We start from the raw sequence: 51712 nt of genomic DNA, 5'->3' as shown, positions 1-51712 counted from the left end.
GGGCGGCACAACCTCAGGATGAGGCAGGGGCACAGGGCAGGATCGAGGCAGGGGCCCAGGGCAGGACCGAGGCTGGAGTCGGGGTTCCGGCTGGGGCTGGAACCAGGACTTGGGGTGGGCCTTGAGCTGCAGGCTTCGGGGTCCACCAAAGGCCAGGCGGGTCCCTAGGAAAGGGTTGGGTGAACTCCCTGCTGGGTCCCATCTTGGTCTTAGCATTCTGTCACGACGTGAGGTGGGGTTGGACCCAAATGCAGGGGAGTACCGAGGCATAGCGAGGAACACAGGTTTAATTCTCAAAACGGGAAACAGACAGGGTACACGCAGGGACAAAGGGTAATGCTAAGACAAAGAATGGACACAAAGCAGGAACCTAAATACACAGAAACAAACAAGACACAGGTGAACACAATGAAACTAACGACAACTGAACGAGACAGGTGAAGACAATGACAGGGAAACACTAGGGCAGGGCAAAACCAAAAACAATAGGGGGGCACGGCTGTGGCCGTGACAAATTGTCATTGTTATGCTGGTTCACCATTGTAACCATGAGTTAAATGACTGTTACATTTGATAATAAAAGCTGGATTCTTGCGTTATTGATGCCAACGCAGCAAATAGCTTCTTTCAGAGGAGGCGGCCAGGAGTCCTCGGGCGGAGGAGGAGGCGGCCAGGAGTCCTCGGGCGGAGGAGGAGGCGGCCAGGAGTCCTCGGATGGCCTGGCACTGGGCGGCACAACCTCGGGGCGAGGCAGGGGCTCAGGGCAGGAACGAGGCTGGGGCACAGGGCAGGAACGAGGCTGGGGCACAGGGCAGGAACGAGGCTGGGGCACAGGGCAGGAACAAGGCTGGGGCACCGGGCAGGAACGAGGCTGGGGTACAGGGTAGGAACGAGGGTGGGGCACCGGGCAGGAACGAGGCTGGGGTACAGGGCAGGAACAAGGCTGGGGTACTGGGCAGGAACGAGGCTGGGCTACAGGACAGGAACGAGGCTGGGCTACAGGACAGGAACGAGGCTGGGCTACAGGACAGGAACGAGGCTGGGGCACAGGGCAGGAAAGGGGCAGGGGTACAGGGCAGGAACGGGGCTGGGTTCTGGCGGCAGGCGGCCGACTCTCCCTGGCAGGAACAGCCTTGGTGGTCTGGGTGCTGGGCGGCGCAACCTTCTTCGTCCGGGCGCAGGGCGGCACAACCTCAGGATGAGGCAGGGGCACAGGGCAGGATCGAGGCAGGGGCCCAGGGCAGGACCGAGGCTGGAGTCGGGGTTCCGGCTGGGGCTGGAACCAGGACTTGGGGTGGGCCTTGAGCTGCAGGCTTCGGGGTCCACCAAAGGCCAGGCGGGTCCCTAGGAAAGGGTTGGGTGAACTCCCTGCCGGGTCCCATCTTGGTCTTAGCATTCTGTCACGACGTGAGGTGGGGTTGGACCCAAATGCAGGGGAGTACCGAGGCATAGCGAGGAACACAGGTTTAATTCTCAAAACGGGAAACAGACAGGGTACACGCAGGGACAAAGGGTAATGCTAAGACAAAGAATGGACACAAAGCAGGAACCTAAATACACAGAAACAAACAAGACACAGGTGAACACAATGAAACTAACGACAACTGAACGAGACAGGTGACGACAATGACAGGGAAACACTAGGGCAGGGCAAAACCAAAAACAATAGGGGGGCACGGCTGTGGCCGTGACAAATTGTCATTGTTATGCTGGTTCACCATTGTAACCATGAGTTAAATGACTGTTACATTTGATAATAAAAGCTGGATTCTTGCGTTATTGATGCCAACGGAGCAAATAGCTTCTTTCAGAGGAGGCGGCCAGGAGTCCTCGGGCGGAGGAGGAGGCGGCCAGGAGTCCTCGGGCGGAGGAGGAGGCGACCAGGAGTCCTCGGGCGGAGGAGGAGGCGGCCAGGAGTCCTCGGATGGCCTGGCACTGGGCGGCACAACCTCGGGGCGAGGCAGGGGCTCAGGGCAGGAACGAGGCTGGGGCACAGGGCAGGAACGAGGCTGGGGCACAGGGCAGGAACGAGGCTGGGGCACAGGGCAGGAACAAGGCTGGGGCACGGGCAGGAACGAGGCTGGGGTACAGGGTAGGAACGAGGGTGGGGCACCGGGCAGGAAATGGGCTGGGGTAAAGGGCAGGAACGAGGCTGGGGTACTGGGCAGGAACGAGGCTGGGCTACAGGACAGGAACGAGGCTGGGCTACAGGACAGGAACGAGGCTGGGGCACAGGGCAGGAACGGGGCAGGGGTACAGGGCAGGAACGGGGCTGGGTTCTGGCGGCAGGCGGCCGACTCTCCCTGGCAGGAACAGCCTTGGTGGTCTGGGTGCTGGGCGGCGCAACCTTCTTCGTCCGGGCGCAGGGCGGCACAACCTCAGGATGAGGCAGGGGCACAGGGCAGGATCGAGGCAGGGGCCCAGGGCAGGACCGAGGCTGGAGTCGGGGTTCCGGCTGGGGCTGGAACCAGGACTTGGGGTGGGCCTTGAGCTGCAGGCTTCGGGGTCCACCAAAGGCCAGGCGGGTCCCTAGGAAAGGGTTGGGTGAACTCCCTGCTGGGTCCCATCTTGGTCTTAGCATTCTGTCACGACGTGAGGTGGGGTTGGACCCAAATGCAGGGGAGTACCGAGGCATAGCGAGGAACACAGGTTTAATTCTCAAAACGGGAACCAGACAGGGTACACGCAGGGACAAAGGGTAATGCTAAGACAAAGAATGGACACAAAGCAGGAACCTAAATACACAGAAACAAACAAGACACAGGTGAACACAATGAAACTAACGACAACTGAACGAGACAGGTGATGACAATGACAGGGAAACACTAGGGCAGGGCAAAACCAAAAACAATAGGGGGGCACGGCTGTGGCCGTGACAAATTGTCATTGTTATGCTGGTTCACCATTGTAACCATGAGTTAAATGACTGTTACATTTGATAATAAAAGCTGGATTCTTGCGTTATTGATGCCAACGCAGCAAATAGCTTCTTTCAGCTATCAGTGTGCAGTGAAATGATACGAGGGCCCCGTTCTTGCCAAGTGACTTGAGATTTGAGGCATTTGAGGGGGCCCCTAAACATTTGAATACATTAATAAGTAATAGTCTAATTAAACTTTGAAGTTACTTCTTAAAGTACTTACATTAAATAAAAGTGCACTTGAAAGTATTTTAATGCATACTTTGAGGGTCTTTAGGAAGTATACTTCATGAACTGAAAGTGCAATACACAGGTTACATTACAGTATTCCAAGGTATACTTTTAAGTACTTGAGGAAGTATACTTGATGAGCTGAAAGTGCACTACACAGGTTACTTTAGAGTAATCCAAAGTATACTTTGAAGTACTTGAGGAAGTATACTTGATGAACTGAAAGTGCACTACACAGGCTACTTTGCAGTATTCAAAAGTAAACCTTGAAATACACTATAAGTGTACTTTAAAGTGTACTAAATGACCTAAAAAGTGGGCCAATTTGGGCCAGTTTACTTTGTACAAAAAAGTATATCAATAAGTACACTGCTAGTATACTTCAAGTAACATGATAATATTATACTTTTTATACTAAGTATACTTACAAAATAAACTTGAAGTAAACTTCATTTTTGTAAGGGTAACCCTAGTGGACCATACTAGGCCATACTGAAGAACTCAGGCTTAAGTGAATTTTAATTTATATTTCTCATCAGCAATCATATGAATAATTTACACTGCTTAGATGCCAGGCTTTAGCCTGACGTTGTCATACTCATAATTCTAGTCAGAATATGAGTCTGAGAACTCTCCGTTGGGCTTTGACTACAGGGCGTGTTTCAAACGAGCCTGGAAAACAAATGCCTCTTCGCTCAATTGGATAGATCTACAACCAATCAGAGCAACAGAGTATGTGACGTATGTTAAGCACCGTATAGTTGTTGTCAACAGAACTAAACTACAAGCAGACTTGAAGTATGCTTGAAGAATGAATACAAACGATTTTTGCCGGTGTCGTAAAATTAATTTAAGGGTAGGGGGAGTACTTGTTCACACAGTCAACCTTTTTGAGCGAAACAATAAAGGGCAATGCATATACGAACAAGTTCTCCGTTTAGGATTACAACTCCACAAAAGAAAAGGAGAAACCACAATGGCCACTGGGTTTTCATTGTGTCCCATCTTCTTCGCGACCATCGGGGCCAGCTGATAAATTAAACTTTTACCGAATCCCGTAGGAAGGACGGCAAAAACATATTTTCCATCGACAAATGCCTTGATTGCGTCTCTCTGTTCCTCTTTCAAAATTAATGCGCTGTCGATGTCTTCTAAAACAGACTCGATGGCAGAATCATAACATCCCAGATCTCCAGCGGTAGCCATGTTTGTTCAAAACGAATTCAACTAAAGCGCTCTTTTGTGACGTGGGTGATTACGTTACTGTTGATCATCTGTCCATCATCGTACAAAGCCCGCCCTGGCAATTTCATTGGTTCGCCCAGATTCTGGTTTTCTGTAGTTGGTCCCCAATACGAGACCCTCCAGACCCAACTTCCTGACCAAATTTTGTTTTGGCTAGCCAGGCTTGCCCCCAAGGCGAGTTCACACAGCTATTTGCGCGTCAATGTTGGACCGGCCCTCTGAACAAGCCAGTCTTTAAAAAAAAAGTAAGTAGATGTTTGGATTTCAATAGCAATGAATATGAAAAAAGTTATTTACAATATTAATAATGCTCTTTTAATAGGCTGTGATATGAACGAATGTACGGTGCATAACATAGTAATAAACTAATCTAGCATAATAAATACTAGTGCTGTCAGTTTAACGCGTTATTAACGGCGTTAACGTACGCCCATTTTAACGGCGTCAATTTTTTATTGCGCGATTAACGTTCTTTTTGGCCCAGCAATTGTTGTAGTCTTTTTCACATGCTGTTGCAACAACTACTGACGTTAGAAAAACTACAGCACCACACTGGATCTAGCTACACCGGAAACAAAACAACATGCACGCCGCACACACTTGTTTGGGCTTGCGAGCCGGCTAAAGCGTATTGGCTAACTTTACGCTTTGAGTAGATGGCGAGCGCGAGACGCCGAAATGGATGCCAATAAGATTTTGAATGCAAAGTTTACTATTAAAAAGTTGCCAAATGGTCCCATTGACAAGAGCAATGTGATCTGTTTGTTGTCGTTGTGAACTGAGCTAACATCGCAGCACGTCCAGTCTGAAATACTACCTGATGGCAAAGCACACAGCTGATGCGAATTCTCCGCCCCCTCGTCAAAGCCAGGCGATTGCAATGTTATTTTCAATAAAAGAAAACGTTTGCACCAAGCAATCTGATCCACTTTTCCATGTTGATAAAAGCATTAAAATGAGAAAAAATAATTGGACAAAAAGAAATCAAGGGACATTTAGAATAGACAAAAATGTGCGATTAATTGTGATTAATCGCGAGTTAACTATGACATTAATGCAATTAATCGCGATTAAATATTTTAATCGTTTGACAGTACTGATAAATACATTTAAAATCATAATAAAATCTTCACAATAATACTGGCAGTTACTCCGGCCCAAGTAGTTTTCTGTTCCAACCCGGCCCCACATTAAAGAAAGGAAAATTATCTGGCCCTCGCAGACAAAAGTTTGGGGACCCCTGGTTTACAACGTTAGCTTGGCTACTTATTTTGGCGTTGCCTTTTCAGCGCGAGATATACAAGGTGTGGTGTGAGAGCGTGAGAAATAGTTGAAATGCGTGTGTTACACGGCGAAACCGTGAGAGTTGGCAGCTCTGCAAACAAAATATTACGTTGCTCTGATTGGTTGTAGGTCTATCCAAGAGCGAAGAGGCATTTGTTTTACGAGTTCGGTTGAAACACGCCCCATAGTCACAGCCCAACGGAGAGTTATCAGACTCATATTCTGACTAGAATTATGAGTAGGCTATGCAAACATCAGGCTAGATCTGTTGTGGTCCTACGACCAAAGAGCGACGTAACGGCAACATTACCCATCGTACCAAGAATAACGTCTCTAGCCGAGCAAGGTACGAAGTCGCGGCAACGTTGTCCACCGGACCAACTGGCAACATTTGCTTTATAACGTTGTTATAACGTCGCCGCAACGTTGCCAGACGGTAGGCGAACATTGCAGGGACCAAAGCTGTGTCTACTACCGCGCACTTGTGCACTTCAAGCACTGACTTTCAGTGCTTAGGGCGCTTCACTCACAAAACCAGAATAATTCAGTGCACTGAAAGTACCCGGATGGCGCACTGCAAACAGACCAAAAAAACAGTGTACAACGATGGACACCACCCGCCCTAAACGGGCGCCATCTTGGCTACGTAGCGGAAAAGGAGGAGCCGTTTCGGCAGCTTTTTCCACTTGAGTGGAGAAGCGTGTTCATTTTGGCAGGTTTTGCGGATGTGGCGAGCAGATTTGCGTCCGTCACTTCCACCAAGTGTTTAACGTAAGTGTTCCATTTGAGACAGCACTTATCAGCGACGGAGTGCACTCAATATGTAAGTGCACTGTTTTGCAGGGCACTGTATTGCAGTGTACTTCATAAAGTGCGCGGTAGTAGACACAGCCCAAATGAGCACTTATACTGGCAACGTTGTGTGTTAGCTGGTAGATCTATGCAGTCAAGCAACGAAGGATGTAACTCCACCACAGCAGATGGCGCTAGTATCTTCAGGTTCGAAGAAGCCAGTGAACTGATCACCGGAACAACTTGAGTTGTTTACATCCAGCTAGAAAGAACTGTCTTGAAGGAGAAAGATACGTTGTTCGTGCTAACGTTTTGTAAAGTATCCGAGTTTTAACCACAAAAATGTCTAAACTAGATATGTTCAGGGATTTTATCACTCGGCGATTAACAACGGCCACTTTGGAGATATTTAGGGCAGCTGAAAAGTCGTTTGCCGAGTTCGAAGGGGAGATTTCTCGTTCGAAAGAGGAGAGCGCGCGACTGCAACGGTTGTTGGACAATGTTACTCAACCTGATATCAAGCTTCATCGAACAGGTTTGATTCTAATATGTACAGTTGATTATGATTTTCTGTATATAATATTATATTCATTAGAGCTATGTCTTGTAGCACGGTCACACCCAGCACCAGGTGTTGTGTCAAAATGAGGATATTAAATATTTAGCAGTAATACCCGTTTGTTTTGGTAATGGACGATGGGCAATAGATCTCGTCATTTTTGGCCAAGGCCAACCAACTCAAGAGTGTAAGGCTGCAGCCTGGAGCCTCCCGTCTCATGCCCTCCCGTCTCATGCCCTCCCGTCTCATACCCTCCCGTCTCATGCCCTCCCCAAACTTCAACTTTTCAAAGTTAAAGCTCGCACCTGGTACGTTATGTCTCAGAATCTGAATCAGCCATGTAGGCAGGGCTGTCACGATAACTACTTTTTCTTGTGCGATATATTGCACCAAAATTAATTGCGATAAACGATATTATTGCACACACTTCAATAGGGGTTATGCGGAGCGCTCAGCGTTCGAACCGGAAAACAGATGTAATCGTTTTCGCTTCTCACTTCTGTACACAGCTGCAGCGCTAGGTGATCCAAATAACTTATATTGACAGGGAAGTTCAAGGATTTTATAAGTTGTATGACTCTCTACATTAGGCTAAGTGTGACAGGAATAAAGTGATGAGTTCATATAACATTATAATAGCCTAACGTTAGCCTTAATTTAGTGTCATATCCATATCATTATTCTGGTTTCTATAGCTTTGACCTACTGTTCCTAGAAGGAATTACGTTTTCTAGCCTACAACTAGGCCAAAAAAAAAGTTAGTTAGCAGGTGTATAAGATTACGCTACCGACAAAATTGACCTGTAAATAAATACTGTCACACTGGTAGTTGTTGCAGTTGATTGCCAAACAGAGTCCACTTGGACTTCTACAGGTACAGTCTTCGTTTGACTTTTTGAATCGTCTGCGAGCAACAAAAAAAAAGGCTAAACTACTGATAGCATACAAGTCTAAACTAACTAGCTTACTGTCATGTTAGCTAACACAATCGCTATATCCGGTGCCATTAGCAAAAGCTACATAATACCTTCATAATTATGAATAAAGGAGGAGGCATAAAACCAGCAGCGGCCGGCTCATAGAGGGCGCTAGGGCGCCGCCCCACCACTGCTGCATCACATTCCGACCTGAAACTTAATTTATTAAGACTTAAAAAGAAAGAAAAACATATCTAATGAGTAAAGTCAATATTATATAGCTAATAGAATATTGAATCTGCAAAAAAATGTGGAAGAAAAAAAGATATACGTTGTCTAAAGTTAGCTGATAGGCTACGTATTTCCGGCTGGGCGCAAGCTACTTGCGCCCAAGGAGCCCCATTGACTGTCGTTATAAGTTGTACATGCGTAGTTCGCTCCTCTCAATGCAAGAGATAGGACCTCGCCGGGGCGCAGAACACCTGCGCCCCAAACTGCTGATTTACTAGAGGGCTTGTCAAATACATTATGATAGGGCCCCTTATGTATGTCACATCCAATCACATCACTCATCGCATTTAAGAAGTTGTTTATTTACGTTGTCATGGTGTTCTCTCAGAACAGAACTTGTAGCTACCATAGCTCTAGCGTTATACAACTAGCTAGCTAGCTAACGTCGTGATGGAAACTTGCAATCCAGTCAAGTCGCTTAAAAATACGCCCTTTAAAAAAGAAATGTTGGACCTGATCGGCGTGACCAATTTTCACCCAACGTCACACGTTTCTGGTGTATAATGGAGTGAAGTACAACATGGTGTACACTACCAGTGAGTGAGGCTATGGTCAAAAACTGTGTAACGGGACAGAGTCTCACTCAGATTGCCAGTTTAAACAAATCACTAAAATAATCGGACCAGCTGGCTAACAGCAGAATGCCAGTTTAAACAAATCACTAAAATAATCGGACCAGCTGGCTAACAGCAGAATTCCAATCTGTCTTGAAAGCTGCCCTGGTCGACTATTTAGATGTAGAATTGACTGTAAAACTGTAAAATTATGAACTTAGTGACATGAGTCATGACGTGAAGACATGCCGTTCGACTATACGGTCTGTACTGTACCGGGCGACATTCTCACTCAAATTTCAAGACTTGAAATTTGACCCAAATCAAAATGTTAATGCGACAGATCAATGGGGAATCGCTTTTTCTCTTATAGGCTGTCCTCCTCGAATTTTTTGGTCTTTTTAAATCTAACTATTTGTATGATCCGTGTGGTCCTTTTGCCGTTTAAATGCTATCCTTTCCCAGTTTTCTGCAGCCACATAGTGCGCGCATCCCGAATGTTTACAAACAAAAAATTGGTCTATTAATTCAGCAACAGTCGAATGACAGGGGAAAACACGTTTTCATCACTTCAATTGACAAATTAGTAAATACATTTAGGAATGCACCAAAATACTGCTTTCTGCTGTTGAGACATCATTTTTTTTCCCCTAGCAAGGCGAGATACTAGCCTAAATATGCTTGTAGCCCCCCCTGGAAATAAATGCACCAGCCGCCACTGCATAAAACGTAAATACTTTGCCTAACAGGGTAGCCGGGGCTCTGGAAGTCCGTTTGGCAATCCTGTGTACATGGGAAATTGTAATTAAGGGTAGCTCCTTAAAACACCGGCTATACTAGGTGGCCTTTACTACGCTGTGTTCACCTTTAAAGCGGCCGGCCAGAAGTACTTACATCTGTTTTGTAGAACCCGGAAGAATGTTGCGCATAACCCCTATTGTAATTTTCAGTTCATTTTATGCCACTGAATGATTGTTTACAACGTTAACAGGGCTCCTTGGTTGGCATTGCCTTTTCAGCTTGAGATATACAAGGTGTGGCGTGAGAGCGTGTGAAATGGTTGAAATGCGTGTGTCTCACGGCCAATGCGTGAGAGTTGGCAGCCCTGTGTTTGTCAAAAGTTTGCAGCATATTTGTAAATGCTGGTTTTTCGAACGTCTTTAATGGCTGCATCTCTTTGGCTACATAGCGAGTTAAGGTGCCAGTATGGTACTCAGACTCCGTTACGGATGGGCGGGCCGCCGGATAGGACGGATTAATGAGCATTTCTGTTGCCTTTATGGTTCTCCGAAGGCTAGGGGTGCTGAAAACAATTCACCGCCAGAACAGTAGGTGAAGAAGCGTTTTTTTGTCGAAAACACGTTGCTTTGTTGCGTCTTTGTAAGTTAGAAATCGTCGTTGTTTATCTCCCACCTCTCATCACACGTGTGACCCTCCTACCAGCTGTCACTAGTCAGACGATGAGTGTAGCAGGTGCAGTCACATAATATTGTATTAAACTTTGTCTAATGCAATATAAACACCTGAAAGAGCAAACTTATCTCTATCATGGTAGGTATTATTTGTGGGGAAAATAGTAGCGCACTTTAACAAAATGATATGCTTATCTTATATACACTATAGAAACTATAAAAAAACTGTATGTACAGTCAAAACTACAATGTACTAGGCCTACTCTAGGTCACTAAACTGTGGTAGTCAGTGCACAGACAACAAACTCACGTTTCTGAATTCGCTAAAGTAGAGCATAAACTAGCTCACAATAAACTTTCTCTCCAAGAAGTTCTCATCACAGACGTCTTTCAAAAAGACGACCTTAGAGAAAACGCCTTTCTGTCGAAGTCGGAAATGATGTTGTTTGGAAATGATGTCGCAGCGGACCAATCACGGCAAAGGGGTATCCGTCGCTGTACAGCACGGCATGACGGATCGACAGGAATTTCAACGGTGCACGGGAGAGCTCTCCGACGGCCCCGGAGACGACGGAGAGGGCGTTCCATCTATGTGTAGGCCCTTCCCATGTGTCCGTAATCGTGAAGTACGGAGTACCATATAACGGCCTTTACGCTATCCGTGAGTGTGCGCCATTTCGCGCTGTCACTTTTATATTTGCAGTGTCGGGAAAAGGCATCTGTAACAGAACTGCAATCCAGTCAAGTCGCTTAAAAATACGCCCTTTAAAAAAGAAATGTTGGACCTGATCGGCGTGACCAATTTTCACCCTACGTCACACGTTTCTGGTGTATAATGGAGTGAAGTACAACATGGTGTACACTACCAGTGAGTGAGGCTATGGTCAAAAACTGTGTAACGGGACAGAGTCTCACTCAGATTGCCAGTTTAAACAAATCACTAAAATAATCGGACCAGCTGGCTAACAGCAGAATGCCAGTTTAAACAAATCACTAAAATAATCGGACCAGCTGGCTAACAGCAGAATTCCAATCTGTCTTGAAAGCTGCCCTGGGGTGCGTTTCCCGAAAGCATCGTAAGCCTAAGTTGATCGTAGAGTCCATCGTACGATGGATCTTAGTTGTACGGGCCGTTTCCCGAAACCATCGTAGCTAAAGAGGCACTTGAAAATCGTCGTAGATCAACGAGAGCTCCAGACCAGTCGTAGATCGCTAAGTGCATCGTAGCACAGAGACTCAGTGGAGACACGCGTAGGCCGACCATGAAAACTACATTAAACTCATGCTGAAAGTTAATTCCGATGGAAAATAAGATTTTGTTGGTCCTCTTTTTACACCAGTTACGCTGGAACTGGGATATTTCTTAGTGAACCATACAAGTTTAACTGCCGAAGAAATATCAGAATCCGGTTTATCCTCAAGTTAATTTAGGTTACACAAAATAATTTGATTTAGTGGGTTTGGCGCATGCAATGAAGGTATTTAAAAAACAAATGTCAGTCTTATTCAAAATACTATAACATTGAAATATGGCTGTTGTAATGTGCAATAGAAACTAGAAATGCATTAACGTAACGCTTTTACGAGTACAATAACACAACAACAATTGAACATTGAAGATGTTTATTAGAATTATAGGGCTGGTAGCACGCCAAGCCCGGCGGATGAAGAGGCTGGTGGCAGAGCCGAGCCTGATGTTAGGAGATGGTGGCGCCCAGGAAATGGAAAGACTCCACAGGGTTGACTAGGAAGTCACACAGGGTGAAGGGGCTGGGAGGGAGTGAAAACTCGTACGAAAATCATAAAAGCCATTGAAGATAGCCTAAGTCCTGCACTGCAGACTTGTCCCCTCTGATATGGGGAATTGGATGTGGTCTGAGATGTGGCAAAGTAATGCAGTTGTGACAGCCTGCACAGATCTTGACACTGAGGCCTTGGCGAGCCCATGTCCATCTCCAATAACCTCCAAAAAACTGCCAATGGCATAGAACCTTAACACTGCCAGTAGTTGGGTTACAGGGGTCAGTGCAAAGGACCTCCTTGTTAGCCTCTGCAGGTAGGTATCTACCTCTGGTAGGTATTATTTGTGGGGAAAATAGTAGCGCACTTTAACAAAATGATATGCTTATCTTATATACACTATAGAAACTATAAAAAAACTGTATGTACAGTCAAAACTACAATGTACTAGGCCTACTCTAGGTCACTAAACTGTGGTAGTCAGTGCACAGACAACAAACTCACGTTTCTGAATTCGCTAAAGTAGAGCATAAACTAGCTCACAATAAACTTTCTCTCCAAGAAGTTCTCATCACAGACGTCTTTCAAAAAGACGACCTTAGAGAAAACGCCTTTCTGTCGAAGTCGGAAATGATGTTGTTTGGAAATGATGTCGCAGCGGACCAATCACGGCAAAGGGGTATCCGTCGCTGTACAGCACGGCATGACGGATCGACAGGAATTTCAACGGTGCACGGGAGAGCTCTCCGACGGCCCCGGAGACGACGGAGAGGGCGTTCCATCTATGTGTAGGCCCTTCCCATGTGTCCGTAATCGTGAAGTACGGAGTACCATATAACGGCCTTTACGCTATCCGTGAGTGTGCGCCATTTCGCGCTGTCACTTTTATATTTGCAGTGTCGGGAAAAGGCATCTGTAACAGAACTGTATGGAAGACTCCTTTCCAGCTCCAGCTGCAGTTGTTTTTCACAGGTTGAAGAACTGGGTGGGATAGTTGTATATTGCTAAGTGAGATGTGAGGTTAGGTGCCTATTTTCTTTTCCTTTGTTTTTAAACAAAGTCGACAGACCGACTCGTTCACGTTAATTGGCTCTCATCTCATTCGGCTTAAAGTCAAAATGTTCCCACACCGGAGCTAAAGATTGCGGCTTTGAAACCAAGTACATTTTTACTTGTTCTTCCTAACTAGCTGTAGATGTCACGAAACAGAACACCTTTTAACACAGTGAGTTCACGCCTTCTCTTCACCTGTCGGTGTCTGCTCTGTGTGTGTGGAGACGCTAGTCCCGCCTACGCTTTCTACACAGACAGCAGACAAGATGACTGAGGCAGCGGGATCGACTAAAATGTTGGTGACATTCGTTCTTTTGTAAAAATGTATATCATCATAATTGTTTTAAATAAAAATTATCAGTTGCAATATATCGTAGCACCAAAAATTATTGCGCTAATTTCCATATACCGTGCGATAAGTCAATATATTGACTATCGCGACAGGCCTACATGTAGGTTTACAACAGTCGTTCTCAAAGTGTGGTCCGCAGACCACTGGTGGTCCGCCGCTGCCCCTGTAGTAGTCCGCAACGGCCACAAGTAAATTATTGCGGCATTTCTAACATACAACTCAGAATGAAGAGAACACAGTCAGTAGTAGCCTAATCTATTAGTAGGCTACACACGTTCCGCATTCTGACACCACAGCCTCTGCACGGGTTGTACCATGTGAGAGAGTTCTCCCCTCCCAAATAGAGTTGGTTGGGTCCTTGGGCAAGGCACTTCACCCTACTTGCCTCGGGGGGAATGTCCCTGTACTTACTGTAAGTCTGGATAAGAGCGTCTGGTAAATGACTAAAATGTAAATGTAAATAACCCGTCTTTTCCAAAACCTTTTCTCAGATAGGCTACTGATTGCTGAGCCGGGTGGCACAACTGTAACGATACGCGTCAGTGAGGATGGATGGTAGCAGGGCCGAGTGATGGCATCACTAGACAAGGTTTTACCAATTGAAAAACAGCTATGTTTATTTTACATAAAGCTCAAAAAACGATTCTGCGCTCAAATAATGGCCATAAATGTTTGCATTAAGTGTGGAAATCCCTATCTTGCATCACATCAAACCCATACGTCCTAGGTTTGGGCTCTAATGTTTACAACGTCTGGCTCCGTGCCTGATTAACGCTCGGATCATTAAGCAGTCTCAAAACTTGTATTTTTTCTTAGCGGAAATCATAATTAGCAAAATACAATATCCCTTAGAAAAATATATGTGCTGATAACAATTGCATGGTGCCAGGTCTGGGTAGGAGGCCTGTTGTTCCGGGGATATACTATTTAGTTAGATGTTCCGCAAGTTTGTATTTATTGGCTAAGTGGTCCTTGGTCTGAAAAAGTTTGAGAAACACTGGTTACACAAACATGCAATTTACTGTGGCAGGAAGGTGCAAACAATAAATATGTACGGATCTTAAATCAGAAGTAAAAAAAGTACCGTAGTCTAACTAAACCTAAGACCTAAACAATCAAAACAATCAAACAATTAAAAATGTAAAATACATATAAAAATTTAGTAACACTTTATTTGAAGGGGTGTGAATAAGAGTGACATGACACTGTCATGGCACTGTCATAACCATGACATGACACATGAAAGGATGTTTATGAATGTTGTCATTAGGTGTCATTCGGTGAATTATGTCATTTCTTATGCAAGGTTGACATTGTTTGTGATGTCTTTGTTATGACAACTTGACATTAGCTGAGACAACATCACCTAGCAATGTCTTTGTCATAACAACTTGACATTGGCTGAGACAAAATCACCTGGCAATGTCTTTGTCATGACAACTTGACATTAACTTGACATTAACTGAAACAAAATAACCTCTCATAAATAAATCATAGAAGGCCTGATTATCAAACTTGAAGAATATATTTAGCTTTATGTGAGGTTGTCTTGCTGTTGCCTCTCCAGTGCACCTGTTGGCACTTTCATTTCCACCAAAACAGGTGATATTTATTCATAATTGCTTATGCTTCCTAAATGGACTGATTAATATCCCTGAAGTTTAAATGAAAGTGTAATATTGTGGTGAATATGTGTTCCATACATTTTCAGAGCAGTGTATTTAGCTTTATGTGTTAGTATTAAAAACTACTTTCATATTTGGTTGGTTTTGACGATGGCTATCATGAGACCATTATAATTGTGTCATGAATATTTTCCTTGACCTCAAGTACAGTGGTAACATTTTCACTTGTCATAACGATTTTATTAAGTGCTATTACACTGTCAAATACTTGTATAACAGTGTCATGAATATTTTCCTTGACCTCAAGTACACTGTTAACATTTTTACTTGTCATAAAGATATCATTAAGTGTTAGTACGCTGTCAAAGGCTTGTATAACAGTGTCATGAATATTTTCCTTGACCTCAAGTACAGTGGTAACATTTTTACTTGTCATAAAGATATCATTAAGTGTTATTACACTGTCAAATGCTTGTATAGCAGTGTCATTAATATTTTCCTTGACCTCAAGTAAAGTAGTAACATTTTCACTTGTCATAAAGATATCAGTAAGTGTTGTTACACTGTCAAATGATTGTATAACAGTGTCATTAATATTTTCTTTGAACTCAAGTACAGTGTTAACATTTTCACTTGTCATAAAGATATCATTAAGTGTTATTACACTGTCAAATGCTTCTATAACTATGTCATAAAAATTTTCTTTGACCTCAACAGTGTTACAATTTAGAACTGTCATAAAGATCCCATTAAGTGCTATAACACTGTCAAATGCTTTTATAACAGGTCATCAACATGTTCCTTGACCTCAAGTACAGTGGTAACATTTTCACTTGTCATAAATATAAAATTAAGTGTTATTACACTGTCAAAAATATACACGTTCATTTCTTACTCAAACAGAGGGTTCCAACATATTCTCTGCAGGTACATTTTGTAAAAAAAATAATAATCCAGATATAACTTTGAAGATAGTTAAGTAATAACCAACTTTAGGGTAAGAAACCATGTGATTAGCAGAAAGTCCTTGTCGTTTTTCAGCTCCCAGTTGGCCTCCTCCAGGTATTTAACGCAGTCCTCAAGGTGTTCAATCTTTTGTCAATCCATATTGGTTTGTTGTCATCCTCCCACCATGTGTGCATTTGGTGGAAAGAGTTTCCATCTGCCTAGCAAGAGTTGTACAAAGTAAAGAACACAAGCACCATGTAATGTCAACTCCATTAGTAAACTCACAGTTCTTCAGGTAACTTTGGCTAATCTAGCTAGCTGTTTAAAATGCGCTCGCTAGAAGAAGAACAAATTATGCTAACGCTACGAGTATGATAAGGCCTACAGAGTTAGCTTAGCTAGCGAGCTAACACCATTTAACTTTACTTCGAACAAGAACGATCTATGTCAATGGTACAGTAAATTCCCGAAGAGAATCCTAGTATTATGTTTACCTTACCTCAAATAGCTCTAAATCTTTTGGCAACCTTGTGCGTTTATATCGTGTATTTAAATCAGTCTGGAACTGATTTACTGTCTAAACAGTCTGCTCTGTCGTTGGTCAAGTAAAGAGCGACAAGGGAAGGTCAAATGACGTCAGGGTTGCCATGTCTGTGTGACAAAACCAGCTCAATGGCCCATCAAAACCAGCCCAAAACCAGCCCAATGGCCAATAAAACCAGCCCAAAAACCAGCCCAATATCAGAACTCAAATTATGCCCCTGCCAAACCATATACACTGCTTTTAAAGTCCATCATTGCTATCATTCTCAAATGTATTGTAATATCTACAAAGTAACAACAAATGTTTAGTATGCCAACATTAAAAGCATGTACGTGTTGATCTGGAGTCAGGTAGAATTTGGGTATAAATAATTTATTTCATAGAAAATCTGGATTTTTATTTTAAAAAAATCACCCGAACAAGCGGACAAAAAATTCAACCCGCGGCAAAACTTCAAAAGTAGCCCAATTCCGCGGAAAACCGCGGACCTGGCAACACTGAGTTATGTACTTTCCTGTCTAACGGATAACTAATTTTTGGGCGCGACATTCAAGGAAATCCAGATCAGAAACGGGTTGTCTTTGGATTAAAAACTAGGCAATTACTGTTGCAATGGCAGGATTATTCCGATCACTTAAAAAACATGAGGAATTCTGATACTGAAAGGAACAAAAGAAGAATAGTTAGATGGATGCAGAAATTGGGTATACTGAAGAGCAGGATGAGCAAAATGTAAGCATGCATTTGGTGAAATTCGATTGATGGGTTGCGGTGGTAAATTAAGCATGAACTTGTCTCTATTTACGTTAGCTTGCTAGATGTAAGGGTACTGTACCTATTGTAATCATAAGTATTATTACTATTCGTATTAATGCTGCCCCTAAACTACTTGTGTAACTCAAAAGGTCCTTTGGTAAGAATTTCTAGAACTTATTATAGAGCCCGAAAGTTTGAAATTGGCATTAGGCTAGGTCTACTAAAACATGTGGACAATAACGACAATATGTTAATACTATATGTTAATAATAATATATGTTAATAAACAATAATATAACTTACAAAGAACTCGGTTACACTACCAAAGTTGATTTAGTAATGTTGTTAGCGATGCTAGCGTTATTTTGCTAGAGATAGCTAGCCTATAACATTTCACTGGGTCTTGCAGCTGTTCGATTAACAGAAATTATTATGAAATGTTATGTTCTACTAGCCATTTGCCTACTTTAGCAAGTCACTGTATTTCCAAGCCCTGATAGTGTAACTGATACAACACAGTAGCCTAAATAATTCCTCTTTTAAGTAATAAGCCCCCGTTCAAGTGTTGAGCATTAAATTAGCTGCACGGTCTGATCTTGAGACAAAGATACTTTTTTGTTCTAAAACCGGATAATAAACTGCTTCGAAATTTAAGCCGCACAAGCACAAGAAAACTGTAAAATTGGAGTACAATTCAAGTTCATGTCTTTTATTTGTCAGGTACACAGAACAACACAAGGTTAGACTGATTAATGACTGTCTCAGTTTGTCTGTTATTGGAGTTGAAGTTCTAACATCAACTTACACAGCTACTGTAGGCTAATCAACATAGCCTACGTAAAAAATGTTCAGGAAACCTAAACCCATTGCAAACCTTAAAACTTACTTCAAATATTATGCCTTTTTCAATCGCGAATAGCGCTTGTGGAGCTGTGGAAACATTCTCTATTCTGCTATTATTGTTCTGAATCTCGCAACAAACGTGTCTCTTCGATTTGAATAATGCACCGCAACGCAGCAAAATATATGCTTCTTTCAACAAGAGGTCAAATGAGATGTCAGTCAGCATCAAATTTCCAGCAGCGAATTACATTTTGGGGTGGCACCCAGGGTGGCCAATCAGATGTCAGGGGTGTCCAGTGCCACCCCAGACACCCCTCTGGCTCCGTTACTGAGCGAAATAAAGAAGCGAGAATTGAAAGGACAGAAAGAGAAAGTGCGAACTGCGAATCGAGTGTGTGGAGCGAAAGGAAAGAGACAGAGAAATCAGAATATGAGTGTGGCTCAGGGAGACAACGAAATTATGGAGATTAAAGAGGAAACGTTAGTAGCCAAAAAAACACAGTAAAAATCTTCCCATAAAAATCTGCCACAGTTACACCAGAGCTAGCAAACCAAACATCGCTAGCGAGTGCTTTTGCTAGTGAGAGCTTTTGCTAGTGGTAACTACGATAAGAGCCAAGAGACATAACAAAATCACCAATGCTGTAACATACTATTTGGACAAAGACATGATGCGCATTTATAAATTCGATAAAGAATGCTTCAAAAAGCTTCTGAATGAACTGGATAAAAGATACAAAATTCCATCCCGATATTTGTTATACTGAAAACTACATTCAAAGATTCCACTCCGTTTCATTGTACTTTACTGTGGCGAATATGTAAAGGAAATCTTTTGTTCATAATCACGTTGTGAATGTCAGTTTAACAGCTACATTAATAACTTCTCAGCAAGTTATTTTTAAGTTAACAGCCTGACTTCATTGATCAGTTGTTTGGGGCTGCTGCAGCACTCTACACAGCAGACAAACTGAGCATTTGATTTGACATGGCTGGAAAATATTGCTAGCTATCATGTCCAAAACCGTTGAAATGAACTGTTTTTCATAAGTAATCATATACTTTGTGTAGCTTACATTACAATTAAGTTTAGGGTGTTAATTATACAAAAAATCAAAAACCTACATTTTGACAGAAAACACACGTTTAAGAATATCAAAATCAATACAGATATCGCTAAATTCATGCTCAATATCGCAATATCACATTTTGTCAATATCGTGCAACCCTAATTTGAATATATTTTCCTTGGGGAATCTCTAACACAAACAATGCCACATCAACAAATACTACATTTCAGAACATAATTAATTGTTACATTTTGAATTTGGTCATGACATTAATGAAATACAACTGCAATAATATAATTGAATTTGTTTTCATTTAATTTAAATAAATTAGTAATTTACTTCAATATCCTGGTCATCTGTCCCTTCAACTTCAGCAACCATTCTGCAGTGTGCTTCTTTTTTCTCCTCCTCAGATAGGAAGGACAAGGCTTTAAATCTTGGATCCAGTGCTGTGGCCACGTAAAGGTGCCAGCTGAACTTGGCCCCACCCACAAAAAAATGGGGTTGTGAACTTCGGTCTGTAGTCGCTCGGTTGGGGAAAAACTATGCCGGAACAAGAGCTGTTCGGACCAATCAAATTGTCAGGGCAGGATTTATTTGATGATGGACAGATGATCAACAGTAACATAATCAACCAGGTCACCAAAGAGCACTTGGGTTGAATTTGTTTTCAACAAACATGGCTGCCGCTGGAGAGCTGAGATGTGTAGATTCTGCCATCGAGTCTGTTTTAGAAGACATCGACAGCGCATTAATTTTGAAAGAGGAACAGAGAAACGGGATCAAGGCATTTGTCCTTCGAAAATACGTTTTTGCTGTCCTTCCTACAGGGTTTGTCACATACTACGTTAGTCTGATTGGTTGTATGTCCAGTGTTTCCGCTATGTTGATTTTTCCGTGGCAGCCACGGTATCAGAAATAGGGATGTACAAAATTTTAGGCCGTCTATCAGCAGTGATTGTTAGAAAACGTATCAGAGGATAGGACGGACACACGCTTCACAGCGCAGTTGTGATAGCATGTGTGCGTCCTTGAGAACTGTAGAGCTAAGTCGTATAACTTATGTTGTCAGTTAATAAGGGTTCCTCCGGTAGGAGGACCCTATTGTAATTGTTGGTATTATTAGGGTTCCTCCGGTAGAAGGGAACCTATTGTTATTGTTGGTATTCTTATTAGGGTTCCTCCGGTAGGAGGGAACCTATTGTTATTGTTGGTATTATTATTAGGGTTCCTCCAGTAGGAGGGAACCTATTGTTATTGTTGGTATTCTTGTTATTATTTTTCTTCTCCTTGCGCCCCAATATCTCAAAAAGTCCCTTGTCATACATTTTCTAATTTGCTAGTAAATTTCCCGAGCCATTGTTACGCCCCCTCCAATGGCTCGGGAGAGGAGGAGCACACAACTGCCCTAGGCCGCACAGTGGTGAAGGAAGTGGGAGGGTAGCGCCAATAAAAGTTTTGCCACAACCAAGAATGCCGTGTACACGGTTTTAATAAGTACACATATACATTGACATAGACAAACAACAATGGGGTAGGAGTAGGGCAGTGCCAGCGGTCCGTCAAATCAAAGAAATAAATCAAAAGGTCCCTAAACTTCCCTCCCCTTCTACTCCTTCCTAACACCAACTAAACTACAACCAACCTCACTTCTACAAGACACAGGGTGACAGCCGCTAGCTTCTAACCTAGTGTATATAACAGAGGGTTACCTACGGGTGTATATAAACCCCAGGGTATCTTACCTAGCCCTACTCCACAGACGTCCAGGACAAGGGCCAGAATACAGGTAACAACACAAAACTCCTTCGGTTCTCAACAACCACTACCTAATTCAATATACAACGCTTAATGCTCAATAGTCAACAATCAAATGCTCAATGTTACAAACAAAGTTCCTACCAACCTCTCCCCACCTAACACAAACACATACTGACAGCTAACTACAGTGTGATGAGCTCCTCCGATTGGATAACGATGAGCCTTGTTGGACACGCCCACGTCATCAGGCCGGGAACGCACCACACCTGAGAGCTGAAAGACAGGAGAAGAGAAACAAACAACCCATCTCCCCAGAGAGAGAGAGAGACCGTAACAGTATTATTATTAGGGTTCCTCCGGTAGGAGGGAACCTATTGTTATTGTTGGTATTGTTCTTCTTATTTTTCTTCTCCTTGCGCCCCAATATCTCAAAAAGTCCCTTGTCATAAATGTTCTAATTTGACACATTGATATTACATCCAAGTGGGTACCCCCACACCAATTATGGGCCACATCGGGCTATAGGGGGCGCCACAGTTCACGCCCCAAATTTTCAAAGTAATGGCATTTCCACCCCATTGCTCCAATTCGCCTCATTTTTCATGAGGAACAAAAAAGCCTCAAGGACCCATGATGGATTTTCCTGTACAGTGATAATTTTGGAAAACATTCAAAATTCCTCTGCTCTTGAACCAAAGGTCTAATTGACTTGAAATGTTGTACAGATATGTATCATTGACGTATTTAAAAATGTTACTTAAGGCAATTGAATCGTAATAATTCCTTCGTTAATTTTGTTAATAATTTGTTACATTAAATATTAATCCAAAATGATTCACACCTTCACAAAATTAACAACAACTAACATATAATTTTTGCATTATGCATGTAGCAACGCTAATGCTAAACAACTATTTAACTGGTCGGCTCCATGACGCCGGGTAAGTAGCTAGTTAGCTCTTGAGACTTCTCACCAGAAGAACGAAGGGGAAACTTTGAGTACTGTAAGTCGCTCTGGATAAGAGCGTCTGCTAAATGACTAAATGTAAATGTGAGTAAGGTACCTAGCGAAAAGTAGCCTCAACTTTCCTCGACTTTTAGCTACGGCACTAATGCTGAAGGCTCGCTGATATAGCTGTCAGTCTTACTAGAACGGCATGTAGGCATTGTTGCTAACGTGTGCTGACGTTGTGACTGTGTGCATATGTGAGAAAGACACATGAGTGACAGAGAGAACGAATACGCTGCGTGTTTTAACCTAAATAGCGATAAAAGAAAATGTTTTGCGAAACGCAATATGTGGCGGCCGGTGTTGATTCTGTGGCGCACCGCCACAAATTAGTCTATGTGTGGGAAACACTGAGGTCGTAGGTTGGAATCCAGCCATAATCTTTTGGCCTTTCATAATTTTGATTATCTGTTTAGTTCAATAGGATGACAGAAGTCTGAAGTACCACAAACAATTTCACCTTGGTATGTCAAAATATGATTGAATTAGAGCATTTTCAACATTGGCTGAATCTAACAACGCTTACCACAGGATAAACAGCTTACTTTTTAATACAGTTACTGAACATGACACTACTCAACACTAGGGGTGGAACGGTACACTGGAGTCACGGTTCGGTTCGTACCGCGGTTCAGACATCACGGTTCGGTACGAGTTCAGTACAATGGGGGGAAAAGCAAAACAAAAATGCAGAAGCAGGGCTCCAGACTAACTACTGTACATGCAAGTCTTAGCTAAATGTATGATGTGCTTGTCGATCAGTCCTCCTACACCACGACACGATAGGCTACTAGCTGAGCAACAGCGCAAACACAGGCAGGGATACAGTAGCAGCAACGCCGGCCCTGGTCCCTTGCATATACAACAAAACACAGACGTTGATGGAGCGCGAGTTGTCAGCAGCACCTTCCGTTTCACTAACGACTGATGGTTGGACTTCTCGTGCTACCGAAAGCTACCTCACGGTGATTGCTCATTTTATTGACTGAGTGGGAAATGAAAGCGTCCGTTCTACAGACACGGCCCCTGTATGAGCAGCACACAAGCACTCACCTAGCTGAGAAGCTACAGAAGATCGTGGCAGAGTAGAAACTAGAGAGGCCTGGAGATTTTGAATTTATTGGGTGTATACAACGTCAGCACACGTTAGCAACAACTCGTAGATACTACGCTCTGGATAAAAGCGTCTGCTAGACTAAATGCACGTTCTAGTAAGACAGCAATATCAGCGAGCCCTCAGCATTAGTACCGCAGCTAAAAGTCTAGGAAAGTTTAGTCTATTTTTCACTATACTTACACTACGAACATTCATATTTAGCGCTAGCATTGCATAGGCTACGTCTTTAGTGCTGCTGCTGCTGCTAGCTATCTCTGACTCACTCAGGCACAGCTCGGCTACACAGGTGGCGGCGCCAATCAGTTTCAGAGCTAAGGCTGGGCTACAGATTGTCCCTAAAGAACACGAATATCTTACAGTAGTTCCGCATTACATTAATTAATTTGCACGTGAGTTTTATTAATTTTTATACTGTGTATTCTCCGTGTAATTTCACGTACCGAACCGTGACGCCCGTACCGTACGGTTCGGTACGAATACATGTACCGTTCCACCCCTACTCAACACTGATAATAGCTCAATGGGCTGGGATGGTGACCTGTAAAGTATAAAGTATTAGGTTGGAATCCAGACATTATATTTTTGTCTGTCATAATTTTGATTATCTGTTTAGTTAAACAGGATGACTAATACTCTGCCCTTTCAATTCATACAATCTCAACAGTTGGTGTGTAGCAGAGAGGATAGAGAGACTGACTTGTAACCTTATGCTCACGAGTTCAAATCCCCATTCAGTCTTTTGTTGTTGGCCAAACATTAAGTGGTTTTGCTCTCTTGTTGTCCAACTCTTGACCTTCTACAATGTACATTTTTATAATATTTTGCCATTTTGCGGAGGAACCCGCATCGCTGCTTGCAACTATATTTTAAGGCTGTTATTGTATTAGTCTATAGTTTTTGCTAATTTAAGTTAACTGGTGATTTTCGTTCTTTGTAGGCTATTTTTCCCCTGCTAGCGAAATTGCGCAGCGATTGCTGCCCTTGCTCACGTTTGTATTTTAAGTGCATTATTATGCTGAAGTAGTTTTAATTAATAAATAGGTACAGAATGCTTAGCCTATCAAGATCAAATGAAGCAGACAGTGTACATGCTTCCGAGTGGCCCCTTAATCGATTGGCTAGGCTACTGACCATTTACAATAAGTTGTTACTTCAATTATTAATTGGCAGCATTTATGCCGTTTAGAACATACTTTATGACTGTAAGGTGTCATTAAGTAGCCTAACTTTATTTCTTTAGGGGAAATAGGAAAAAAATATTTGCAATATTACATAAGCTATTAGACTATTAGATGAACCTGCTCCGAAATATAGGCTTAGGGTTAGCACTTTGTTTCGGCCGAGGGGGGGGGGGGGGGGGGGGTCGGACAGACCTGCCCCCACTGCTAAAAGAAATCCTAGAGGAAACACTGAGGTCTATCCAATTAAGCGAAGAGGTGTTTTTTGTCTGGGTTCGGTTGAAACCCGCCCCATATTCACAGCCCAACGGAGAGGTATCAGACTCATATTCTGACTAGAATTATGACTATGACAACGTCAGACTAATGTAAAGCATGTTTTTCTCCACAACACTGGAATATCTCTTCTTGAGGTCTTCCTTGAGTGCTATTTTTATTTCTTTTGCAATTGGTTTATCTCCAAGATTGTCGTTTGTGTCGAGCAGCAACTTTGCTTGTAAGGGCGCAATAACTGACAGTACACTGTCAGTCGCTCTTCTTCTCCGACATAATGCACGTAGCCACTTTCATTGGCTTTAGGGCCTGAATAAACTCCTCTGCATTTGAGATGTCAAACTCGGTCAAAGTGCAGATGTCCTTCTCATTTTTTAGGACTTCTGGAGACAGTAGAGCGGCAGTAACAGCTGGCTGTTGTTCTAGAAATCTTTGGACCAAGTCATAAGCACTGTTCCATCATGTAGGGACGTCAGACATCAGTTTGTGAGTCGGGCAGCTCCAGCAGCTTTTGTTTTTGTTCCAGGGTGTAGCTTCCAATCGTACTTTGATGGAAGAATACGACTATGCGCCTCACTCTTCCTAATAGCCTCACCACAGTGGGCAGTTTCAGCGCACGTTGAGAGGCCAAGTTAGGTGTATGTACATAACACTTAACGTGTTGAAAGTTGGCCAACTGTGCAGCAACAATCATGTTAGACGCGTTGTCCGTAACGATAGCTAGGTCTTTACTATCAATGTCCCATTCCCTTGCAGCTTTCTTGAGTACATCTGCCATGTTAGCTCCAGTGTGGCTCTCGTGCATGGCTCTTGTTTGAAGAACGTGCGACGCCAGGTGCCATTCCTCTGTAAAGTGGTGCGATGTTATTGTCACGAATGACTGCGTGGCTCTAGAAGTCCAGGCATCGCACAACTTAACTTAATTGTACAGTTTCGGGACAGTGTTAATGTAATTAAACTTCCACACAATTCGGACCGCGCCAAACAAATTACAAAAGCTGTTTCATGTTTTATATGCAAAGACCTGCGCCCTTACAGTGTCGTTGAAAACGAGGCTTTTCGCTACATGCTACAAACTTTGGAGCCCAAATATGTCATCCCTTCCCGTCGATTTTTCACAGAAACTTCACTCCTTTCACTTCTGCAGGTCCATCATCTAGCTTCGGATGGTGTTGTGTGAGATGAGTCCTCAAATTGGTGGTATTGCCCGAGTACCTGACTTTTGTTCCACATAACTTGCACACAGCGTAAGACATCAAGTTTATATTTCCCTGCAATATTGTGGAATCCAAAGTGACTTTTGTAGTCAAAAACAGTCATAATGTTACTACGTTTGTTTTCACAAAACAGCAGTGCACCATCTTTAAGATGATCTCAATAACAGCATTCTTTTTTTCACTCATAGAAAAGTAACCTTTTTTACGTTTTCATGGCTTAACATAACGTAATTTATTTTGACAAATCATCGATTTGGAGATTTAAAAATCGATGTTTGAATCGCTAAAAGTAGTATCGCAATACATCACTTTTTTTCCCCATCCCTAATTTGCTATGAATCTGTTGCTGAAAAGAGGTGCTGTTCCGACCTTATGTTCATCACAACCGCAACCTGTAGTATGATGTTGTCGCTAACAGTTATTAGCAATGCTAACGTATCCTGCCTGTATCTAGCTTCTGTAGAATGTGTGATGATTTAGTTTATTGGCAATGGCAGGGCTGTACACTAACCTTTTCAACTGGTGGAAAACTAACTTTTTCAGTTACTGGCGCAAAACATGATTTGGTCGCACAAATTATTTTTAGTAAGCCGCTCTGGATAATAATGAACAAAAAAGAACCTGTATTGGGCACTTTAAAAGGTCCCATGGCATGTAAATGTCACTTTATGAGATTATTTAACGTTAATATGAGTTCCCCTAGCCTGCCTTTGGTCCCCCAGTGGCTAGGTAAATTTTCTCCGCCTTTGATCAAATTAAAGCTCAAATGCTCCGATCTGAAAATCTTCCCCTTTTGTCGTAATAAGGGGAAAGGTTACCTCCCCTTTTTCTGCTTTTCCCGCTCAGAGAATTTGGCCCACCAGTGAGAAAATGAGCTACGACCGTGCAAGCGCAAAATTGTTTTTTCCTTGAGAGACGTCATGTCTTGCAATTCTCTTCTCCTGTCTGGCCCCTCAATGGTGGAATCAACTCCCTACCTTCATCAGACACACTGATTGTTCCCGGGAGTACTTAGGAATGATTGGCTGGACCTAGGGTTGGTAATGAATAATCGATGATCGATTAATTGTCATTAAGAATTCATTCGAATAAAAATCCAAGCCTAATGAATAATCGTTGTATTGCCGCGCATTATGAGAACAACATATTCCGGTATTTTGCGCGAGCACGACTTCCTACAGCAGACGAGGAATTATGAAGCGGGCTAGGAGAAGTGCAGTGTGGGACCATTTCTCAAGAAAAGATAAAGTCAACTGCAGTTCCTGTGACGCTGTATTTACTTACCATAGTACAACGTCTCCTCTAATATATCATTGTTGGAGAAATTGAAGATGTAACACATTTATCCTGTATAAGAATGATTCTGTGTTCAGCATTCCTTGTGTGTAGAGAGAAGCCTACCCCCAAATCTGGACTTTGGGTAACATGAGGCATACGTAAACAAGGTGACCTGGGCTGACCACTCTCTCTTACTGGAGAGGCCATATAAGATGTCTGGTCTTATCTGTGTTGGGTGAATCATGTGGTCAAGCTTACAGGGGTCAAAAGGCACACACACGCACACACTCAAACACGCACGCACACACGCGCGCGCCAGGTCTATGCAAGGAGCCAATGAAGAAGAGCAAAGGAACATTTGCATGCCTTTGTCTTAACCAATGACTGTAAAGAGCGGTTCTGCTTAAATAGTTAGCTAGCACAATATGCTAGCAGACAAACTTTGTATTGCGATCAGACTTTGTCTCCTTGCTGGCAAGAATTAAACTATTGTACTTTCTTTGAATCCGACGACTCTGTGCATTACTTAGGAAATTATCCTAACAAATTGGTCCTTCGAGCCGGATCTCAATAACTTTTTCCGCCGTACAGGGTCGGGACCGAAACCGTGCACGGCAGGGGTTTGTAAACTCCTAATAAAAGTCCTTGCAGCCGATTGCTGTTTCTTAAAGGCCGGTCCCACTGAACGATGGAAAGGGTGACGAGATTAAAAGAATAGCCTGAGGCACAGTCTCGTTGGATTTCAAGGTAAGAACAAGATTAGTGTTTATATGTTTTAAATTCAGGAAAATTCCACAGTGTAATCGTTAAAGATGCACTCTGGTCCTATATCTGCTGAAATCTGATGATAAGACAGTGCAGCTAGTATAGGGCGTCATATTTTACTGAGATTGGTATTGATGGCGTATCGGTGAACTAAGTCGTTTTGCTAAAAACTAATATTTGAAGTGAAAGTGTGTGTGATAATATTGGTGAAGCAAAATGTTTTGAAAACTGATGCAGGAGAAATACTGGTGACGTAAATAGGCGGGGGAGGGGTTATAATTACTAAGAGCGTGGTGACGGGAGATCCGGGTAACAGTATTAGTTATAATCTGACCGACCAGAACTGAGATATTTGAAATATATTTGAGTTTGGTGGTAGTCAAATACCTAACCAAATGGAAAGATTTTTGCTAATTTCTGTGAGAATGCCATTGTAGTATATATAACCTATGAAAGTTCATAGCCAATATTGAGGGAGGCTACTGTAAAGAATATACTCCGTGCAGCACGTAAAAGATTTAGTCAGTCCGAGGTACTGAAGTGTATACAATGTGAACCAGTCTGGGAGACTGAATTACAATTAGTTGAACCAGTCTGACAGACTGAAATGCAATTGTTGTTAAGGGCAAAGGTGGTACATATATGTGTTTGATGCTGCTGAGGTTGTTTTGCTGAAATGTATGAGTTTGGTGGTATTAATATTTACCTAATCAAATGGACTAGTTGAAGACTTGACCAACCAGAACTCTGATATGTGTAAACATCTCTGACGAGCAATCTTAGGTGCATATGTAGACTTTGGACCAAGTTTTATGTTGAAATTGAAATAGTACTAAGAGTTGATAGAATTGTAAATATCGAGGTTCTATGTAAATATAACCATGGTTAATTGTTTTAAAAAGTTGTACAGAGGAAGTGTGAAATGCTTAGACATAAGGAAACCAACATTTGGGTTTGGTTTGAATTCCATTTTTAAGTTAAAGAGTAGTGAGGAGAATGTGGTCATTTTTGTTTCAAATGTGTCTAAAAGAAGGCTGACATGATTCTAGTGAATTTGCCAGTCCGCTGTCTGTTGAACAAAGTCTTTTACAAATTGTTGGGATCTGAGAGGAAAAGATCCAAGCAGTGACTTTGTTAGCTAATGGCTAATGGTGAAAACATAGAGAAAGTGCATTTTGCCAGAGATTTTGCTCTGTCCTGAGACCAAGGAGAGTCCAGGAAGTTGAATTTGCAACTATGGCAACAACATTTGTAGCTAACAAACTTGCATACAGACTCAACAGCGATGGCGGCGGGTACAGGCTAGTAAAGGTATTGCAGCTTGACATTTGAGATCCAGATGAGTAACCTCATGACGCATGCGCAGACTAATAAGAAATTGAGAGATTGAAAATACGCACATTTAGAGAAATAGATGAATTTGGAGCGAATTTACACATTAATTTGGTTACTTTTGAAATATATTAAGTGATGAGTAGCCTATTTTGATACATTTGCTAACAAGGTTTTTGGTTGTTCGAGTACATTTTACATGAGTTTCAGAAATTCCGAGGAAAGGTGGGGCCTAAGAGTCCCGTTACGTTGAAGTTTTGCAAAGGTGATCCCAGAGGGTAATTCTGCATAATTATGTGAGTATTAATGCTGAGAGATGTGTCCTTTGGAAGAATTCGAAGTTTGGTGGTTAACAAATGCATGATAAACATTTGTTGTAATTCCTAGCCAAACAGGGAAGTTTTTTGAAGCCTTTCCGACCAGAACTTGTATTTAAAAGCGGCATATCTTTGATGTGTTATGGTATTCAATAAGAATGCAGAAATTGAACCCCTGGTTTATAAATTGGTTCCAATACAATCGCAAGAGTTATAGAGCAAAATTAAGTGAATAGAAGGTAAACGCCAACCATCTGTGTTGTTCAAAGAGGGGAAAAAAAAAAGGTCTTTGCTTGTTCCAGAGCGCGCTGTTTGTTTGATTCGAGTTTGAAGCGGGCGCTGATGGATACAATGTGCTAGATTTGAGTCATTCAAGTAAAAACTAAAAGTAATTGAGAAAGTAAGAAGAGTGTTACATTAAACCACATAGGCTACAAACTACAAAATATTCCAATTAAATATCTTAATTTGGGGTTTTTGGTCCGCATAAATTAGATTTGAAGAATTGTCCGTGCATAATGCATGTTGTGGGCGTAATGGCTGGTAAATATAGGAATATTCAAAGGAGTATTCTCTGTATGCTTTGATAAGACTTTTGAGAAGTTAAAGAATAAGGTTTTTGTTTTACGGGCTTATGGTACTCATGTTAAATTGTGAATTTAAAGGTTTAAAAAGAAAAAGGGCGAATTTATATTTTCTTTTGTCTTAAGGGCATTGTTTGGTTGACGTGATTACGGAGCGTAACACTGGCATGAGTGACTTGTCTAGAAGCAGTTTTAACTGTCCGAACATGGATTTAATGAAACAAAATTATGATAACGATAGTTTAAAGCAAATTAAAATTTGGGTCAGAGAATTAACAGAAGGCTAATTTTGAAATCAAACGGCGAGATTCAGTCAATAATTGCAACATTGTGTGTTATAGGTAACTTTTGGGAAGTTTGCGTTTAGACAGGAAGGTTGTTTTTATTTGGCGAAGGAATGTTTTGTTTAAGGATTTGATTTAATTTGAAATTGTAACTTTAGTAGCTACATCTGATTATAATAACCACTTGCACATCAAATATCCATTGACATGGAATCAATTGGTGGCACTTTTCCAGTTGGGTTATTTTGAAGCTGTGTTTTCACAAATGTTTTATTTTGGTTTGAAGAAATGTATGTAAAACATTATGAGGAAATGATTTGAAAGTTACATAAAAGATTGGTTTAAGAGGTTCATGGAAAGTTATAAAATGAAACAGGAGAACGTTTTGTGGTTGTGAAGAGATGATTGGTTTAAACACTTTGATGTTCTGAAAAGGGAACTATGCATATACTTTAGGTATATGGGAAAACATTTAAAATCAAAATAGTAAAATGTAGGATTTTTAAGAGTTTTGATAAAGGTATTGGATACAATTTGGTTACAAATGAGAAAGAGAAAATAACTAAAATATACTTTTATTTTGAGTTTGATTGAAATATGATTTTAAGTTTTACTGGATGTTTTATCAGGAGCCTGACACAATGTTTTGGATAAACAGTTAGGCTGTGATAAGGTTGTATTAATAAATGGTATTAGTGCATAAGGAGGGTTATAATAACCTTTGTTCTGAAATAATTTGGGAAGACTCATAAGTCTGATAAATTGTGGTTATGATGGTTTGTGCTAATTAGCTTGTTTTGGACTGCAGCCAAAGCAAGTTATGAAGTTCTACCTATCTGACCTTTATGGAAAATCTAGTTGAAAACATGTTTTGTTAAACGCTACATTGGGAACATTATGTGGTCTATATTTTCATTTGAGAAACATACAGATTGAATTCTGGTTTGGGATAATGACAATGGTTTTATCATATCTTTGACAAAAAGAGGTGTGATTTGGTTAAACAGAGAATTTAAAATGATATCGGTCTTAAACTTACCGGGTTTGAAAGAAAGAAAAGGTTTTTGGAGTGAAAGAAATTAGACTAACAGTTGATTTTGTTTAAAAGGGAACAAAGAAACAGATTTCTAGACATCAGTAATAGGAGTTGAATATCAAATGATGAGGTATTTTCTTGTTATACATGTTTGTTCAACAATGGATAAATAAGAGTTCTGAATAACTTGTGTTGGTTCTACTAGAAGTAATCCAAATTCCTGATGAAGTGGATCAAAAAGTTAACCGATTTTATATAAAATGCTAACTAGAAAAGAGATCTTCTGCTAAATTCTGTTCCAGGTGAAGCAGTAAACCAAAGAGTGGATGAGTCAAACCAGGAGGTTGGGTATTGATTAAAGTTATCAAAAAGAAATAACTGGTCCAGCCCAGGTGGGAGGGACCGTATCAGGTACTACTCACCACACCCACTGCAGTCAAAATAGCAGAGAGGACGTTTTGGATGCATTTGTCACATTGTAAGTAAGGGACATTGATACAGGGACAGATTAGTTACTCACCACAGTCTTGAGGCACAAGTCTGACTACAAAGGGGAGTCATTCTCTTAAAGAACGGCGCGTCTCAAACTCAGTGAAGAAATCAACGGCCAACAGAGACATAGGGTGTAGACTAAATAGGCTAAAAAGATAGGAGACAGTAAGCAGGGAAAGGTAGAAAGGATGGGTGACCTATTTCCTCATCCGTAGTATTGTGACCTTCGTGGTACCATATGTAGCTTACTGTTGCTAATATTCATAATAGTCTTCCCTATACTATGGTTTGAAAAGGTGATTGCTCCTGTATGATGCCACTAGTGGAAACAATAAGACAGATAAAGACAACACCGCTGAGACGAGCAAAACGAACTAGTATTAAGAACTGGATTTAATAACTGAAAATTAGTGGTTGGAATGGATAATGTTTACTTTGCTGTTCCCTATGGTTAAAAGATGCAATCTTTTAACCTCAGTGACTATCTACAAGGAAAGATGGCGATTGTGAAAAATTTGTTTGGTCTACTAAAAGTTCATACTGATAACATAGATTTTATTTTTCTGGGAATGCTAAAGCAGATGTGGCAGCAAAAGAGGCAGCCATACAGGTGTCTTAACATTAGGAAAGGTATAATGTGGATGAGACTGTCTTGAGAGAAATGCAAGGAGTGTCACCAAAATGATGGGTTGTGTAAATTCACAGGAGGAACTTATGTTACTGAAGAATCTATTTCGTTATGCTATAATATTGAGCCATGAGATTGATCATGTCTCAACAGGAGGGAATGATAACGAAAGAGTGTTCACAGTATATGGATTTGCAAACTATTCAAGGAAACTTTAAGAAAAAACTTTTTTAGCATACTTTGAGAGAGAACAAGATATGCATGAACTTTATTGAGCTAAAGAAATGTAAAGATTCAGGAATGGACCAACGACGAGTCAGTTGCCTTCAACTGACCTCTGTGAGAATGTAATTTTAATTACTGTGTAGTCTACTTTGTTCTGAAATTCGCAGACAGGAGAGAGATGCTGTCTCAATCCAGTGAGAGGTCCCTGACCTAAGGAGACTGGATTGTGGTGACGGATTTGACACGTTAAGTCCTGGAAAATGACCCAAGGTGAACAGGGTCATTCCTGGCTAGTTTCAGAGAGGAAATGGCATGGTACACGTGAGTCAAGCGTGCACTTTGTTTGATGATGGCAAAATAAGGAAAACAGTGCGTTGAGGTTGCCGTTTTGATCAACTAGACTACATTTTCTATGAGAAGATTACACAATCACCATGCACACAATCATGGCATCAGTTTCAGGAAATTGGACTTTGAGAAACAAGGGGAATTGTCTTGAGAATGATGTTCCGTTTTGGATGTTGAAATATGTAGGAACTACATGGTGCTATGACTACAGATATGATTTAACTGTTTAATTGATAACAATGCAAATGTTAAACAGATTCAGAAGTGTTGTTTTAATCTTGAGATACGTAAGAAACTTTTCTGTGGAATAAAATTTAGGTACAAATACTCCTATCATGATACGTTCTACCAGTTATGTAAAGATGTCCAGTTGATATGTTATGTTCCAGGGCAGAAGTTTGAATGTTTTGAGAACAGTTAGTGACTGTCGGAAGAGGAGATAACAATACTGTGACCATGATACTACAATACTTCATTTATATGACTTGATTAAGTATTATTTGGGAGTTGCATTAAAGCTTGATGTTTTGCTTTTGAGAAACTTGGTTGCATCACAGAAAGTTGATATTAATTTGAAAACAGAAATTGAGAACATGTAAGGAGATTTCAGGAGATGTGCAAAAGTGATCTTTTATCATGAAGAGGTTGTAAAAGAGTTAGCAGGAGGCTGGAGAGAAATGTCTGTTGATTTAGAGTCCTGACTGCGCTGTAGGAGATCACCTTCGGGGGAGGGTGAGCTTCTTTTGCCATCTATAAAATGGAGATAAGTTGTGGGAGAGTGCATTTGGAGACATGATCTGGGGTGACTTAAGGGTTAAACAGGTTTTTGTTTGGTTAACTGTGGTTTATGACTCCCTGACTTGGACAGAAATGCTTATCACCTAACCTGGAGAGGAAGAGCACAATCAGGGCCTGTCTTAGAAAAACCTGACTGACAGTCTACTGAATGTTTGATGGTTTTAGAGATGACCAGGTAGGCAACAAGTAGGCATGTTCTTATATCCTGATAATTTCTGTGTTGAATTCTTTGTTGCAATCTTTGTTTCTATTTGATTTTGTGTGAAGGAGATCTGAGATGAGGTCCAACTCATCAGACGTCAAATGACCATTCTGCTAAGTGATGACGGGTTTTACCCAATACCATGGGCTACCGTCATGTCCAAGCATTCACACTGCTAGACTATAATGCTGTGTAGTCTTATTGAATATTACACATTTTTGATTTTTATGAATTATTTTTATTTTATGTATTTTTGATTTTATTGATTGTGTGTAGGCGTGGCTTTGGAATGACACATTTTATTCAGGATAAACAGGAGGGATATGTTGGAGAAATTGAAGATGTAACACATTTATCCTGTATAAGAATGATTCTGTGTTCAGCATTCCTTGTGTGTAGAGAGAAGCCTACCCCCAAATCTGGACTTTGGGTAACATGAGGCATACGTAAACAAGGTGACCTGGGCTGACCACTCTCTCTTACTGGAGAGGCCATAAAAGATGTCTGGCCTTATCTGTGTTGAGTGAATCATGTGGTCAAGCTTACAGGGGTCAAAAGGCACACACACGCACACACTCAAACACGCACGCACACACGCGCGCGCCAGGTCTATGCAAGGAGCCAATGAAGAAGAGCAAAGGAACATTTGCATGCCTTTGTCTTAACCAATGACTGTAAAGAGCGGTTCTGCTTAAATAGTTAGCTAGCACAATATGCTAGCAGACAAACTTTGTATTGCAATCAGACCTTGTCTCCTTGCTGGCAAGAATTAAACTATTGTACTTTCTTTGAATCCGACGACTCTGTGCATTACTTAGGAAATTATCCTAACAATCATTTAACAAATATACATCCAAACGTAAATTCCAGTGAAGCCAGCACCAGCGGAGGTCTCCAGCAGCAAACCATTCAGGCTACACTAGCTAGGAGGACGGATGACAAGCGAGCTAACCAAAGTAGGATAGCCTGTAAGGTAGCTATAGCCTACATCTTGCTGATAAGTTGCCACGACAGTTTAAAACATTGCCATTGTCAGTTTAAAACAATGATTTAATATGGCATTAAGACATGTTTTGTTATTATTCTTGTGTATTTGTGTCTGATGACCAGTCAACTTTGCTCATAGTTTTACGTTAAGTAACGTAGGTCAAGTTAAAACTCAATTGTCAAATAATTAGGCTTCCGCCAGGGTCGAGAAGCCTGATGTTTAAAAGGATGGATTCAAGTAGGGCTGGGCAATATGGGTAAAAAATTATCTATATAGAATTTATATTTACATTCGATAACGATAATTAAACGATAGACCACAGATCTGTAGTAGTAGCCAAATAAGTCTCCTTCTCAACTTCTTCCCTACACTCGGCATAAAGTTTAGGCAGAGCGGTGTGAGAAAAAATTTTGCGGCCAGGGAGCACGTACCTGGGGTCAAGTAACTTAAGCTTTTTAAAACCTTGCTTTTTATCAATAGCCTACCTATCAATACCTTGGCGCAAACTCACACTTTCTGCATGTTCCAATGACTGATTTTGCTTCAGGTGGTAAAAAAGGTTTCTTATATATTAGTATTATAATTGGACCAAAACGCTGTTCTTATATGTCCAGAGACGTTCTAAGAAATCCGCAAAACCGTTTGCGGACCTCTAAATGATTTACAGACCTAGCAAGCGGTTGCCTTGGAGATGTTGACAACATGGCGTTTGCTCCAGATTTGTCGTGTTTGATTTGGGATTTTCCTACGTGTTGTTATATTATATAAAAAAACAAATATGGACTTTCGACAGATCTACCAACACCTTTGTAAGCAGAGATTTATTAAAACGTTTGTTAACCGAGACCGTAGGTTGAGGTCAACAAGAAGTCCACATTTGCAGTTTGTCGTATTACCAGACTTGGTAGCCACCTGTTTGTTTACTACACCAATTTGCACCGAACATTGCTCTGCTCTTTGTCGGATTTCAAAAAGCCAAACAACTTCCAAATAACTGAAGAAGACGAACCCTTTTTATCAATAATTTCTTCATTGGAAGTTGCTCCCTTGCCATGGCTATCGCTGCCACTGTTTTCGGCAATAAGACTAATTTTCCGCGGTTAACATTAGCTACTCCACTCGAGGTGCTCAGTATATTTTAGTGAGCGTAGGCTACCATTTCTCCGCAACTTCCTGCTGCATCACAGAAATTAAATGACTGCTGTTCCTAATTATTCTCTATCGACATTATCGATATTATTGAAAATGAAATAATGTTACGATATCTTTATCGAGGGAAGTCATTACTTCGATAGTTATTTTTACTGATTTATCGCCCAGCCCTAGATTCAAGTCTTTATTATTTATTCATTTTTCAAAGGTCTATGCTGCAGCCAGGCAGTGATGCGTTGCAATCGCAACCTGTAAAAAAAAACATGGGGGGGGGGGGTGACTAGCCTGGTCCTAACCAGACCCTCGTACATTTCATTTGTACAGAGGGTCTGGGATCTCTCCATTGACAAAGGTTAACTTCGTTGAAGGCGGGTCCTCTGTTGAAGTTTAAAACTATTGGATCTGCCAAGAGCCCCTCTGATTTGCCATAATCAATCGCAAGCGTTCGCCTTAGCCAACTCCTTCACCACTACTGTAACGGAGCTAGCTGCCGTAGCTGGAAACTTTTCCCGAACTCCGTGGGGAGGAGGGCCACAACATCATGGCCACCAACAAACTCAGCAAGGAATGTTCTTGCTCCGGCTTTAACCTATGGATATTCGGCAGCGTTGCCACAACCGCAGAATAGTTTCGCTCGCATCTTTCTCCGCCGCCATTACTGAACTACTCTAACTAGTGCACGACATCAAGGTCAACGTTTTCAGCCACTCCCTCTGTTCGCTGATTGGACCTACAATTTTGTTTCTGGAAACCAACTTCAGAGCCGAGCTCCCAGACCTAGTACAGAAGCAAAATCCAAATTGAGCGGAAGTACGTAGGAGGGCAGAGCCAGGCTAGGGGGTGACGTCATGCCTTAGCAAATAATCGATTCATTGTTTTATAACGTTATTAATAGTCGAACATGAAAACTCCTGTAAAGTCCCATCCCTAGCTGGACCTGATGTTTCCTCCAGGATCACAATTACTTGTTGCTCTTCTTGGTTAGTTGTAACTTAAAACTACTCTACTTGCTGTGTAATATATTTGTTGCTGCTTGCTTTTTTTTTCCACAGGTACACCCTTGCACTTTTTTGAGGTTCATGTTGTTAAATTGTTTAATTGTAACTTGCTTAACTACATGCTCTTATGGTTCTTCCCTTTGGCACTTATTTTTTGGTTGTTCACAATGTGTGCTTCTTGTTTTTGGCTACCCGCAATGCTGTTGGGGCTATCTTGTTGTTATTATCAGTGACCTATGCACTTTGTAAAGCTCTCTCTTGGAAGTCGCTTTGGATAAAAGCGTCTGCTAAATGAATAAATGTAAATGTAAATTGTAACTTGTTCAACTACATGCTCTTATGGTTCTTCCCTTTGGGACTTATTTAGTTTCACAGTGTATGCTTCATGTTTTGGCTACCCGCAATGTTTGGGGCTATCTCGTTGTTATGATCAGTGACCTATGTGTAGCCGGTGTGAATCGGTGAAACTCACTCCTCAAGTATGTAACAGGCCACCCGCGTCATTGCATAGCTAGCTTTTCTTTGGCGTAGCTGGTAGTGGTGGCGCTTGGGAAGTCAGAGATGGCGTGTTCGATCCTCGGTGAAGGATGGACACGGTCCGGAAAACTCTGATGGAACTTGTAAGACCAGGTCTGTTACATACCCGTCACATATGTGCTTTTGTAAAGCTCTCTTTTGGAAGTTGCTTTGGATAAAATCGTCTGGTAAATGCATAAATGTAATGTAAATGCAATGGCAGTTAGCCTCTCTCCTCTCTCCGCCTCTCTCCTCCTCTCCCCTTTAAAGCTACAGACACAGAAATTTTGCACATCCCAAGGAAAGCTCATTGTGGGACTGCTCGTAGTGGCTCTAATACTGCACCAAGCGTAAATTTTGGTAATGAGACTTCAGATACAGTATTAACGGACCACTAAGGCCTATATAAAAGCATCCAAAAACAGCATGCCATGGGACCTTTAATTACTTGTCATCTTTTAAACCACCTTGTTTTATTTAACATTGATCGGGTACATTTTACTCCCTTTATTCAGACAATATGGTAAACAAGAAACTTCTCCACAGCAAACACAGGTTCCAATCACAGATCAGATGAGTGATGCGTGTGACTTGCAAACAATAATAGAAAGCAGTGGTTTCACTGTGAATAGAGGAGTGAATATAGGAGTGAAACCAGAGGAGATGTGTGGCATTCAGTCACGGCTAGGGAAGTGGATAAAAACTTAGTTTTAGACTTAGTTGAATAATGAAAAACAAAACTCATGAGCTTCTCAAAAGCCGAGATCAAATGTTCCAATATGTGTTATCCGTAACCTTAAACGTCATATGTTGACGTCAGAACTACCAGTTGTATAGAGTGCTGTAAAGAATAGTGGTGGTGAAATTGTACCAGGGTTGGGTGGAGTGTTCACTGTTTGGATAACCATCCCATAGACCCTTGCTGAGATCTCTCTCTACATACTTTATTTTTATTTGGTCTCTTTAGCTGTCAATCTAGGATGCAGAATAATGAAGCAGGCAACATCTAACTGTTGTCTTGGCTCTTCTTCTCCACAGATGTGCAGCAGCTCTCTTTCCCGGAACCCCCACAGATTAAAGAGGAACAGGAGCTGTGGACGAGTCAGGAGGAAGAGCAGCTCCAAGGACTGCAGTCTGAAACTACACATTCCGTGTTCACTTCTACCAGTGTGAAACATGACTGGGATCATGAGGACTTTTCTGAATGTTCACATCTTGTCCAAACTGTTAAAGTGGAGAACAGTGAAGGAGACTCTCTTCCCACCAACACAACTGAGGAGCAAATCTGTACAGAATTTTGTGTTCAAGACTATGCAGCACCAGAAACAGGCAGTGACTCTCAAAACAATGAGGCTCTGCCAAGGGAAAATATGCACCCCACAGAGAAAACAATACATCAATGTCAACAGTGTAACAAAACTTTTGGTCGAAAAGGTGCTTTGGTTTTTCATATGAGGACACACACAGGAGAGAAACCTCATCAATGTCAGGAATGTAACAAAAGATTTCGTATTAAGTCAGATTTGGTTATGCACATAAGGACACACACAGGAGAGAAGCCATATCAGTGTCAACAATGTAACAAACGTTGTAGTAAGAAGTCAGATTTGGTTGTGCACATTAGGACACACACAGGAGAGAAACCTTATCGGTGTCAGGAATGTAGCAAACAATTTGCTCGAAGTGACACGCTTGTTGAACACATGAGGACACACACAGGAGAGAAACGATATCAGTGTCAACAATGTAACAGATCGTTTCGGCGTCCATCTATTTTGATTGAACACATGAGGAAACATACAGGGGAGAAACCATATCAGTGTCAACATTGTAACAAACTGTTTAGTAAGAAGTCAGATTTGGTTGTGCACATTAGGACACACACAGGAGAGAAACCTTATCAATGTCAGGAGTGTAACAAACCATTTGCTCGAAGGGGTGCTTTGGCTGAACACATGAAGACACACACAGGAGAGAAACCGCATCAGTGTCAACAATGTGACAGATCGTTTTGCCGTCCCTCTCTTTTGGTTGAACACATGAGGAAACACACAAGGGAAAAAACATTCCAGTGTCAACAATGTAACAAATTGTTTGCTCAGAAGGGTCATCTGGTTGAACACATAAGGACACATACTGGAGAGAAACCATTTAAATGTCAGGAATGTAACAAACTCTTTTCACAAAGCAGTTCTTTGCATACACACATGAGGACACACAGGAGAGGAACCGTGTCAGTGTCAACAATGTAACAGATCTTTTTCAAGTAGGCTGAGGCCTATACTTCAAAGTAAATTCAATATACCTGAGATATCATTTAGTTATATGGTTTCACTAAACCGCACCAAGGTTGTTCCAGGATCAGAATGTGCCTCTGAGGAGTGACCATGCATACCAGTAATGATAATTGATCTTCGTTTAGAAAAGGCAATGAGTAACCTTATGGGAAAATATGAATTTTCTTGTAATTTGGGATAGGGTAGGTGTTGAGGAATAAAACTCTTTAAAGCTTTGTGTCTCTCTTTTTGGACTATCTGGTCAACCCTTTGATAGAGAACTTGGGTCTAACGTGACCCAGGAGAGTTTATATTTTCTATATCTTCAAAAATAAATAACTTAATCGTTCAGTACTCCAAGTATTCCTCAACTTTATTTCGGTCATCACAAGTCTTTATTTTCATTTGATCTTTCTTTTGGAATAAAAATCATTTTAGTAACACTACCCCTCTAATGCACAACATGGGTCTAAAATGACCCGCATTCATTATCCTGTGAAATTTCATGTATGGCTGAGTGTTTCTTTGCCACATCTTTTGAAATCAACTCATTTCATAATTTAATATTCCAAGTATTCATTAAATATTTAGTTTTTGATTGCCACAAATACACTGCTCAAAAAAACGATCACGGTATTGCATGTATTAAATTGCACTTCTCTGATAATGATCTTGACTGCGTTTCCCAGATTTGTTAAGAAGCTCTTAACGCCAAGAGCTTCTTAGGAGCGTTCTAAGAGCGTTCTAGAGCGTTCTTAGAATGCTCCTAAGAAGCTCTGAGTGTTAAGAGCTTCTTAACGAATCCGGGAAACCCGGCCCTTGTCAGTTAAGTAGCAGAGGGGGGTTGTTAATTAGTTTCCGATGCATTGGTGTTGATGGAATTAACAACAAGTGCACTAGAGGGGCAACAATGAGCCAACCCCAAAACAGGACTGGTTTTGCATGTGGAGGCCATTTCAAGTTTCTCCCTCTTGATCTCTTTGACTGGTTTTCCACCAGGTGTTGGCTTTAGCTAGAGTCATTATCACTACTGGGAGCATGAGGCGATTTCTTAACCCTACAGAAGTTGCACAGATTGTCAAACTCCTCCAGGATGGCACATCCACGCATGCCGTTGCAAGGAGATTTGATGTGTCTGCCAGCACAATCTCCAGAACATGGAGGAGATTCTAGGAGACAGGCAGTTACTGTAAGAGAGCTGGACAGGGCCGTAGAAGGTCCTCAACCCATCAGCAGGACCGATAACTGCTGCTTTGTGCAAGGAGGAACAGGTTGAGCACTGCCCGAGCCCTACAGAATGACCTCCAGCAAGCCACTGGTGTCAATGTCTCTGGCCAAACCATCAGAAACAGACTTCATGAGGGTGGACTCAGGGCACAACGTCCTGCAGTGTGCCCTGTGCTCACTGCCCAGCACCGTGGAGCTCCATTGGCATTTGCTATAGAACACTAGAAGTGGCATGTCCGCCACTGGCGCCCTGTGTCCTTTTCACTGATGACGTGATAGACGTGAAAGGGTCTGGAGAAGCCAAGGAGAACGCTATGCTGCCTGCAACATCGCTCAGAATGACCGGTTTGGTGGTGGGTCAGTGATGGTCTGGGGAGGCATATCAATGGAGGGACGCACAGGCCTCTACAGGCTAGAGAACGTCAGGCGAGAGACTGCCATTAGGTATCGGGATGAAATCCTTGGACCCATGGTCAGACCCTTTGCTGGTGCAGTAGGTCCTAGGTTCCTCCTGATGCACGACAATACCCGGCCTCATGTGGCAAGAGTATGCAGGCAGTACCTGGAGGATGAAGGAATCGATACAAATGAATGACCATCACGATCACCTGACCTCAACACGATAGAACACCTCTGGGACATTATGTTTCGGTCCATCAGATGCCGCCAGATTGCTCCTCAGACTTTACAGGAGCTCACTGATGCCCTTCGACAGATCTGGGAGGACATCCCACAAAGCACCATCCGTTGTCTCATTAGGAGCATGCCGCGACGTTGTCAAGCATGCATACAAGCACGTGGGGGCCACACAAGATATTGAGAAGCATTTTGAGTTGCAGAAATTGAATCTTGGAAAATGGACTAGCATCCTTTCGTTCCTAATACATTCCACTTTCAATATCGGTATAGATATCCAACATAATTTTTTTTCACATCGAGATCTGTTGTGTTTTCAGAGTGTTCCTTGAATTTTTTTGAGCAGTGTACTTATTTTTCTTTTTTCTTTTCTTACTTTATAAACAACCATTGTTTTTGTGTTACTACCTTCAGTTTACAAACATGGGTTAAAAATGACCCATATGTATTCATATGGAGTTTGATAGAAATTTGTGGTAAATTTTGCAACTTGGAACATATTTACTGTGGATAACTATTCACCTGTCACACATTTCACAACTCAACACAACTGCTTTTACATTTTATTATTATTTTATCCAAAGCGACTTCCAAGATAGAGCTTTACACAGTGCATAGGTCACTGATAATAACAACAACAAGATAGCCCCCAAAACATTGTGAGTAGCCAAAACATGGAGCACACATTGTGCACCACCAAAATAAGTGCCAAAGCGAAAAACCATAAGAGCATGTAGTTAAACAAGTTACAATTAAATAACATGAACCGCTATAAGTGCAAGTGTAACTGTAAAAAAACAAGCAACAATAATAGAAACAATATATCACAGCGAGTACAAAAATGTAAATTTACCACTAACCAACAAGAGCAACAAGTTTCTAAGCAAGAGTCATTGTGATCCTTGAGGAAACTAACATTGGGTCAAGCAAACCATTCCTAAGAACCGTAGTACTCCCGGAACAAGTGCGTCTTGAGCCTTTTCTTGAAGGTGGAGAGACAGTCAGTGTCTCTGATGGAGGTGGGGAGGTGATTCCACCACTCGGGGGCCAGACAGGAAAAGAGCTTGTGTTGGGACCGGGCGGTCTTGAGAAGTGGGACCACCAGGCGGTTGTCTGAAGAAGACCGTAGGTGGCGGGTGGGGGTGTAAGGCTGCAGGAGGGACTTGATGAAGTTGGGTGCAGTCCCATTCACTGCTCGGAAGGTCAGTACCAGGGTCTTGAATCTGATACGGGATGTGATGGGTAGCCAGTGAAGGGAGATTAGGAGTGCGGTAACATGGGAGCGTCTGGGTAGATTGTAGACCAGGCGGGCCGCTGCGTTTGGAATTCTCTGAAGAGGGCGGGCTGCACATGCTGGGAGACCAGCAAGCAGCGAGTAGCAGTAATCCAATTTGGAGAGGACAAGCAGCTGGGTGGAGTGCTCAGACAGGTATCTCCTGATCTTCCGGATGTTGTAGAGGGTGAATCTACACGACCGGGAGACTGCATCAATGTGGGCCGTGCGGGAGAGCTCGTCATCCATGGTAACCCCAAGGTTCCTGGCAGAGGATGAAGGGGTCACCGTTGCAGATCCCAGGGTGATTGAGAGATCTTGGGAGATGGAGGGTTTAGCCGGGATTTTAGGCTGGGAGATCACAAGTGACATCATTGATGAGGTCCTTAAATGCAACAACTTTGAGACTAAGAGCTGCAGCAGCAAAAGGGAAAGAGTGAAGAAGCATCAAACAGGCATCATGGCCTCTATCAGTTTGACCCTGCTTGCAGGGAAGGACAAGAGCCTAGATGTGACAATTTTTTTGTGTTTTTGTATCCAATCAAAATCCAATGTTTAAAGCCACCATGGGGCTAAAGAGATATGATGATATCACAAGCTTAACTTTGATGACAAGAGGAACAGGGCTTTGTAACAAGAAACACATCATATAGCAGCATCCAGGTATGTGTGTGATTGCAGAAGACGGTTAATTCCCAGCAATAACTTTGTCACCAGAGATAATCAGTGTTCGCAATACATGCCCAGCAAGCCTGCAAAATATGGAATTATTCTGGATGTGAGGGTCCCATATGTGGTAGACTGAGTGGTCTACCCTTCCAGTGTCCCTCTGACTGGAAAGCTTATTGAGAAAAAACCTGAACATTGCGGGGACTCTTCTCCAGAACAAGCCGAACATACGAGTCACAAAGACATCCAAATGAAAACCAAATTGATTGTCAGTGGTTTCTATATGTTTTTGTAATCTATCAAATATAATTTGTTCTAACACTTTAGCCTGTAATTTCTATGCTTGATACCTTACAGGTTTTGTCCTTAATAACTGGCACTTATAGCACTGGTAACATAGAGTCAGGCAATATGCCATGTGCTAATAATCCAGAGAAACATATCGCATGCAACACTGAGATTCTATGGCTTGCATACTTCAGGTGTTCAGCTATTATTTGATCAAGACCACACGCTTTGTTCACTGCCAATTTCTCAATAGCATGACACACTTCAGTAGGTTTAATGACCATGCCATCATTATTAGTGACATCACCAACCTCATATTCAGCACTCTCAACACAATCTCTCCAAAATGTTTCCCCCACTGTTCAGCAATATTTTCATCCCCAGAGATCCCATCAATGCTGGACGCCAAAGGCATCTTGCTCTTATTGATAACCTTCACTTCCTTCCAGAATTCATACAAATCATTCTGCTGAAACTTTCTGGCCATTGAATTTGCCCTCATCATCGGCTCATTACTTTTGATAAAGCGTACAGCATATTTAAACCTGGCATTTGATTTTTCTTATGTTCAAATTCTGGGCCATACCTAGCTTTTCCAGATAATATCTAGCTCCAAAAAGCTTCAGTAGCCTCCACATGAAATTCAGACACATATTCATTCCATCCTGGTCTAATCTTACGCTTTCTTTTCTCTTGGATTAATAATTTACTGTCATTAATTAAACAGTTCACAATTTTGTCAAACATAATAACTATATCACTATGATGTTTTTGCCTCTTACAATTGAAGTTGCCACACAAAATAGCTTCAAGTGGTATATCAATATTACTCAGACTATTATCACTCAATGCGTTGTACTTCCATAGATGATATTCTGTGAGCTTTGCCCAGTCCACTCTTCTATTTGGTTCATTATTATCATCATTATCATAGCTGGTCAGCTCAGGTAGACTGTCAAGATTTATTATAATGGAGACAGGTATGTGATCTGCCGTGGCTAGACCATACAGAATCTCCACTTCCGAGCAATCATGAACATCAGCTGTACATATACAGTCTAGCCAAGATGTTGTATGCCATGCTTCACTGATATATGTGTAACTGTCTACTGGTAACAGCATTTTAGTTGAGAGAACTAATTTACTTTTTATACAGAATTGGTTAAGGTGTTTGGCAAATAGAGTTAACATCTGACATATCGGCATTCATATCACCCCTCACAAAAATGCATGTTGTTTAAATCTCTTTAATGAATGAGCTAGTAAATGCTAGTCTATTGAGATATTAATTTTCATTTTGGCAACATTCATATGGCGTGTAAACATTTAAAATAATACAGACATTTTTATCATGTACAACTTTAATTGCAATGAATCTCTAATTGAATCACATCAATCAGTGGGTCAAGTTTCCTATGCCATAGTATTGCCACCCCTCCAGGTATTCTGCCACGCACTATTCCCATACTTAGATCTGTCGTCGACTCCCCTGCGCAATAGAAGTTATTATGCACGGAGTTGAGTTTCTGTAGATCTTGTTTGGGTAGCGAAGTTTCTTGTATACATAAGATATCAGCACTCTGTAAGAGCTTGTCAATAACAATACGTCTCGCTTTGTCCCCGGCCCCCTGTCCAAGGCGTAAACCACGCGAGTTATATGACACAACTCTCATGAACAGATCATAGTCCAGTCTTCACTGCAGCAGTTGCTCCATCCTCAGACACATCATCATTCGTATTTGCAGTTACATTTCTTTGATCCAATGCTTTGCGCGCTTCATAGAAACGCCACACAAAGATGCCCTCTGGCCACAGTTGTGGCTCATACATTTAGCTCACCTCATTCTCATTCTGCAATAACTTTGAAAGAGCTATGCTGTCTTTGGGCACTTTCCATCTTTTGGCATGTTACATCACGATTGAACTCTCTCTCAAGTAACTAGCCAATGTCTCCGGATTTACATCAGGGGAGAATTTTGTAGCAAAAACACCAACTTAGTCTTTACAACCAGTATGTTTCCTCCCGCACTGGTTCCAACAATGCCACTTCTCTTCTCCCTCCTAGGAGCATTCGGTTTGGCCTTGGGCTGAGCAGTACTTCCAGTTAACTGTTGTCGGTGGCCACGCTTCACTACCCTGCTCCATGTTGTGGTAGCTGTCTCTCCGTCTCCGCTTCTGTCACTCGAGACTTCCTCCGTTGCGCTGGTACCCACAACCGTGCATCCAGGTACTAGCCTGGCACTGTCCATACCCGGGATCGGGGCCTCCTCGGTGACCTGAGTAGCAGGCTTACTTCCTCCAGGCTTCTTGATTGCGCACAGGTGTTGGTCTAGACCGGCTGTAACGGAACAGAGATCCTCGCAGATATCAGTTTGCACAAACATAACTTGTTTCACGTTCGATTTTCCCTGGCAGGCAAGAAATATCAATGCTGTTGAATGTCACAGGTGGAAGATCATCCAAATGATGAGACACAAACCGAGGGATTTTGTCACCAGCCATACTAAAAGAGACTGTCTAAAGATAGAAATAGATAAATTACAAGAAACAAAATAGAATAAAATAGCACAAAGCAGTTTTTCAATGCTTTACAGTTTTTCACCATTGCTTTGGCTCATTTCACGAAACTTCTCCCGATCTTCTCCCTCCTGCTCGTGGCTTACGGATGTTATTCGTGAGGAACGGTCCACCCTTCGGGCAGCTGAGAGGAGATGGCGCAAGTCCAAAGACGGTCTGGACCTTGATATGTATCACTCCCTCCTTAAATCTTTCTCTTCTCACATAACTGGTGCTAAAACCCTCTACTTTCTGAACGAAATTAACTCTGCTTCAAACCCCCACAAGCTTTTTTCTACCTTCTCCACCCTTCTTAACCCACCTCCTCCCTCCACCCTGACAGCTGATGACTTCTCCTCTTTCTTTGAGAAAAAAGTCGCCAACATTAGCAGTCGATTCCCTAAACCCACCTTTCCTACCCTCTCACCCTCCACGACTGACCCAACTAAATGTCTAAACTTGTCACGGGTCACGCACAGAGCTAGACCCAGATGCAGACTCAGACACCGGAGGTAGCTTCCAAGAACAATGGGGTTTATTTAAGGCAGAGTAGTCGGGCACAGGCAGGTGATCAGTACACAGGCTGGCGGCGAAGGTACAATCCGGTATCAGGTAGAGTGGTCGTGGACAGGCAGGTGATCGGTGCACAGGCTGGCGGCGAAGGTACAATCCGGTATCAGGTAGAGTGGTCGTGGACAGGCAGGTGCGAGGTCTAAGCACGGGAAATCTGAGCACAAGGCAGGAACAGAACAGGTAACAGGTACGCGGGAACGCTCAGTAGAAACACACAAGACGAACTGGCACAGGACAAACATAACCCAACGGACTAAATACCCCACTAACGAGCAGACAAGACACACCTGGAGGAGGCGGGGCCAAACAAAACAGGGGAACACACACAGGACGTGACAAAACTCTTTCTGTCCCCTGTCCGAGGCAGAGATCTCTGACCTCATTCTCACTCATCGCCCCACTTCCTGTCCCCTTGATCCTATCCCCTCCCGTCTCTTTCAAACCATCTCCCCCTCCATCATAACTTTTCTTCTCCATGTCCTAAACTCCTCTCTTACCTATGGCACCTTTCCCTCTGCCTTCAAACAGGCCAGAGTTACCCCTCTACTCAAAAACCTTCCCTTAACCCTGCCGTCCTCCAAAACTACAGACCGGTATCACTGCTACCCTTCTTTTCAAAAACAATTGAACGTGCTGTATCTAACCAATTGTCTTACTTTCTCTCTCAGACAACCTGCTTGACCCCAACCAATCGGGCTTCAAGACTGGCCACTCCACAGAGACTGCCCTTCTTTCAGTCACCACTGCCCTCCAGTCTGCCAGAGCGGCTTCCAGGTCATCCGTCATCATTCTGCTGGACCTTTCTGCAGCGTTTGACACGGTTAACCACCAGATCCTGCTTCACTGGCACTGCACTCCAGTGGATCTCATCCTACCTGTCGGGAAGATCCTACCAGGTCTCCTGGGGAGGCAAACTGTCAGGCCCTCGCCAGCTCTCCACTGGTGTCCCACAGGGCTCCGTCCTTGGACCCCTCCTCTTCTCTCTGTACACCACCTCACTTGGACCAATCATCACCATCCATGGCTTCTCCTACCACTGCTACGCTGACGACACGCAGCTGTACCGGGGGGAACCGGGGGGAACTCAAATAGGATTGAGGGGATCTCAAATAGGATTGAGGCCTGCCTCACAGACATCTCCGCCTGGATGACCGAGCACCACCTCCAGCTGAACCTCGCCAAAACAGAACTTCTCATCATCCCGACTAAACCCTCCATCTCCCATGATCTGTCAATCACCCTGGGATCTGCGACGGCGACCCCTTCATCCTCTGCCAGGAACCTTGGGGTTACCATGGATGACGAGCTCTCCCCCACGGCCCACATTGCCGCAGTCTCGGTCTTGTAGACTCACCCTCTACAACATCCGGAAAATCAGGAGATACCTGTCTGAGCACTCCACCCAGCTGCTAGTCCAAGCACTGGTCCTCTCCAAGTTGGACTACTGCAACTAGCTGCTCGCTGGTCTCCCAGCATGTGCAACCCGCCCTCTTCAGAGGATTCAGAACGCACCGGCCCGCCTGGTCTACAATCTCCCCCGACGCTCCCTTGTTACCCCGCTCCTCATCTCTCTCCACTGGCTACCCATCAACGCCCGTATCAGACTCAAGACCCTGGTACTGACCTTCCGAGCAGTGAACGGGACTGCACCTGACTACATCAAGTCTCTCCTGCAACCTTACACCCCCACCAGTCACCTACGGTCTTCTTCAGACAACTGCCTGGTGGTCCCACCGCTCAAGACTGCCCGGTCCCAACACAAGCTCTTCTCCTGCCTGGCCCCCCAATGGTGGAACCAGCTCCCCACCTCCATCAGAGACACTGACTGTCTCCCCACCTTCAAGAAAAGGCTCAAGACGCACTTGTTCCGGGAGTACAACGGCACTTAGGAATGCTTGGCTGGACTTGATGTTAGTTTCTTCCAGGATCATAATAATTCTTATTGAGTGACTTGTTGCTCTTGTAGGTTAGATATAACGAAGTTAAGTCTTGTACTCGCTGTGAAATATTTTACTGTTGATTGTTCTTCTACAGGTACAGTCCTGCACTTTTTGTGGTTCAAGTTGTTTTAATTTGTAACTTGTATAACTGCATGCTCTTATGGGTCTTCCCTTTTGGCACTTGTTTAGTTTTTTCACAATGTATGCTTCATGTTTTGGCTGCTTGCAATGTTTGGGACTACCTCGTTGTTATGATCAGTGACCTATGCTCTTTTGTAAAGCTCACTCTTGGAAGTCGCTTTGGATAAAAGCGTCTGCTAAATGCATAAATGTAAATGAAACAGAAATGACATTCTCAAAACAACACCTGCAAACCTCCAAACCACTGGGCACTTGTTCACAACAGATTGGAATTTGTCATTCCATTAATCAAATTGCAATTGTATTAGCACATCCTTGTAAATGACAAATGCAATTGCCTACAGTTTGCACATATTTCAAATGATTTAGCACATCTTTGAAATGGTTAGGTATAATTGCCTTCAATTAGGCCAATTACCGATTGAAAATATCTCGCTGGTCTAAACTGACTGTTGCTTCTCAGTCAAGTGGTTGTTCTCTGCAAAACATATTGGCATAATTTCCCTGTGTACATCATCACCTGCACAATAGTTCACTCAACTGTCAAAATCTTTCAGGCACATAATATCTTGAAAAACATTATGGTATATACTGTAAAATGGATCTCTTGGATCATCTGCTTACATTCATTGGCCGGGTTTCCCAGATTCGTTAAGAAGCTCTTAACGCTAAGAGCTTCTTAAGAGCGTTCAAAGAACGCTCTACAACGCTCTTAGAACGCTCTTAAGAAGCTCTTAACGTTAAGAGCTTCTTAACGAATCTGGGAGACCCGGCCATTGTCAGGTGCAACTAGAACTTTACTAAACAAGGGGACACATCCGATCACCAATCACACAGTAAGTTTAGTTAGCTGACAGGAGTTATCCAGGAGTATAAATGCTTCCATCAAATATTTAGAGCTCGTCCCAGGCCAGCTCAGGGGCAACATCACCATGTCTACTACCATTTCAGAGAATGGTGTAGTCACCCTTATTCCCAGTCTTGGCCCATACAATACCCAGATGCTCCTGGTGTTCTCGGACCGCCTGCACTCCGATCTTATCCCTCTACATGAGAGGGGTTTGGTAGGGCCTTGTCATTGTGTGGGACAATGTAAGCTTCCACCGTGGCCCACTCATCAGGTTTCACTGCCCATCCAAGAATTCTGATGGTGCTCTTATCACCTTATTCCCCATTCCTTACTCCTATAGAGGAGGTTTTTTCTGCATGGAGGTGGAGGGTTTACGAGCATCAGGCTCAAAACCAGAGCTCCCTGCTTCAGGCAATGGATGCTGCTTGTGATGATGTCACAGCAGATCAGTGTAGAGGATGGTTGCGGCATGCACAACGATTCTTTCCCTGTTGCATCGCAAGGGAGAACATCAGATGTGATGTCAATGAAATCTGTGGCCAGACAGACAGACGAGCGAGGATGAGCAGGAGAGTGAGGACGACAACTAGTGAAACTCCAGCTTTGCTTTACTTTCGTACTGTATGTTTCCTTCTTGCCATGAAATGCACCCTCTGCAACTCGGACAAGGAAAGTGTCACATGCCTGAAAATTATTGTGGTTACTCATACTACTAGTGTAGGTTATACATAATATTAGTTTTGATGTGCTTATTGTATGACAGTATATTGTGCTGTACACATTTCTTGTTACAGTAACCATGATGTATGGCAATTACAGTAACAATTTCCATGGCAGTTTAAGTGCAATACGTGATGTGAAACCTTGTAGGCTACTCTTGAATTACTGTAATATTTTTTCTGTTTGATACACAGTTACATTGTACATGTATTCATTTAGCAGACGCTTTTATCCAAAGCTACTTCCAAGAGAGAGCTTTACAAAAGTGCATAGGTCAATAATCCTAAACAACGAGATTGTTAAACTGTTGCATAACATTTGTGTTCTCGAATGTGCTCTTGATGTTGCCCTCTGTGTGCTGTTGCACACAGGTGCACCTAATCTAATCAATAAATGACTGCTGCCTGTGAAGGTTCGGGTAATGCCAGTTGAATGCAATCCAGTGGCTGTGTGTGTGTCTTTTTCCTCTATCATGGTACTTTCTGTTGGCTATTCCAGCCTTTAAGATATGGCAGCGTCAACAGGTTATGGGCCCAGAAAAGAGTTTGGAAGCCGATGGAATCGTTTATGTTTCGATGGAGATGAGAGAAAATATGAGTTGTGGGAAACTAAGTTCCTTGCGTACCTGCGTCTATAAGGTCTGAAGAGCACCATACTGCAAGAGCCAGACGAGGAGGACGAGAGTGCAGAACAAGACGCCGAAAGAAATGAAGAGGTCTATGCTGAACTGATTCAAGTGTTGGATGACAAAAGCCTGTCACTGGTGATGAGAGATGCAGCTGACGATGGTAGGAAGGCCCTACAGATTCTGAGAGACCATTATGCTGGTAAAGGGAAGCCCCGTGTGATCAACCTATACACAGAGCTTACATCCCTTCAAAAAGCTGTAAATGAGAGCGTCACAGACTATATTATTCGTGCAGAGACTG

At 42.4% G+C, this 51712-nt stretch overlaps 1 protein-coding gene across 2 annotated transcripts; it reads left to right on the top strand.

Moving 5' to 3' along the window:
* Positions 1–6732: 6732 nt before the first annotated feature.
* On the top strand, positions 6733–40238 carry LOC124471341 (zinc finger protein 501-like). Of its 2 annotated transcripts, XM_047025824.1 has the most exons (3): positions 6919–7007; positions 13842–13939; positions 38673–40238. In XM_047025824.1, the coding sequence occupies exons 2-3, from the start codon at positions 13903–13905 to the stop codon at positions 39884–39886; spliced, it is 1251 nt and encodes a 416-aa protein (XP_046881780.1). In that variant the 5' UTR covers positions 6919–7007; positions 13842–13902; the 3' UTR covers positions 39887–40238. The 2 variants fall into 2 exon arrangements, with proteins under 2 accessions (XP_046881779.1, XP_046881780.1); XM_047025823.1 differs by lacking the exon at positions 13842–13939 and having other exon boundaries at positions 6733–7007; positions 38673–40235.
* Positions 40239–51712: the final 11474 nt, after the last annotated feature.

Source organism: Hypomesus transpacificus, chromosome 9 (genome assembly GCF_021917145.1).
Source record: "Hypomesus transpacificus isolate Combined female chromosome 9, fHypTra1, whole genome shotgun sequence".
Taxonomy (NCBI): domain Eukaryota; kingdom Metazoa; phylum Chordata; class Actinopteri; order Osmeriformes; family Osmeridae; genus Hypomesus; species Hypomesus transpacificus.
The sequence above is the reverse complement of the archived record's forward strand: the minus strand, read 5'-3'. Positions and strand labels throughout refer to the sequence as shown.

What these genes read in the sequence shown, in the direction of transcription:
- LOC124471341 (XM_047025823.1), top strand. Translation starts at nt 6,815, where the DNA reads ATGTCTAAACTAGATATGTTCAGGGATTTTATCACTCGGCGATTAACA. An exon ending in TATCAAGCTTCATCGAACAG is followed by an intron (nt 7,008 to 38,672) that starts GTTTGATTCTAA and finishes TCTTCTCCACAG; the next exon opens with ATGTGCAGCAGCTCTCTTTC.